Source organism: Salvia splendens, chromosome 1 (assembly GCF_004379255.2).
Source record: "Salvia splendens isolate huo1 chromosome 1, SspV2, whole genome shotgun sequence".
In the NCBI taxonomy this organism is placed as follows: domain Eukaryota; kingdom Viridiplantae; phylum Streptophyta; class Magnoliopsida; order Lamiales; family Lamiaceae; genus Salvia; species Salvia splendens.
The window spans coordinates 20,210,680-20,282,768 of record NC_056032.1 but is presented as its reverse complement, the minus strand read 5'-3'; the positions used below and the strand labels follow the sequence as shown (position 1 = coordinate 20,282,768).

The 72,089-nt window shown below is 38.3% G+C and overlaps 4 protein-coding genes, 2 long non-coding RNA genes and 1 pseudogene across 6 annotated transcripts in view; 4 read left to right on the top strand and 3 right to left on the bottom strand.

Annotated features, from left to right (window-relative positions):
• The window catches only part of LOC121804378, a 1,360-nt gene extending 453 nt beyond the window's left edge, over positions 1–907 (top strand). Inside the window, exons 1-2 of the long non-coding RNA XR_006051133.1 lie at positions 1–769; positions 864–907. The exon at positions 1–769 is cut by the window's left edge and continues 453 nt beyond it. This is a non-coding gene — a long non-coding RNA (uncharacterized LOC121804378). The remainder of the gene's footprint in view (positions 770–863) is intronic.
• An 818-nt stretch (positions 908–1,725) lies between these two features.
• Positions 1,726–2,414, bottom strand: LOC121804264. The gene is made up of 2 exons (XR_006051120.1): positions 2,231–2,414; positions 1,726–2,124 (listed from the first exon to the last, which is right to left on the bottom strand). It is a non-coding gene; the product is annotated as an uncharacterized LOC121804264 (long non-coding RNA).
• A 32,703-nt stretch (positions 2,415–35,117) lies between these two features.
• Positions 35,118–37,098, bottom strand: LOC121745894. The gene is made up of 4 exons (XM_042139841.1): positions 36,640–37,098; positions 36,425–36,546; positions 35,760–36,158; positions 35,118–35,664 (listed from the first exon to the last, which is right to left on the bottom strand). Exons 1-4 carry the CDS (start codon positions 37,096–37,098, stop codon positions 35,118–35,120), a joined length of 1,527 nt encoding a protein of 508 aa, XP_041995775.1.
• A 5,017-nt stretch (positions 37,099–42,115) lies between these two features.
• On the top strand, positions 42,116–43,056 carry LOC121804690 (putative lipid-transfer protein DIR1). Its single transcript, XM_042204324.1, has one exon. The coding sequence runs from the start codon at positions 42,123–42,125 to the stop codon at positions 42,426–42,428; it is 306 nt and encodes a 101-aa protein (XP_042060258.1). The 5' UTR covers positions 42,116–42,122; the 3' UTR covers positions 42,429–43,056.
• A 1,538-nt stretch (positions 43,057–44,594) lies between these two features.
• LOC121745837 lies at positions 44,595–48,537 on the top strand (annotated as a pseudogene).
• A 7,989-nt stretch (positions 48,538–56,526) lies between these two features.
• Positions 56,527–62,749, top strand: LOC121745047 (fimbrin-2-like). The gene is made up of 14 exons (XM_042138809.1): positions 56,527–56,746; positions 56,817–56,990; positions 57,793–58,034; positions 58,125–58,296; positions 58,418–58,456; positions 58,632–58,700; positions 58,777–58,893; positions 59,591–59,802; positions 60,469–60,624; positions 60,857–61,056; positions 61,161–61,318; positions 61,763–61,859; positions 62,133–62,224; positions 62,313–62,749. Exons 1-14 carry the CDS (start codon positions 56,660–56,662, stop codon positions 62,499–62,501), a joined length of 2,004 nt encoding a protein of 667 aa, XP_041994743.1. The 5' UTR covers positions 56,527–56,659; the 3' UTR covers positions 62,502–62,749.
• Positions 62,750–69,042: 6,293 nt separating this feature from the next.
• Positions 69,043–69,597, bottom strand: LOC121745757. The gene has a single exon (XM_042139739.1). The coding sequence runs from the start codon at positions 69,595–69,597 to the stop codon at positions 69,043–69,045; it is 555 nt and encodes a 184-aa protein (XP_041995673.1).
• Between the last annotated feature and the right edge of the window lie 2,492 nt (positions 69,598–72,089).

Here is a 72,089-nt window from a genome sequence, read left to right as displayed (position 1 = left end):
AGAGAGATTGGATGGAGGGAGAAGAGATGACGACGGAGTGGTCCACGGGCTCGGCGACGGCGGATAACAGCCGGTGAATACGGAGCCGAAGGCTGTCCGGTTCGGCAACAGCTGCCGCGACTCACGGCGGCGCTGCGATGCGAGAGAACAGAGAGGGAGCGCGGTTTCAACACAAGCTACACACTCATTTCATTGAATTCCAAATTTGAGAGAGAGAGATCCGAGAAGTTTTCAAGTATCAATTGAGAAGGCAAACGACGACGAGTCGGCTGGGAGAGCAGCGACAACAGCGGCTGCTCGGCAGCGACGACGCTGACGGGCAGAAGCAACAACGTAACTGGATGACTCCGGACTGGTGCCGACGGTGGAGTTGTGACAGAAGCGACGACTGCGTGGTCAAAAGCCGAGAATTAGAATCGAGTTGGCGGCGGTGGTGCTGGGTTTTGCCGGCGACAACCAGCGAAGGAGAAGTGAGATTGGAGTCAGCAGTGGCTGATAGTGACAGATTGTGCTGCCGCAGCAAGCAACGGAGACAGAGGAGAGACCGAGAGGGGAAAACGGAGAGATATAGAAGAGTGAGCAGAGAGAGAGAGAAAGAAGATAGGCGAAGGTAGAGCTGAGCATGTCGAGCTCATCGCCGATGAATTTGACGGAGGCAGACCGTGGACGAAGATGAGTCGGTGAGAGTAGGAGGCGGCGCTGCAGCTGGAAAGGAGAAAAAGAAGAAGAAATTTGGGGACTTCAGATCCTATTTGGGATTTCACGTAAGGTGAGAAAGAGAGAAAGCTTGGGCTTTTGTTTTATTTAATGTTTGGGCCAAAGGTTTTATTTTAATGTTTTGGGCCACTTTTTTTATAATTAAGGAGATGGCTGGAGTACATTAAATCAATGGACATTTTTTTACGCACGCTTTTCGAGGACGGAATGAAACACAAGTTAAAACCTTAAGCAAACGAGGTGGGCTTTCTTTTTAAATAAGGGCAATGCCCAAAGTATATTTTTATGTGAAAATGATATGAATATTTATCATGCCGTGTTTTGTTTTATTCTATGGAACCTATCTGATGTGGCTTTTTGCCATCAATGGATAATCGAATTCGGGTCTGTCTAGGGAGTGAGTCCCTATTCAGGCTAGTGTACACCTATGGAGATCGTGAGCCGTCTTTCGGGTCGGCCGGTCTAGTGACTTGGGATGTGGCCACATTCCTTGTCATCAATGGATCAGATATGGGAGATAGCTATGGGAAAATAACCGATCAACCGAATTTTACAATGGAAATGTTTTTAGTGTCTTGGGCGATTTCTAAAGTTAAAACCCCAAGGTCACTCAATGGTGGCATGATAAATACTTTTATAAAATATTTTCGGCATGAGTCCACTGAGTGCATCAAGTACTCAGCCATGCATTTTCTTTTTAAAATGTGCAGGTCGAGCTGTGACGAGCGCGGTGGGTGTTGAGCAGAGCTGGTGAAGATTTGTGTTTGCTTTTAAATGTTCCGAATATATTGTGTCTTCATACATAATATTATTCTTCTCTCGAAATGCTTCCGCTAAATATTGTTTCTTTTGAGTTGTTGATTGTTGAGATACTCTGATTTTATTCGAGCTATTCCCATTTGTTTCGGGCTATGGTTGAGTTGTGTTGTTTTCCCCTTTCTTCCCCGCTTCTTCAATCCTCCCCTAGTCGCGATCAACCGTGTTTCCTATCCTTAGAAAATGCGGGCGTGACAATACAATACCACAATCCCCACTTTGATTATTACACAACATCTACAAACTCTAACATCATAAACAAAAAAGACAACACAAGACGTAATAAGTAAACACAGGTGAATTTTTTTTAAAAGAATGTATCAAGACTACCTTTAGTACCACATTGCAATATCCTGCTTTGCCAGGCTATCCCTTGGCCCGAAATTATGTAAAATCGACAGCTGGTATGTTGAACGGAGAACTGAACATTAGCTGGAAACTCTCACTAGGGTTGTGGTTGCACTGATCGAACCCATCCCCTGCTCGGACCATTGTGGAGTTGTGATGAATGTTGTTGTTGTCGTCGAATAGGCCCCGCCTCCCAGCACCATTCCTTGAGACTGTTGCTGAATCGGAAGCCGGTCTTGAAACCTACCCATCCCAATGTAAACAAAATCACTAGAATATAACAAAATTATTTGGTAAACACACAAAGAGAAACCGAAGATATTGTTTTTTCCAAAAATTGGGGGTTTACCTGAACTGGTTTCTTCGAGTATCGCAGCTGAGATATCTCTTGGCGAATTAGTAACGTAGGCTACAAAGAAATGGGAAAACAGAGGCCAAGAATAAGAAGGGGGAGACCTTCTGTATGTGTATGTGTGTTTGTGCGTTTATATAAATGTGTGTGGATGTGTGTGGATGTGTGTGTATTTTAAATGTTAGTGTGTGTATTGATTTTGTAAACTGGTGTATTTATGAACACCATGGATGTGGGTAGGGAGTATTTCTTTTTTATAAAAAAAGTTCTCTCTTGCTATTTATATAAATATACTATTTTTTTCAGCATTTTTTAAAATTTCGTATCATTATATTACATCTATTATGGGATGGAAGGAGTACGATTATTACCGGATCTTATTAAAATTAGTATTAATTGGAATATACTATTCCCTCCGTCTCGGCTAAGTTGACATATTTCTTGATCAACACGAGATTTTAGGAGTTATTGGTTAAATTGTTTAATTGGAGAGAAAAAAAGTGAGTGTAAATATTAAAATAAAGAGAGAAATAAAGATGAATATTTAATAGAAGTGAGAAAGAGTGATTGAGTGTATTAATGGAAGAGAGAAATTTTCCAAAAAAAAATGTATCATCTAAGTTGTATCTAAGTTGTGATAAACTAAAAAAAAACATGTCAAGTGGAACGAAGGGAGTACAACAAAAAGTGCAGATGCATTTAAGAAGACGAGGGTCTGTTAAATTCTGTGTCTAAACAGTGCATGAACAGTAATTAAAATTTAGGTTGTTGATCAAACTGGCCTTACTACTGTGGATTGCCTACAGTGTAACAATAACAAGTATATTAACGATTACTTTATTATATTTCATAATGTAATGACAATTAAATGCCTCGTTTATTGAGATACCTTCAATGAAACAGTATCTAGAATCATTTATTAAAGTTTATGATTTCAGAAAATTAATGTGTCCTAGTAAAAGTGCTTCTAGTACACTTCTAGCGAAAATAACTGGAAAGAAAAGAAAAGAAAAGTTTGACGCATAATTAGTCGAACCATAGTACTATGGCGTAGGATTAAAACGAATCCTAATTTTATACTCCGTGTGTCTCTTGCTAATTTATTCATATTCCTTTTTTGAATGTCCCAAGCTAAATGAGTATTTTACCTTTTCCTCTCTACTGTATTTCCTCTCTTTCTTTATTCATCTCCACTTAGATATGTCCACGGTTGCGGAACCGGCGGTTATAGTTTTGGAAATTATTGAATTGGAACCGAACCGCGAGGGTGTTTCGCGGTTACGGTTTCGATTCCAAAACCGGCGGTTACGATTACGGTTACGGTTCAGAACCGCCGGTTTTCCAGCCTTTACAGTTACGGTTCAGAACCGCCAGTTTTCCAACGGTTTTTTTACGGTTTTTCACGGTTCCGAACCGCCGGTTTTCGGTGATTTTTGGAGGTTTCAGCTAGGTTTCACGGTTTTTCGCAGTTCCGACACGGTTTCAGTTCTGAAATTTTAGAACCTGAACCGAACCTCGATTCCAAAAGTGACGGTTTCGGTTCGATTTAAATCTCACGGTTCCGGTTCGGAATCGGAACCGCCGGTTACGGTTCCGCGGTTAACCGCCTGAACCGAAAACCTAGGGCGTCTCTATCTCCACTCAACTAACAAAACCTCATTTTCTTAAATTTCGTACCGAAAAAAATGTTTCACTTAATATGGGACGGAAGAAGTATCAAAGATAAGGTTAAATATTAACCCTTAGCTCAATAAATGGATATTGGAGATCGAGGATTTTTTGGTTTGTGAATAAAGCACTAAAGGGTGAAATGGTCTTATTGATAGTTGAATTACACATACAAAATATAAAAAATATTTACATTTTATTAACATTACATACACTGCATTTATGCTATGTTTGATTGAAGGAAAAGTTGATAAAAAATATGATTCATAAGATAATGAATCCTAAGAATAGATTCTATACGACTTTACTTTTATGTGCTTAGAAATATATCATGATTTTAAATTATTCTTTGATTTAAACACCAAACTAAAAACATAATAATCAATTTTTATTAATAAAGTAATACTAATAATAATATTAATTTTAATATTATAATAAGATTTTTTTAAAAATAATTATTACAAACATAATTATAATTATTATATTTATTATGATGATGATAATTTAATAATTAGATTAAGATTTTCATAATTTATTAGTAGTTAATTGAAGTCGGGCCCATATAAAGTAGTATCCCCTCCGTCCCATTTAAGATTTATTCATTAAGGTTCCCATCCCTAATCGCGTTTCACACTTTTATTTCATCTTCTTCCTTCCTCTCATCTTTCAGTGGGTCAAAAACGAAGAACACTAGTTATGGAGCGTTAGACTTTCAGCAGAGGGTCCGGGACCAGGTCCGGTGATATGCTCAGATTTTGCACTGTTTTAAGACCTTTATTTGGTCTGTATTTAATGTCAAAACCACAATTCATGTCCATATTTTGCATATTTTATCTATTTTGGTATTTTGACGTATTTTGTCAGAAATGTGCATATTTGAGCCTAAAAAGACAGCAAAAAGTCGAAGTTGGAAATCTGGAGCATTCGAGACCCCAGTGGTCCACTGCAACCCATACAGCGGCCGCTGGGGCCCAACGACCGCTGATCCAGTAGCGGTCCGCTCCGGAGAAAGATGTGCTAATTCGAAGAATACGCCCAATGATCGCTGGGGAGTGCGCAGCGACAGCTCCAAGAGTTTCCGAAGCTACGAGATTATTCACAGCGACCGCTGCAACACAGTGTAACGACCGCTATCCAAGAGGTAGAGGCTACGGATCAACCTGCGGCTATTGCTGGCCAAGGTGCAGCGGATCGATGCGAAAACGCGGCGCACATAATTGACCTACTTTCTCCTACACATTTACCAAACTTAGCCACTTTTTACCTTATTTGTTGCTGCTCAAATTTTTCCCTATAAATACCCCCTCAAACATCTTCATTAAGGATCCTCTTTTTGCTATTTAATTCTAGAGCATAAATTTGAGAGTTCTTCATTGTGCAAGAGGTTGAAGAAGGAAACAAGAGAAGATCAAGGCTACAAGGATTCAACCTTTGGGTTTTATTTGCTTTATTTCTTATGTTCTCATTGTTTTCCCTACAATCTATGTTTTTAGATTATTCTATCATGTGTAACTAAATTCATAGGATTCTAAGGATGTGTTAGTAATTACTTTGGTTATACAATTTCGTTTTCTATTTAATATCCGTTTTGTTTTAACTTCGTTTCTTCCCTAAGTTGTTGGATAATACTTCACGTTTGAGTGACACATTCGGTGATGAATTAATATAACTTGCTACATAATCGTGAGAGGAGGTTGGCGAGTTAAGTCTACTTAGTAGACACTACAATTAGCTTCCCTTAAAAAGGCATTGTTAATTGAGAGTGAGGACTTTATAAGGGTCTTAGGAGCTTTTGGGAGTTACTGATCTAGGATTGACAATCCTAGTGTTAGTAATTTACGCTTGTGCCGCATGGGCAAAACTTATGTGACTCGTTCTATCGAAGTATAAATTGTGCTAGGGTATTGTAGTTGGAATTTGTATAACCATAACTGTGAGCGCTCATCCCTGGAATTCTCTTATCTCTCATATTTTACCTCTTTAATTACTTGCAATTAGTTGTTTAATTTGCTTTCAAACTGTTTTTAGTTTTCAAAATTCCAAAATTTTCGATTTTCCAAATAGTGAAAGAATCTTAGTAGAAGGTAGCTAATTTGTGACTGTTTTCCTTGTGTTCGATATCTGGTACTAACCTTTAGCTATACTATATATACTCTGTATACTTGCAGGTGTATTTATTGCTAATAAAAAGTGCATCAAGTTTTTGGCATTGTTGCCGGGGAACACATTCAATATGTGATTGATATCTTCAAACGAACGAATTTGCTACTTTGGATTTTACTGCTTTTATTTTTATTTTTATTTTTATTTTCTTTTCATTCTAATGGATCTCTTCACAGGGATGGAGAGTCCATACAGTTACAGTGATGAGCAGCAGGGAGAGTATTACGAAGAGTGCTATAGCCCTGACCAAGGGGGATCGTACTATGACCCAGACTGCTTTGATTATTCATACGTCGCACAAGACTATGATGCTAATGAAAATTCTGAAACATGTGCAGGTATGGAGGAGCAACCCCGCTCCAAATAGGAGTAACTGTTAGAAATCTGCATCATCGAGGTTCAGGAAAATATGAAGGTGACTAATCAGAGGTTGATCAATTTGGAAAGAAACACCGGCCTTTTAGAACAAGGATTGGCGAGTCTAACCGCACAAGTGGGGGAGTTAGAATTTCACATGGGGATTTTGGCCATTGCAATAGGGAGCAAGCATACTCCAGGGACGCTTCCTAGCTTACCAGAAATCAATCAAAAAGGGAATTGTCATGCCGTGCAGCTACGTAGTGGGACCACATACCAGCCTCCACAAGAATCGGATTTAGGCAGGGGAAGAAAAGAAAGAGAAAAGGAACCAACTGACCCCACGCCAGGCACTGATCAAACCCAGTTGCCTGCTGCAGATGTCCACAACGGTCCGCCAGGGGCTCCACAACCAGCCGAGCCAGATTCAGATACAGATGTAGAGCCGTCGCCAGCGGCCGCTGCACCACTTCGCAGCGGTCCGCTACCCGAGAGTCAGTCTCCAGATCCATAGTTTCCAAGCACTGCCACCATCCCGTATCCCCAGCAATTGAAGAGCAAAAAACTAGACGCCCAGTTTGCCAAGTTCTTGGAAGTCTTGAGCAAGGTCCACATTAACATACCACTAGTGGAGGCATTGCAACAAATGCCCAACTATGCCAAGTTCTTGAAGGATGTGGTCGCTAAAAAGAGAAAGTGGGGGAAATACGAGACAATGGGCTTAACAGAGAATTGCGGTGCCATAAGTCAGAAGGGATTGCCTACCAAACACAAAGATCCAGGGAGTTTTACTTTATCATGTGTTTTGGGAAATAATGTAGAAGGTAAAGCATTGTACGATCTTGGAGTAAGTATTAATTTAATGCCTCTATCTTTTTACAGGAAGCTCAATATTGACAACATCCGCCCCACTTCGATCACCTTGCAAATGGCAGACAGAAGCACAACAACACCAAGGGGGATTGTAGAAGATGTTTTGGTAAGAGTAGGAGAATTCATTTTTCCCGCTGACTTTGTTGTTTTGGACATGCGGGAGGACAAGAAGGTACCTTTGATACTTGGGAGACCATTTTTAGCCACCGGGGTAGTCATGATAGATGTATAGAAGGTGGAGCTAACGTTTTGGATGCATAATGAAAGTATCACCTTCAATATCTATGATGCTTTGAAATTCCATGGGAAAGAAGGATCAGGAGGCTATCAAGAGTGTAGCGTCACCCAAGTAGTCACAGATTGTGTGGGGGAAGTGGAAGTCACATACCACCAAACTCAGGACCCTTTAGAATCTTGTCTCATAAATTATTTCACTCCTACTACTGATTCCTCTACTTGCGATGCTAATGTGTGTGCTATGATTGTTGAACTCGAGGTCCTTCCCGAAAGAATCCCTCAAAAGGGGAACGCATTCTTGCCATTGCGCACCCCTGAAGAAGAGGAAGAGAGGAAGAAAGCATTGGAAAAACCATGAGGACCGCCTAAGGTGGAATTGAAGCCATTCCCAGAACACCTCAGGTACGCATTTCTAGGACAAGAAAACACTTACCCCGTTGTCGTATCCGCTGCCTTGAGTGAAAAAGAATGTGAAAAGTTGTTGTGTGTGCTAAATAAGTATAGGTCTATTACGGGATGGTCTATTGGTGATTTGAAAGGGATTAGCCCAACCACATGCATGCATAGGATCTTACTTGAAAAAGGGCATAAGCCTCATGTGCAAAACCAACGTAGACTTAACCCTATCATGCAAGATGTAGTGAGAAAAGAAGTAATCAAGTTGCTAGATGCAGGGATCATTTATGCCATATCAGATAGTGAATGAGTGAGTCATACACAAGTGGTAGCTAAGAAAGAGGGGATGATCGTATTGCCCGGAAAGGATGGTGAGATGATTGCCACGAGAGTAGCCACAGGTTGGAGAGTTTGCATTGATTATAGAATGTTAAATGCAACCACTAGGAAAGATCACTTCCCTTTGCCTTTTATTGATCAAATGATGGATAGACTAAGGGGATATGATTACTACTGTTTTTTAGATGGTTATTCTCGTTATAATTAAATTGCAATGGCTCCTGAGGATCAACACAAGTCTGCTTTTACTTGCCCCTATGTGATATATGCTTATAGGAAGATGTCTTTTGGCTTATGTAATGCTCTTGCTACTTTCCAAAGATGCATGATGACCATTTATCATGATTTGATTGAAAATGTAATGGAAGTCTTCATGGATGATTTTTCTATTTTTGGAAAATCTTATGATCATTGTCTTGACAATTTGGCTAAGGGTTTGCAGAGATGTGTAGAAACTAACCTTGTTCTTAATTGGGAGAAATGCCACTTCATGGTGAAAGAAGGTACAACTCTAGGTCAGTAAGTGTCTTCTGCAGGGATAGAAGTTGATAGAGCCAAGATTGCAGCCATTGAGAGACTACCGCCCCTATTTAACGAGAAGGCCGTGAGAAGCTTTTTGGGGGCACGCGGGGGGTTCTATAGAAGATTCATCAAAGATTTCTCAAAAATCTCTAAGCCTCTCTGTAAATTGCTTGAAAAAGATGTGAAATTAAATTTTACTTCTGATTGTTTGCAGGCTTTTGAGAACTTGAAGAAGGCTTTAGTGAGTGCTCCCATTCTCATCACCCCCAATTGGAGCCAACCATTTGAAATCATGTGTGATGCAAGCGACATTGCCGTTGGTTCCGCCATGGGGCAAAAGAGAGATAAAATTTTTAGAGTCATTTATTATGCTTGTAAAACTTTAGATTCTGCACAAGCTAATTACACGATCACAGAAAGGGAGATGCTTGCTATAGTTTATTCTTTTGATAAATTTAGAGCTTATCTTGTTGGGACTAAGACCATTGTTTACACTGACCATGCTGCTATTAGGCACTTGTTTGCGAAGAATTCGATGTGGAGATAAGAGATAGAAAGGGATGTGAGAATGTAGTAGCGGATCACTTGTTTAGGTTGGAGCACCCGGTGGAGGGAGAAGATCTATCACGAGAAATCAACGAGGACTTCCCCGACGAGCATCTATTCATCACTCAGGCCACTTTTCCATGGTATGCCGACATTGTCTATTATTTAGCAGCCAAGGTACACCCTCCCGATCTTATTCCATATCAAAGGAAGAAATTCTATAGAGATGTGAGATCTTATTTGGACAACCATAGTTGAAAGATGCATTCGTTGCCAACCGGAGGACCCTTTGGTGTGCAAATAACCGCCATCAAAATCCTACAAAGTGGTTTTTATGGGCCAACCATTTATCGTGACTCCGCAAGTTTTGTGCTCCAATGCAATGAATGCCAACGCACGGGGAAATATCCAAGAAGAAGGAGATGCCTATGAACACCATCATTCAGGTAGAATTATTTGATGTATGGGGGATAAATTTTATGGGACCATTCCCAAAATCAGGGGAGTACCAATACATTTTACCTGCAGTTGAATATGTGTCTAGATGAGTGGAAGAAATTCCTACCAAAACTAATGATTCTAAAGTTGTACTGCCTTTGTGAGCAAAAATATTTTTAGGACGTTTGGTACACCCCGCGCTCTCATAAGCGATGGAGGATCTCAATTCAACAATAGGTGGCTAGACAACGTATTGGACAAGTATGGAGTCAAGCATAGAGTCACCTCGCCTTACCATCCCCAAGCCAATGGGCAAACCGAGCTTGCAAATACGAAGATCAAGTCCGTTCTTCAGAAAACAATGAGCAACCAATAGAAAGGATTGGGCACTCCGTTTGGATGATGCGTTGTGGGCATATCGTACTGCATACAAATCTCCTATAGGTATGTCTCCTTATCAATTAGTTTTTGGGAAGTCATGCCATTTGCCTTTTGAGTTGGATTATAGGTCCTTTTGGGTGGTGAAGAAATTAAATTAAGATTTCCAAAAGGCCAGCGAAGAGAAGCGCCTCTTTCTCAACGAGATGGACGAGTTTCGAATGGAAGCCCATGATAGCTCGTCTAATTATAAAGAAAGGATGAAGGCCTACCATGATAGGATGATTAGTCCGTGAGAGCTCACCTTGGGGGATGTAGTTTTGTTGCACAATTCGAGACTCTCTCTTTTCCCCAGAAAGTTGAAGTCCAAATAGACCGGTCCTTACATGATCAAGAAAATCTATGATAGTGGGATAGTTGAATTGCTAGCCACGGACGGGATGTTGTTTCAAGCCAATATCCACTGTGTGAAGAAATACTATAGCTCGGATAAGGTGATGGAGGAGGAAGTGGCACTAGAAGAACCGCCCAAGGAGTAAAAAGGGGTAAAGTCAAGCTAATGACTTTAAAAGAGCGCTTGTTGGGAGGCAACCCAGCCATTTGTTTTGACAATTTTTGCTTATGTTTTGAGTAGCTTTTTGAGTTTAGTTTTCATTTTGTGTTGATTGAAAACTTTCGCAGGTTCTGAACTCTCCCCGTCGACCGCTGCAGCGCGTGCAGCGGCCCGCTGGGTACGCACTGGAAACGTTCTGACTCCTTTGTAGCGACCGCTGGATGGCCACCAGGGACCACTGCCCAAATACAGTTTTCCAGCCGCGATTTTTTGAATTTTTGCCCCATCCAGCCACTACGCGAAAAATTTCAAGGTATGTTTTCTTTTTAGTAGTTTACTCACGTCCCTACCGACTCTACAAACTTATTTTACATTTTGTTGTAAATAAGTTTGGGGGGATGAAGTGGTGGACCGTGAGTTTAGTTTTTTTGCTTTAGTTTTTAGATTTTTAGTTTAAGTTTTTGTTTTAAAAACCCGAAGGTGAATCCATGTCATGAACATAGTATGAAGAACTTAGAAACACACATATTTAGGGACACATTAGACTGAGTTGCCAATGATATTAAGTTCCTTTCATCTTTGATTAAGTATGACTTGACGTTTTGATATGATTGTTTGGTGAAAAGGTGCATAATTAGTGAATTGCTTGTTCGCCTTGAATATGTTTCTAGAACGTGCTCCTAGTCTGCCTAAGTCTACATAGTGTTTAAGTTGATGAAGGAGGATGTTAGGTCATCTTTTCTTAGCTACTTTTATTCCCAAATTTTCGACCCTCTCAAATGTTCAAATTTTCCATTTGGAGCCAATTTTGAGCCTTTAATCCTATTCTTTGGAAGACACATAAATGGGGAAAATTCCTTGGGTTAGTATAGTTTTTATTATCTTTTGTAAAGGAATTGGAGAGATAAGGAGGAAAGTTGTAAAAAAGTAGTGTGCCTAAACATAGAAAAGTGCATGTTGTGAAATAGAAAAATTCAAAGTGTGTGTTTGATCTAGAAAGGATGCTTATGAGAAAGAAAAGAAACGAAAGAAAGGTTGTGAAAAGAAAAGAAAAGAGAAAAAAATCAAAGGATTGGGAAAGTGAGATGAAGGAGAAAAATAAGTGTAAAAGTGTCTTGGAATTTTTGAAAAGTGGAGTTATTTTCACTCTACTTCGGATATTTTTATGTTTAAGTCACTTTTTAGCCAAATATTCCTCACCTACCAAAGAACCTACATTAAAACAAAAAATGAAGATCTTTCGGCCTTTTGATACTTAATCACATCTAGTAGAGCAGGGATTAGACTTTGAGCAAGCCTATGGTAAACATTGCATGATGCATGATTTGAGTGCTTATACACATGAAAGCACATGATTTCAAGGTGTTCTACGTGTTAGTAATGAAAGCGCACTAATAAACCTTTCTTGATTTGATTGCGTTAATTTATGCTTAATCTATCTTTTAGGATACTTTGAGGCAATTATGACGTCTAGTCCTTATGCATTCCGTGTGTCTATTTTGTGTCTTTATTGTTTTGTTTGAGGACAAACTAAAATGTAAGTTTGGGGGAGTTGATACGCTCGGAATTTACACTGTTTTAAGGACTTTATTTGGTCCGTTTTTAATGTCAAAACCACAATTCATGTCCATATTTTGAATATTTTATCTATTTTGGTATTTTGACGTGTTTTGTGAGAAATGTGCATATTTGAGCCTAAAAAGACAGCAAAATGTCGAAATTGGAAATTTGGGGCATTTGAGACGCCCAATGGTCCGCTGCAACCCATACAGCGGCCGCTGGGGTCCAACAACCGCTGAGCCAGTAGCGGTCCGCTCTGGAGAAAGATGTGCTAAAACGAAGAAAATGCCCAGCGACCGCTCCAAGAGCTTCCAAAGCTACTGGATTATTCACAGCGTCTGCTACAACACAGTGTAGCGACTGCAATCCAAGAGGCAGAGGCTACGGATCAACTTGCAGCGACCGCTAGCCAAGGTGCAGCGACCCGCTGCGAAAACGCAGCGCACAGAATTGACCTACTTTCTCCCCAAGATTTACCAAACTTAGCCACTTTTTACCTTATTTGCTGCTGTTAAAATTTTTCCCTATAAATACCCCCTCAAACGTCTTCATTAAGGCCACCCTCTTTTTGCTATTTAATTCTAGAGCATAAATTTGAGAGTTTTTCATTGTGCAAGAGGTTGAAGAAGGAATCAAGAGAAGATCAAGGCTACAAGGATTTAACCTTTGGGTTTTATTTGTTTTAGTTTTTATGTTCTCATTGTTTTCCTTACAATCTATGTTTTTAGATTATTCTATCATGTGTAACTAAATTCATAGGATTCTAGGGATGTGCTAGTAACGACTTTGGTTATACAATTTCGTTTGCTATTTAATATCCGTTTTATTTTTACTTCGTTTCTTCCCTAAGTTGTTGGATAATACTTCACGTTTGAGTGACACATTCGGTGATGAATTAATATAACTTGCTACATAATCGTGAGATGAGGTTGGTGAGTTAGGTCCACTTAGTAGACACTACAATTAGTTTCCCTTAAAACGGCACTGTTAATTGAGAGTGAGGACTTTCCAAGGGATCTAGGATTGACAACCCTAGTGTTAGTAATCTACGCTTGCGCCGCATGGGCAAAACTTATGTGACTCGTTCTATCGAAGTATAAACTGTGCTAGGGTATTGTAGTTGGAATTTGTATAATCATGCGCATCCCTGGAATTCTCTTATCTCTCATATTTTACCTCTTTAATTACTTGCAATTAGTTGTTTAATTTGCTTTCAAAACTGTTTTTAATTTTCAAAATTCCAAAACTTTCGGTTTTCTAAATAGTGAAAGAAGCTTAGTAGAAGGTAGCCAATTTGTGATTGTTTTCCCTGTGTTCGATATCTGGTACTGACCTTTAGCTATACTATATATACTCTGTATACTTGCAGGTGTATTTAGTGCTAATAAAAGTGCATCAAGTTTTTGGCATTGTTGTCGGGGTGATTCACTATGTGATTGATATCTTTAAACGGAAGAATTTGCTACTTTGGATTTTACTGCTTTCATTTTTATTTTTATTTTCTTTTGATTCTAATGGATCTCTTCTTAGGGGGAAGCTCTACATTGTTTGTGAGAAAAAAGAATGCACTTTTTTCAAGTGGTGCTCACCAATCGAGCTAGTTGAAGAAGACTACGGCGTGGAATCATTGCCGACGCTGGCCAGGACGGATGGGGGCAGTTTAGGCTTGATTTTGGCATTGAGCGATGACAATAATCGGGCCATACAGAAATTAGCTAGTGTTGTGAAGTATGGATTTAGTTTCTTTATTATTGTGATGTTGATTTGTATTTTGATGTTGAAGTAACGTATGGATTTTGGCATGAATGTGGAGTGGAATTGTGTTGTGAAGGCTTTCTTTGGCATCAATGGATTTAGTTATGTATGGATTTTTGGCATAAATGTGGAGTGGAATCGTGTTGTATTTTGGCAGTAATGTATATATTTTGATGTTGAAGTAATCGCTGCTGGGAGAGCTAGGGTTCCGTCGAAGTGAGAAGTGTTGAACTCACTCAACTCGATTTTAATTTTTTTCAATATATTTATTTTGTGTTTTTAAATGATAACTTATAAATATAATTAAGGAGTTAGTAATCACACTTAACAACTTAATTTGGTCAAAATCGCGTTTACCGACGTTGACTGTTACAATTTGATGGAACTGTCAGCTTTGAACCGATTGTGATCCGAGTTGAAATATTAGGAATGTAAAAATTGCAAAACATAATGTCTAGGACCAAAATTTGGCCTTTGTTCTTAAAAATATACTCATAAATTTTTGGATTTCGCCTAAATCATGCTGATAGTTCTTTTATACTGTTCATCGCGATTTTCAAGCGAAAATAACCCCAAAGCAATTTTGCTGCAGGAGGGCAATTTTTTCCATTCATAATAATGAAATATCTCGGTATTGGGTATGATAATTTCTCTATATCTCTGTAATATTGGGTTTGATATTTTGTTATAATTTGAGTACGTGAAATGATATTTTTCACTTCACTTTCTCAATCAATTTATGTCAAATCCTCTTTTGCTCTCTTTCTCTTAAATTTTTAGAAAGCATAAAATTAAAATTATAAATTTAATTATCAAAATGAATTTTTTAATCTATTTGTACTTTTTTGATGAATTAATTATCCATCGAACATTGCACGACTTTCAGTTTTTGAATACGTCAGTGTTTAAACTAATTCATATTTGTATACGTCAGTTTTTTAATCATTTTGTTCTTTATTGAAATTTATTTTACATTCTTTATTATTTTTTTATAATTTTATATAATTAAGGTCCATGTCTTGGGTAGTTAAATGTTATTTAAATAATTAAACTTTTAATATAAAAATTGAATCATAATAAAAATTAAATTATCTACAAAGCATTTTGATAGTTAAATCTATAATTAATATATTTAATAATGTCATATTATTATTTTTTATTTTAATTTGTATTTTCTAAAATTTTAAGAGAAAGAGAGCAAAAAAGATTTGATATAAAGTGGAGTGAAAAATATTATTTCAGACACTCAAATTATAATAAAATATTAAATCCAGTACTAAAGAAATAGAGAAAATATCATACTCAATACCCAAATATCTCATTTTTATGAATGAAAAAATTGTCCTCCAGCTACAAAATTGCTTTGGGGTATTTTTGTACGAAAATTGCAATGAACAGTGGAAAAGAACCACCAGCATGATTAAGGCGAAATCCAAGGATATGTGAGTATATTTTTAAAATCCAAAAATTATTTGCATGCGAAAACGCATAATTTAGGGGCTAAATTTACTTGAAATTACTAGTAATGTTATATAGCTTCTGGAATTTGAAATTTAAGTGAGAGAAAGGGAGGGTGCCAATACTGTGATTCGCCCACACTTGATCATTCGGCTGATGTCGTTCTCTATGGGCTTCTTGGTCAGGATTTAGGTTTGTAGCATATTGATTTCTCTGACTTGTCTTTGTCAGTTGTCAGTCACTCAAGACAGCTTTTTTTTTCTCAAGCTTTTATGTTTTCACTTGTCATTAGGAATTTAGGGAGAAGAGTTGGAATTTGCTTATGATAGCATTTTCAGCCAGGAGAAGGATTGGAATATATTCGGTACATACTAATTTTTGCACTTGTGTTGATATCCTTATGAAAATAGAATGAAAAATGACTAAGAAGATATAAAAGTTATCTACTATGCATGTGGTATATGTATTTGGAAGCACACTCTTAATTCTTAAACATGTCGTTGGTCTATAGCTAGGAGCCGAGGATCTCGATGGCATTAATTAATTAGCATGTCTGTATCTACGCTCTTTGATACTCTACTATATTGCTCCACATAGTGAGGATATTTACTATCAAGTTTGGAAGTTGATCTAAATTATCATCCTCTGGCTTGATGGGACAAATTTATGCATGTGGGGCTTAGCAAAAGAAATTTTTTGGACTCCGCTGCCTCCCTCACCGTCGCCGTTCCCGTTGACACTGCCGCCGGTAATCCAAGTATTCTCTCTTGTTGTTTCAGGTTATTGGTGGTGTATTATATAACTCCCAAAATTCCTCTACTTTATTTTCATCTGCAGAATTCAAGGTGAGTGGTGACTAAAGTGTTTTAATTTCTTCACATACACACATATAGCATTTGTGGCATTTGTGTGTATTTGGTTGGCATAAGATTGATGTTAAAACTCTTAAATCTTGTTCCATATCAACTTGATGATGATCATATCTCATCTATATAAGGACGGATAACTCTCCATGAAAACTCGCTCGCTCGCGTGTGTGCACTGATCTTCTCATTCTTTTTATCGTTGAGAATTGCTCAAGTTAAATCGTCAAACTGATCCAGCTGGCCAGGTGCATGTCTTCTACCTGCAAAATGTCGGTGAGTTGATCCAGTGGAAGCTTAGGCTGATCAAGTTGACATAATTCTACTTCAGTGAGAGGAACAGAGAAACTGAGAGTGTTTTCAAAACCTTAACCCACAATACTATTAACTAGTATAGGAAAGTAAGGATCGATCCCACAGAGATTATGTGTTTTACATTTGTTGAGGACACAGATGGAAATGGCTGCGGCCACGCTTTCCAGGGGTGGGTTAAGTTAAACTACTTGACTTGAGAGACTAAACTAACTAAACTGATCAACTTGCTAGAGCTTAACTAAAATCTACTTGATCAACTCATACTAAAGCTTTCATGAAATGGGCAAACAAAATAAAGTGGACGACTGTCAGTCTCCTGCAAAACGTACGATAAAGTAAAACTTTTCTAACAACTTCATCTTTTTCACGGAATCAACATGAAAAACAGAGCATAATCAGATCTGAACATTTACGAACAACGAGACATCATAACAACTTGTAAACTTAGATCTACCCCTAGGAACTAAACTACACCTACGTAAATCAAAAACTAACCCATAGTCATGCAGAAACAACAACTCATCTATCAGATCTTGACATCCTAAAACACTTCATCCATAATTTTCTTCATAACTAGACAAAATATAAGTTTAAAACTCAGATCTGACCAAATCAAAATGTAACAGAACACTTGAGATAAGATATGCATACTAAAACTGGAATCAAAGGAAGATCAGAGTACTCATGCATGGTAACAGAACACTTAAACGGGAACCAGAATCGTAACATCAAATCTACTAAATTAAGAACTTCGAAAGTCTGCTAAAAAAGCATAAACTGAAAGTAGACAAATGAAAATAGAAATTGTTTCATCGCTCTGTCTAGAAGCGGAATTACTGAACCAAATGCTTGTCACGAATAAAACCAACACCAATACACCACTAACTAGACTAGAATGAGAACCAAGTGTGTGTGTGCAACGGAAATCATGAAAATGAAGTGAAAAGAGTTTCCATTCCAGCCCTTGAAGAGAGCTGAATTCCTAAAGATGTTTCTAAATGCGCCTGTGAGACCCCCCCCCTTCTTTTTCTCGCATTGGGCTTTCTATATATAGAGAGGCGTAGGGCTCTGATCCCTAGGGTACCATTCTCTAAAAAATGTCATTCCTGCCCTTCACTTTTGTGGTGGGGTCTTTAACTCTATCTTCTATTCGGAAAACTCCTGCTGGATCCATCTAATTCTGACTTGATCAACTCAACAATGTAGTTTTTTACTTCATTTCTTGATCCGTCCGCCCAACTGGTTTGTTCATCCTCTGAATATGGCGGAATTTACACACACCTGGCTCATATTTGTATGTTAGATTTACAGATTTAGATGCAGTTTTATCACAGAACACATGCATGAAACGAGCCTCATCAAACTGCTAACACTTAACCCATACTTGTCCTCAAGTATGAAAGAAAGAAAAAGAAAAGAGGCACGTTTCAAGCATGGTTCTTATTTAAAAGCATTAAAAGCATAAACGTAAAAGACCTAGAAAGGAAAACACATAAGTAAACTAAAAACGCTGTCATGTAGAAAGAAAAGACATAACTGGTTTATATTGTTTGGCAGTCGTCCCCACAAGCTTAAGGTCAATCCAATCGTCTACAGTCTCAGATTCCTTTCCCTCCCCTCTTCTACCTAATCATGCTTGTCCGTTGGTCAAGATAGCTCCTATCCTTCCGACTGCTGGATTCACTTAGTCACTCAATCCTCACCAGAATTATTAGGACCTTTCATTCATTCAATTTGCCATACCACTGATGCTCGAGTTCTGTTGACAGAAGCTAACTCCTTAAGGTCTTTATTTAGGTTGTAATGGGCCAAGGGTTGTAATGTATAACGGTGAGGGTCCTATGGGTTCTAAGTTCATAGTGTATATAGAAGTATGAAGGACATGTGAACTTAGGGACAAAACTAGAACAACCTCCCTTTATAAAATCTGAAAGTTTCCCAACCTTAGAGATACCTTTAGCCATTTTGGCCTTATTTACCTAACTTTTTCTTAGGGCCAGGTTACATCTTCCTGCCCTCCTATTTTCTATTTTCTTCTCTTTTTGCAGGTCAGGGTATACATTTTTCTTTTCCTGGGTCAGGTTACAATATTTTCTGCCCGTTTTCTTTCTAACTTTCTGTTTCATCTTCCCCTGTTTCACAACCTATCTCCTTTCCCGAATGGTGAGTTACCCCAGCCTATCCCCTTGTTCACATGACATGAAGTCCTAGGGTTTCCAAAAGAAGGGATAATGACAGTTCATGCTTAAAAGGTGTTACTTGAGGATGCCCTTACAATGAGGCAGGTTCACATGATTCGAAAGAATTAAGCTCAACTAGTTATTCCTATTGCCTTTAGTCCTCACTAGCTTATGTCATTTCCCCCTAATCATCAATGGAAGCTTCTCTATTTTTTTTTATTTTAGTAGAAACTGTTCTACTTTGGCTTCTAACTCACATTTGGAGGGCTTCACAGAGGGATTAGATTAAAGCTACTTCTATCTTTCTTACATCATCCAAACAGATTTCGGTTTATTAAAGAAGGGAATCTTACAAATCAACATGTATCATCTCTTCAATCACTCTTACTAAGGGAATCTTGCCTTTATTTTCTTAATCCATTCCATATCTAAAAACACATAAGTTCAAAACAACTAACAACTGACTCCTAACTAACTCAACTTATACATGTTGGCACTACCTACACCAAATGTTCCCCCCTCCCACTTCATTACAGCTTGTCCTCAAGTGCATTTGATGAAGTGGAAAACATGGTGGTTAGTGTCAAAACAGAGAACAACCTTCTCACACTTAGACCAAGCAGTGGGCTAAGTGGGAGAAGTTAAAACACATCAAACGGAAAACAAGCATATTAAAAAGGAAAACAGAGAAACTTCTCACACTTAGTCCAGGTACTGGGCTAAGTGGGAGAAGAACACACATAAACTAACAGAAAGCAAGTAAACATAAGAAACAAACCCACATGCTTACACATAAACTTCTCACACTTAGACCATGCAGTGGGCTAAGTGGGAGAAGAACAAATAGACATAAACACAGTATATATACAAGGAAAAAGAGCATGCTCAAGCTGAAAAGTAGAAAAGTGAACCAGAAATTAAAATTTACTTGGTTCTGCTAGTTCAGTTTTTCTTCTGGCTCCCTTGGAAGCCAGAGTGCTTCTTCAGCTTGATCCTCTTGGCCGTGGATGAGGTAGGTAGGTCGGAGGGTGGTTGGCTGGTGGTGGTGGTGGATGTCTTTCTTTTCCTTAATGTTCTGGTAGAGGTCGTATCAGGAGTGGCTTCATTGGGTTGGCTTCCTTTTGAGGTTGTAGCACCCCGAAAAATTTGCGACTTTTGTTTTTATTAATGTGGATGTTGAATGGGAATTTCTTTTATGGAAATTGATTTTCTATGTGATTGAGTTAATTATGTGGAATTAGTTGTTGTGAGTTATGTGGAATAATACGAATTATGTTCCAATGTGTGAATTAAATTAAATGGGATCATGCATATTTTTCTAGCCATTTTATTTGATATTTTTCGGCCCTCCTAATTATTTGAAATAGTGTTTTATTTCTTGGATTTAATTAATTATTTTGGGATAATTATCCAAATTAAATCCAAACCAAATTATCTCTATGTTATTCTACATAATTTCCAACCTCTTGCCCATTTCTTGGTTTTTTTCGAAATCTCCTATTAATTAGGAGGATAAATTATTTTGTACATTTAAATGGTACATTACTTATTTCCTTCCTTGAATTAAAAATCCAATTAAATCTCTCCATATCCTATTTTAATTAGGATTTGACTCTTTCCTTCTTTAAGACCTCATAAATTTCCGCCCCTTATGTCTTTCAATTACCTTGTGGGATTAATTTAATTGTTACTTATTTTATGGGAGCCTTTTCCACAAGAAATTACCAAATTTAAATCCTATTCCTATTTAATTTGGGGATTTAAATATTTCCTTTGACTACTCCCTATTTTACACCCCCCCTCCTACTTGGAGAATTCTTGAATTATTTTGTTACCTTATTTATGGGATGCTCAATATCTTTTTACCCATTTTTGTAAGTATATTTCTCTCCAAGTAATACCATAATTTTCAAAAAATTCCCTCCACACTAGACGCCTATTTCTTTTAATTGTGGAGCTTATTCATTGACCTCTATTTTATTTTTCCACAATTTTAATTTTTTAATTAAGTGTGAGAATAATTATTGAATATAAATTAAGAAAACTCTAACCCTAATCTTCACTCCACACGCCTCCCTCTCTTCCTCTCCTCTCCCACACGTTTTTCTCCTCCCCTCCCCCCTCTCTCAAGTGCTCCAAATCAATCCTTGATTGTTGCTTCGATTTGGAGTTGGAAACTCAAGATCCGTTGAGGAATCGCTCCAATTGTCTTTTCTACCGATTGTTTTCAAGAGAAAGGTATAATTTTTTATCCACCTTTCCCCTTCTTATCATTGAATCCATGATTCTTGAACCCCTCATGCATATAGTGAGTGAAGAATCGTAAATCTAAGAATTTATTGGTTGGGAAGGATGGTTGCACATGAATCATTGTGAATGTTATGTGCGAATAGGAAAGCATGGTTGTAATCTTGTTTTTGAAGCATGACTATGTGTTGGAAGCATGAATATGTATGTGTGAATATATGATAGACAAACTAGGGTTTGTGAATGTTGAGCATGAAAATTGTTGTGTTCGGACAGTAGGTTCCAACGAGTTTTGACCAATCAAACAATCTTATTTCGACATGAATTTTTAACTGGATGAAGTTTCAGATGTCTTCTGTGTTGTATCAAAATTTCAGCTTCAATTTATGACGGGCAAATTTATAACGAATTTTTCAATTTAACTGTGCAGTCCTGCCAGAAATTGTGTTTCGTCCAGTGAGTTTCATTTTTGTTTTGACCGAAACCCCTCATGCATATAGTGAGTGAAGAATCGTAAATCTAAGAATTTATTGGTTGGGAAGGATGGTTGCACATGAATCATTGTGAATGTTATGTGCGAATAGGAAAGCATGGTTGTAATCTTGTTTTTGAAGCATGACTATGTGTTGGAAGCATGAATATGTATGTGTGAATATATGATAGACAAACTAGGGTTTGTGAATGTTGAGTATGAAAATTGTTGTGTTCGGACAGTAGGTTCCAACGAGTTTTGACCAATCAAACAATCTTATTTCGACATGAATTTTTAACTGGATGAAGTTTCAGATGTCTTCTGTGTTGTGTCAAAATTTCAGCTTCAATTTATGACGGGCAAATTTATAACGAATTTTTCAATTTAACTGTGCAGTCCTGCCAGAAATTGTGTTTCGTCCAGTGAGTTTCATTTTTGTTTTGACCGATCAAAACATATGATTTTGGTAAGGAATTTTAACTGGACAAACCTTTATGTGTCTACTGTGTGGTGACCAAATTTAGATTCATATGAGATCGGATGAAATTTTAATGATTTTTATAAATAAGCTTTGTTGACAAGCTTTGAATGCATTACATGATGCATGTGTGAATAAGGAACGTATCCTATGATGTGGTTATGTGTTGCACGTTGATGTATGCTAGAGTGTTCGTTTCGTTTATGTTGGTGAACGTTTGGGATGGGCAATACAAGAAAACGATGAAAGGAACGATAGGGCATGCATGATAAATGTGTTGATAGAAAAACTGATTGTGTTATGGTGTTGATAAGGGTTGTTGTGCGTACGTGGGTACAAAGAGCAAGGGTTGCATTATAGTTGTGAATTGTGTTGTATAAGCAAGCGAGGTGGGCTTTCTTTTACTAAACTCTTTTACGCTTTCAAAAGTATGATACGGTGTTATAAGGGTGGTTTAAAGTGTTATGTCATGCTATGATTGTTTTCATGTTGAGATTGTTGCCTGATGCCTAGTTTGTTTGAGCTTGCTCCGTTAGGCTATAGGGTTGTGTTAAACGAATTCGGGTCTGAGTAGGGCCACAAATCCTATTAGGCTGTGTACACTGGTGGGATCGTGAGCCGTCCTTGCTAGTCGACCGGTCTCGTGGGCGAATAGTGTGGCCACACTTTCGTCGCACTATGGTATGAGGATGTGAATGATTGATTGTTGAGAAAGTGGGAGATTGTTTTGTCTGGCCAGACTATGAAATTGTTTTTGTGATACTCGATGATATTTCTCTTCTAAATGTAAAACTCGAGTTCACTATGGTATGGATGACATAACTTTTATCAAATGTTTTCGGCATGAGCCCATTGAGTATATTAAGTACTCAGCCCTGCATATGTTTTCCCTATGTGCAGGTTGAGCGATGATGTTGCGGCGGATGTTGAGTCGAGCCTTAAGATTTCCCGGATGCGTCGTGTCTTCATACATGGGCGTCATCCTATGACTCTCTCTAGATACTTGATTTCCGCTGCCTTGTTTGAAATTGCTTTCTTACTAAAAGTCTTCCGTTTTTTTTCTATACTATGTTATGACATTAATTACCTTGAAACATTAATCCGCTGCTTAACCATGCAATACATTAAAATATTTTCTCTTGAAGTTTAGTCGAGCTTTGTGTTAAATGTCGTCTTTTATTGTTCCCCCTTTTCTTCCCCGCTTCTTAGTCCCTCCCCTAGTCGCGATTTCCCCGTCTTTACTACCCTTAGTAACGGCGGCCGTGACAGAGTGGTATCAGAGCTTCGTTCTTTTGCTCTGGTCCGAGAGGAAACATTGCTAGTCTTCATTGATGATGTGTTGGTGTATTCGAAGAACGAGGAGGAGCATGGATGACACCTGCGAACCGTGTTGGAAACATTGCGGAAGGAACAACTTTACGCCAAGTTTAGTAAGTGTGAGTTTTGGTTGAATAAGGTGAACATTCTTGGTCATATAGTGACGACTGATGGAATTCAAGTGGACACAGCGAAGGTCGAGGCCGTGCAAAATTGGAAATCGCCAAAAACGCCGAGTAAAATTCACAGTTTCTTGGGATTGGCAGGATACTACCGATGCTTCATCGAGGGTTTCTCTAAAATTGCAAGATTGATGACGCAACTGTTGAAGAAGGGAGTCAAAGTGGATTGGATCCCTGAATGCGAGGCGAGTTTCCAACTGTTGAAAGAGAAATTGACTACAACACCTGTTCTAGAGGTGCCGGAACCCGACAAGGACTTCGCCGTCTATACTGACGCGTCGAAAGTAGGACTTGGATGCATGTTGATGCAAGATGGGAAGGTGATAGCATATGCTTCCCGGCAATTGAGGCCGAACGAGCTGAACTTCCCGAATCATGACTTGGAGCTAGCAGCAGTAGTGCACACACTAAAGATTTGGAGACATCATCTCTATGGAGTGAGATGTGAGATTTATACGGATCACAGGAGTCTCAAGTACTTCTTCGAACAGAAGGAGCTGAACATGCGACAACGACGTTGGCTGGAGATCATGAAGGATTATGACTGCGGTATTCACCATCACTCGGGCAAGGCGAATGTAGTGGCTGATGCTTTGAGTAGAAAGAACCAACCCCAACTGGCATCTTTTCTAACTCAAGAGGAGGCGTTGATTTCGCTAGGATGCAATTGGAGATAGTGAAAGCACCCGAGACAGTAGGAGGAAAGAATAGTGACGCTAGTAATTGAGCCAGACTTAAGGACTAAGATCACAGAAGCTCAGCGACGTGATGAGAATCTAGAAGAGACACGTGCGAAGGTGAGGATCGAGAAACGTGACCACTTTCGTGAGGAGGCGGACAATGCTTTGACTTTCGTTGGATGATTGTGTGTGCCGAACGATGAGGCGCTGAAAGGTGAGATTTTGAGTGAAGCACACGACACGCCTTACACTACTCACCCTGGAAGCACGAAGATGTATCGAGACTTGAAGCAACATTTTTTGGTGGTATGGAATGAAAGGGGATGTAGCATCGTTTGTGGAACGATGTCTAGCGTGTCAACAAGTGAAGGCCTTATACCAACGACCGTATGGGAAATTACCACAGCTCGAAATTCCTGAATGGAAGTGGGATAACTTGGCCATGGACTTCATGACGGGTTAACCGAAGTCACAAAAGGGGAATACTGCAATTTGGGTGATCATCGATCGACTCACTAAAAGCGCGCACCTCTTACCGATTAGAATTACCTATGGATCGGACAAGTTAGCTAAGCTCTACGTGAGTGAGATTGTACGTTTGCAGGGAATACCAAAGACCATTGTGTCCGATCGTGATACGAAGTTCACGTCAAAATTTTGGATGAGTTTGCAACGGGAGCTAGGCACGAAGTTGCACCTTAGCACTGCTTATCACCTGCAATCTGATTGTCACGGCCGCACTTTGCCAAGGATAGCAAAAGCGGATAAATCGCGACTAATAAAAGGATTTAAAGAAATAGGGAAGGAATGAGGATAGAAATTGCACATTGAAAAGTCAAACAATATGATAAGATAAGATCCAAGTATTTGATAACAATAGCATTTCGTCAAAAAGAATCAAAGTTTCGATGATGAGAGTTCACTATACTCTCATAACAAACTGCAGCGGAAAGAGTCCAAAGAATAACCTCGCGTATGAAGACACGAAGCGTCGAGAGATCCACACTTATTTACTTAAGTAGCATCGACTCTGATCAACACGCCTCCACCCTATTGCTTAATCTGCACATTTATAAATATATGCAGGGCTGAGTACAGGAGTACTCAGTGGGCACTTGCCGAAAATCAACATACATTATATATAGTTGTCAAGCCATCAACAGTAACACACGGGGGTTTTGTGAGCTAAAAGTTCATCTGCACATACTAAGTTCTTTCATCATTCATCATTCCATCGTTCATCTTTCATCATTCATCATTCATCATTCCACCGTTCATCATTCTATCGTTCATCATTCATCATTCATCATTCATCATTCCATCGTTCATCATTCATCATTCATCATCCATCGTTCATCATTCATCATTCATCATTCCATCGTTCATCATTCATCATTCATCATCCATCGTTCATCATTCATCATTCATCATTCCATCGTTCATCATTCATCATTCATCATCCATCATTCATCATGTCGGGAAGGTGGCCACCTTCCGCAGACACCATAGCGGGCCAACCCTCTTGGATGGCTCACAGCCCTCGCGCGCTCGATTACAAATCATAACGTTTTGGCGTAGCCAAAACCAACAAACATACAGTCCAGCAGATAGTCCTCGAAAACAAACACTTTATGGCATGACAACAATTTGAAAAAATATCATAGCACCATTTGAGAAAAATGTGACATTTCATGATTTCACAAGTATTTGATTTATATCCACACTAATGTGCTGGATATTAAAAGAAAGCCCATCTGATACGTTTACTCATCAATTAAAATTCTTCCGTCGGCCTCCCAGCCAAAAATAGCCTTTTAACAAAAACAGCGTAACACGCTAATTAGTACTTGAACTATTTCTCTTGAGAAAAGAATGCATGCATCCTATTGGGTAGCACCTATATCTTAGTCTCGGCTTATAGGATTTTCTTAATCCTACCTCGGCTTCACTACTTTGCAGAATTTAATTATTTATATTAATTAAATCCGGAGAAATTCTATTTCCTTAAAAATAATTACTTGGGCACTTAATAAAAAAAATAGGGATTCTTGGAAAATCCCTTCCAATTCTTTTCCTTGAATTTTCTTAAGGCCGCCCATGATTCTCAAAATTTCCCGCCTTCAAAAACTTTACCCATTTATTTGCGACTTTATTTAGTTAAGCTCCCAACGCTCAACTTTTAATATTTTCCATTCAAAACCCATTTTCTCTTAATTTAATTAGGAAGTCCAAGTCCTAATTAATGGACTCAACCAACTCAATAGCTAAATAGGGCAAGCCCATTTTATTGAATAAACTTTCTCAACTATTTTCTGGCAGACCATTCCTTAATCATTTCTCAAGGCCCGTTCCATTCAACAATACTCCGCAATCCAACTAAATTAGTTAAGTCCACTTCAATTAACCATCAAGGCAACCCAATTTAATAGTAAGAATCCTCTTGGCCCAATCCCATAAACGAAACAACCACTACTCCAATCAATATTCCAGTCCAAGCTCCATAATTAAACTTCCAAGCTCAGTAGTTAAATTCTTCGGTCTAATTCATAAATGAAACAGCACACCACTTCAATTAATAAATCCGACTCCGACGGATCCCAGTCACCGCCGATGGTTTCTCTTTGAAGCTAAGTCCTTTATTCGTTCCTTAGTGCAGTTATTCGATTTGGGCAGTAGCTATGTGACATTGGGATTTTTGGTGTTTGAATTCTAAATGTGAGACCTACTGTAGTGACCTGCACCTCTTGTTAAAAGCTTAAGTTCTTAGTGTTTTTGGTTTAAGCAGCTCTTATTGCTATGTGGCATACTTGATTGTTGAGCATTGTGTTGTTCCTATCGTTTGCTATGATGTTGGATCTAGGACATGTTCCTATTGATGTAAAGGTGGTGTTGTGGGGATTACCTTGCTCGGTGATTCCTTTCGGTTGCGGAGCTGCTTCTATCTCGCTGCCTCTCCTTCCTCCCTAGCTGCTCCTTTGTTCCTTGAACCTCTGGGAGTCGAAAAGTGGGAGGAAGAGGGTGGTGATGGGTGGTATTTAGAGCATGCACAACGGTGGACGGATGGCGTCCGTCCGTCTGTGCCGCTGGCAAGAACGAGGTCCTCTGCTGGCTCACGTTTTTTACCATTTTTTTCCACTTTTTAATTTTTTTTTAATTTTTTTTCCCCAAAAATACACATTTTCATCTATAAATACCTCACTTTCACACCCAAAAATTCACACCAAACTATACAAATCTCATCTTCATTCTCCCATATTCATTCTCATCTCCATTCTCTCATATCCATTCTCATTTTCATTCTCTCATATCCATTCTCAATCTTTCTTCCACTCCTACGTCATAACAATGCCCGGCCAAGGCGATGACCCCCCGCCCTCCCACGGTTGGAACCCCGAATGGTTCGGTTCACAACCGTTTCCTAGTCCGAAAACGGAATATTCAGCCCCTCCTCAAACCCAAAGTTTGGGCGTTCCGGGAAGCTACCGGCCATACCCAATCGACGACCAAGGTGCCCCCGAAGGGCGATACGAGTGGACACCGGAGCCTAGGCCGACCGCCCCCTCCCAAACTCCGACTCCTCCTACTCGCGGGGTCCGCACACCGTACACTCTGGCGGAGATGGATAAATTGTTCACGGCATACTTGGAAATCTCTGAAGATCAGGTGGTTGGCACGAACCAATCCGGCGATCACTTTTGGTGGCGCATCGCTCGCCGGTACAATGAAAATTGGCCGCCGGGAACGGTCGAGCGCAACGAGAGTATGGTGCGCAACGCCATCTTCCGAGCCAACGATGGCTATTTCCTCCAGGAAGAGCGGAATGCTGGGAGCGGCCGGAGCGAGGTCGACATATATTAATTATGTCTTTTTAGGATTTTAATTATGTCTTTTTTATTTTATTTGTAATTTGTAATATTTATTGTGGTTTTTTAATGAATTTTAATATTATGGAAATGTTTTTATTTAATTAAATTTTAAATTGAATTGTGCTTGTCCTTGCGGAAGAGCACAGCTGTGGGTGTTGTGCTCTTGCCAGAGAGCAGGTAGAAAAAGTGAGGTCGGGCCCACAACCGTGCTCGCTGGCAAGAGCACGGTTGTGGATGCTATTATAGCCGAGTCCTTGGCTAGTGAGGGTTGATCCTTGGGAGCTGGATTTTCCAAATCCAATTAGGGGTTGCCTCCCCTTTCATATTTTCTTAATAGGCTTCCATACCTATATTGGTGAAATTTTTGGGAGAGTGGCCCATGGCTGATCTCACTCTCTATTTTGTCACTAATGGAGGGATTTGTTTTCCCCTTTTTGATCTCTTGATGAGCTCATTTCTCTTATGCCACTTTGTTTCTTCCTAAGCTTGAAGGAGATACTTTCTTCAAGATTTATTTCATGCTTTTCCATTTTCATGAATAAACTTTTTCCTTGGTTTTTGTTGATGGAGGAATCTAACCATATTTGAAATTTCCTTAGGACAACTCATGCTATCTCTACGAGACTACAAATTGACATCTTGGCATAGAGTGGTGTATGGAATCGAGATGGGTGTGGTGGAAATCCTCAAGGATTTTTGTAGTTCATAGCAATTGTTTTCTTGCTCCTTTATAGAGATAGCTTTTGTAAAGTAGATGTGTCTTCTTCCCCAAAATTCTTATGTAACATTTTTCCATGAAAGATGGACTTCTTCCTTGTAAAGTGTGCCTCTTTAATTTCTTGTTTGGGAAAGAGTTAAAATATGACTTGCAAATTCCCATGCATACATAAACATTATACATGTCCATACATTCCCTTATGTATATGTGTAGTATATCATTTGATAACTCTTAGCATCTTCTCTTATTTCTATTTCCAATTGGAGATCCTTTTGACTTTCTTTCAATTGTAATTTATTGGGAATTTCCTCTCCCAACGTTTGTATTTTCCAAGGTGATATCTTGATTCACAAATTCCTAGTACTTTGTCCAACGTGATAAAATGAGATGCCACTTAAGTCATCCTTTGAAATTGAATTCAACTAGTTGCTTGCTAAAAAAATCCATTGAGCTCCGTGTCGAAAATTATTATCTCCAACTCAAAAAATTTTCCTTCATTTCCAAAGAAAAAGAAATTATGCTTCAAATCCTGGTGCGAAATTTCTAGGGCGTCACATTCTACCCTCCTTAAAAAAAATTCGTCCCGAATTTTGCACAGCTCTACTTGTATGATTCGAGATATTCCTCCTCCACATTGCCCCTTATTTCCTCTATGGTGTTTCCCTAACACCTTCATCAAAATAATACTTACTTCTCCATTATTGTATTCTTTGAAATTGTTTTTGACTCATCCTTGCAATTCCTAGTCCATATTTATGACTATCTCTTCTCGATGGAATACACGTATTAAATTAAACTCGTACTTTCTAGACAAGGGCATGTCGCAAAAAATTTCAAGTTTAGTGGTGGTGCCATTTGATAATTACTGCATCTACTTTCTCGAGCATTTCACTAGACCCTATATATTGCGGTCGAAGTTTCCCTTGGCTTTGAATCCAATTATCTCTTTGAGGGAGATACTCTTCAATTAACCTTGTTTTTTCCTTGTTAAACTATGAGTCTGAGATCCCTGCGGGACTTCCATCCGTCCTGGCCTTTTTCTTCCCTCTAGAATTCTTGAGAAATTTCTATCACCTTCGTAATAGAAATCCGGGTCCAATACTTTTCTCTCACTGACCTCGTTCCATAGAGGGTGGTCTAAGCCCCTCTCCGTGTGAAACTTCATACGATAGATACCATTTCACTATTTGCTTAATAGGTGCTATTATGAACAGACTCTATCTCTGGTAAACCTGTTCCCAATTGTCCTTCTATACCGAGCACCTTGGCTCTCGATCGTGTCTTCGGGCATTTCCTGCGCCCGCTTTGACACTTCATCACCTTATCGGTGGTAATAAATTTGAGAAAAAAAGAAAAAGAAAAAGAAAGAAAGGTTGTGAAAAGAAAATAGAGAAAAAAATCAAAGGTTTGGAAAGTGAGTTGAAGGAGAAAAATAATTGTTAAAAATGTCTTGGGTTATTAGACAAGTGGAGTCATTTTAACTCTGCTTGGGATATTTTTATTTTTGAGTCACTTTTTAGCAAAATATTCTTCACCTACCAAAAAGCCTACATTACAACCAAAATAAAGACCTTTCGGACTTTTGATGCTTGATCACATCTAGTAAAGGAGGTATTAGACTTTGAGCAAGCTTATGGTAAACTTTGCATGATGCATGATTTGAGTGCTTATACACATTGTCGTATACACTTTGAGAGTGAGAGATAAATACACTTCCCATCTTTGGAAGTTTGCCACATGTGAGTGCATGAATTCACGGCGTTCCACAAGTTAGTAATGAAAGTGCACTAATAAGCCTTGCTTGATTTGATTGCGTTAATTCATGCTTAATTTATCTTTTTCATAATTTGAGGCAATTATGACGTCTAGTTTTTATGCAATCCGTGCATCTATTTATGTTTTTTTCTTATTTTGTTTGAGGACAAACAAATATTCAAGTTTGGGGTTATGATACGCTCGGATTTTGCACTATTTTAAGGCCATTTGTCATCCGTTTTGAGTGTCAAAGTTGTATTACATGTCCATTATTTGAATATTTTATCTATTTATGTATTTTGACGTGTTTTGTGAGAAATGCGCAAAATAGAGCTAAAAAAGGGTATAAAAACGTCAAAGCTCGGAAGCTGGAGCAGAAGGCAACCCAGCGGACAGCTGGCGCACGCTAGCAGTCGCTTAAAATCACTTGAAAATCACTCCAGAACATTCTGACTCTCTCCAGCGCGTGCTAGGCATGTTCGCGTACGACAGCCTCTGTTCAAACTCAATTTTCCAGCGATTCACAAGTCCTATCATGGTGTTCTATATACTATTCTCTTCGTCTATGAAAGAGCTTCACGTTGGTACCTTGATTGTCTCAATCAGAGTTCTATAGAGAAAGTTATGGCCTTTCTACCAAAGTCGTGCAAAGCTGTCAAGTGCAGAATTTTAGGCGGAAATTAAAGGAAGGAAAGAAGACATTACCTTGTGAAGCCAAATCTTTCCATAACCTATGGGGCACGAAAATTCCTCAATTACTATTACTTGGAGGAAACTTTTTACCAAGTTTAAATCCTTTTCAAGCCTATAAATACCCCATAACCCAATTCATAATATTCACCCATCCATTACCCCAAAAGGGGAGCCTCCAAGGCTCCTCCCTCATTACTCCATAACCTAATTCTTCCATTATTCTTGGAGATTGAAGCAAGGCAAGAGGAGCATGGAGACTTCAAGATTCATCCTTCGGTTTTGTTTGTTTATTTCATGTCACGTACTTTAAATATTGTTTTAGTTCATCTGTCTATGGATTGCTAAACAATAGAATTTGCGGTTTGATAGTATTTGACATTTATGTAGTTCTTTTTATGTTTAATGTTCAGAACTCATTTTCACTTGATTTTTCTTGAGCTTTTGTTCGACTAATTGGTCGTTACCTTGATTATTGTCAATCTTTGATCGGTGATAGCTTTGATTTAGAGGTGAGCAAAAAAACTGGAAACCGAATATCCGAACCGAACCAAACCGAAATTTTGAAATTCGGTTCGGTTATTTCGGTTTTTCGGTTCGATTCGGTTTTGAAAATACAAAAATTTCGGTTTTTCGGTTCGGTTCGGGCGAAGAAAAAAACCGAAAAACCAAATAACCGAATTATATATATATTCTATTAATTTAATATATTATATTATATATAATATATAGTATATTCTTTTAATAAATTCTACTATATTATATATATTATATGTATTATTAATTTTATATTATATATAAATATTCTATTAGTATATATAAAATAAAATAAATTACACACACATATATATATTAATATTATATTTATTTTTTCGGGTTTTTCGGTTTTTCCGTTTTGTTCGGGTTTTTCGGTTTTTTAAGTTCGGTTTCGGTTTTTCGGTTTCGGTTTTTCAGTTTTTCGGGTTCGGTTCGGTTTGGATTTTGAACTAAATTCGGTTTTTCGGTTTTGGTTCAGTTTTGACAAAAAACCGAACCGAAACCTGAATGCACACCCCTACTTTGATTGGTTTATCTTATATGTTTATACAATAATTGTGACATGAGTATCGATATCTCAATACTGACTTTTAGCTATACTATTTATGCCTTGTATACTTGCAAGTACTTGTAGTGCTAAAAAATAGTGCATCAATCGTCCAACCTTTTGCTCTAGTGCTTTCTCGAAGGGCTCACTGTTTTCTTTAGGATACTCTTGATCTCCCTATTTGAAATTTCTGCTTGGCCATTACTTTGCAGATGATACGGGGTGGACAGACGGTGGTTAACCCCATACTTCTTCATGAAAGCTTCAATTGTGCGATTGCAAAAGGGAGTACCTTGGTCCGAGATTATGGCTCTGGGAATCTCATACCTGCTGAAAATGTTTGATTTCAAAAACTTTGAGACCTCTTTAACCTCACAAGTTACAGTTGCCTTAGCCTCCACCCACTTGGATACATAGTCCACTGCGACTAGAATGTAAAAATTCCCATAGGATGAAGAAAAATTGCCCATAAAATTCATCCCCCATACATCAAATATCTCACAAACCACGATGGGTACCTGCGGCATCTCATCCTTAGAGAAATTTGCCCTGTCAACTGACATCGACTACACCTCCTGCAGAATTCATACGCGTCCTTATGCAGATCCGGCCAATAGAGGCCACTGTCCAGGACTTTCCTGACTGTATTTTTCGCACCGAAATTACCGCCGCAAACAAGAGAGTGACAATGAACCAATATATCTTCCTGGTCCCACTCAGGGATGCACCTCCTAATGGCTTTACCAACTCCCATCTTCCACAAATAAGGGTCATCCCAAAAGTAGTACTTGGCTTCACTCTTGATCTTCAACCCCTGAGTCCTAGTCACCTCTGGTGTAGAAGACAGTTCTCCAGTTACAAAATAATTTGCTAGATCAGCGAACCACGGCTCAACTTGCCTCTTGCTTACTTAGTTCAAGAATGCCTCTGGATCAGTTAAGTCGAGCACATCCTTCCACTTGATTTATTCTGCTTAGATGGCCAGCCGCTCTATTCTCCGTCCCTGATCTATCCTTTGCCTCCCAATGGAATTCTTGCAGCAGTAACACCCAACGGATCAGTATGGGTTTGGACTCCTTTTTCACCAAAAGGTACTTGATTGCTGCATGATCAGTATACACAATAACCTTGGACCCAAGTAAATAAGGACGAAATTTTTCAAAGAAGTACACAATGGCCAGCATCTCCTTCTCGGTTGTGTCATAGTTCTTTTGGCCCTGATTCAATGTTTTAGAGGCATAAAATATGACATAACTTTTTCCATCAATTTTCTGACCAAGAACTGCTCCTACCGCGAAGTCACTGGCGTCGCACATCACCTGAAAGGGGTGATTCCGGTTAGGAGCTCTGATAATTGGGGCTGAGACAAGTTGATCCTTCAAAAGCTGGAAAGCTCTATGACATGCTTCATCAAAAACGAACTCCACATCATTTTTGAGGAGACGGGTTAACGGATGAGCAATTTTTGCAAAGTCTCTAATAAACCTCCTATAAAACCCAGCGTGCCCCAGAAATGCCTGTATCTCTTTCTGATTATTGGGAAAAGGCAGTTTGTTAATCACCTCCACCTTAGCCTTGTCAACTTGTATACCCTTCTCTGAGACAATATGGCCCAAGACAATCCCTTCGGGAACCATAAAGTGGCATTTCTCAAAATTTAATACCAAATTCTTCTCCTGACATCTTCTTAATACCCGATCCAGATTACCAAGGCACGACACAAAAGAATTCTCATAGACTGTGAAATCATTCATGAAAATCTCAATGCAGTCTTCGAGCAGGTCGGAGAAGATATTCATCATGCACCTTTGAAACGTCCCTGGTGCATTACAGAGGCCAAAGGGCATCCTCCTATACGCATATGTCCCAAAAGGGCATGTGAAAGTTGTTTTTTCCTAATCTTCTTGGTCCACATAAATCTGAATATACCCGTTGTAGCCATCTAAAAAGCAAAAATACTGCTTACCGGCTAATCTCTCGAGCATCTAGTCAATGAAAGGCAGTGGAAAATGATCTTTCCTCGTAGCCTCATTCAATTTTTGATAATCAATACACATCCTCCACCCTGTAACCAACCTTGTGGGCTCCAGCTCATTCTTGTCATTTTTAACCACCTGAATTCCAGACTTCTTTGGTACCATATGTACTGGACTGACCCATTTGCTGTCAGGAATGGAGCAAATAATCCCCAAGGCTAGTAGCTTCAGCATTTCTTTCAGAACCTCTTCTCTCATATTGGGATTCAGCTTTCTTTGTTCCTCTCGGTGGGTCTTCACACCGTCTTCAAGGTGGATGTAATGCATGCAAAGGTCAGGACTGATGCCAACCAAGTCCAACAAGGTCCATCCTCTGGCCTTTTGGTTTCTCCTCAATACTTCCTACAACTCTTCTTCTTGCTTCTCAGTCAACTGGCTGTTGATGATTACTGGAAAGGTTTCTGCATCTCCCAGATAGGCGTACTTTAATCCTGAGGTAATGTTTTCAACTCTTTCTTAGGTGAGATCGTCTCCTGGGGTAATGGGTTTTTCTCCATGTTCTTTGCTCAAACTCCCCAAAATCAAGCACCTTTTCCATACTGCTTAGTTGAGCAAAATCAGTTAATCCAGTGGAAGTCGGCTTCTGACAGAAGCCCATGTTTGCATAATTAATTTCTTCGTCGGTCTTGTTCTGTGTTAAAAGCATTTCACACCATCTGGAAACCTCTTCTTCAATCGAGTCGTTCAGTTCAACAGCTGCTAGTTGCTGCTACAAAAGTTCAGTGTCAAGAAATTCTTGGACTAATGGTAAATCACATCTAAGGAATGTTATTTTCAGTGTCTAGAGGTTTCCCCATTGCTTCATCAATATTAAATGTAAATTTCTCCCCATGGTAATCTAAGCAGATTGTGCCATCGCTCACATCGATTATAGTTTTGGTCGTTCGTACAAATGGCCTCCCCAACAATACTCCACTAGACTCACCAGCTTCAAACTCATTCATACGGATCACATGAAAATCTGCAGGGTAAAGGAAATCATGGACCCTTACTATTACATTCTCCAGTACTCCTTCAGGACTAATGCATGATCTGTCCGCCAGTTGAATGAAAACCTTTGTATCTACCAGGCTGACTCCAGTTAACCTCTTGTAAACTGAGAAGGGTAGCACATTAATAGAAGCCCCCATATCACACATAGCATGCTCAATTTTAACATCTCCAATAATGATGGGTAGGGTAAACATCCCGGGATCAGTCCTCTTGGAATGAAGTCTCCTCTTCTGGATTACAACAGACACACTTTCTCCAATCACAATCTTCCCATCGGCCTTAGCTTTTCCAGCTATGAAGTCCTTGATAAACCTACTGAACGGAGGTAGTTTCAGTGTTTGTAGAAAAGGCAGTTGATCTCAAGCTTGCCAAAAATATCCATGAAATCGGTAGGGTCCTCCTTCTGCCTTTTGGGCTCTCCCCTGTATGGGTAAGGTTTCAGGCGCTTGACTGCATTGCTTGTTCCTCTTGCCTCCTTTAAAAGAGTTCCCTCACTGTTCTCTCTACTATCCCCCTCATCTGTTCTTCCCAAGGGTTCAGCATAATCTTTACCTGAGCTCAGAGTGATTTTGCTAATGTTGGCTCGGTCAGGCATTTTGACAGTAGCAGGGATCCGACCATCATGTCCACGTATCTTATTCAAAGTTGTGTCCATCTGGGAGAGCTTCTTAGTTAGCATATCCATAGCCGCTTTCTGCTCTTGCTGGGCATCATGTATCTTATGCACTAGATCATTATTGTCTTGCATATTTCCCTGAATGTGTTGCTGAGAATTCATCAAATCCCCTACTACATCATCAATGTGCCTAGGCAATTTGGAATTTGGTTAGCTCGGATTTACTCCCAATGGGTGACTTGACGTGGACCCCTGTCCTTGGTGGAAGTTCTCATGTGACCCTTGATTGCCATGCTGTAGTACTGAGTGTTCTGGTTATTGTTTTCGTATCCTCTCTGATGCGGTGGAATATAGGAAACCATTTGATTGTTTTGATTCCGGTTCGGCTAATTAGGTTGGTTCTCGTGTCCCCTGTTATTGTTCCAGTTGTTCTGCCCATCGTGGTTGCGGTTTTACCACTGGGGTTGCCCTTCTGACTGTGGTGGATAACTAATGGCTGGTGGCTGCTGATAACTCACTGCTGGAGGTTGTTGGTAGGTAATCGACAGTGGTGGTTGTTGGGCTGTGTTCGGATCTACCTGAAATTGGGGTGATCCCTCCATTGAGCATCCTTAATTTTCCAAGGATTCCAGTTACTATTCTGATTCCAACACCATCTTTGCTTCACTCACCTTTAACTTTGAGAAATCACCGCCACTTGAGGAATTCATCAGATCCTTGCTCACGGGTGTCATGCCTTTATCAAAATTGTTGAAAATTTCTGCCTCCACCATGTGGTTGTTTGGGCAGGCATCCAACATCCCCTTAAACCCACTCCAATACTGACTCGGAGTCTCATCGCAATCCTGATGGGCTCCTTGAATTTCCTTTTTCAGAGCATTGGTCCTTGTGGAAGGGAAAAAGTAATCCAAAAACTGGGATCTGAAATCTGCCCAAGTTCTGATGGAGTTGGGAGGTAGCCTCATGAACCAAGTATCGGCTTCTCCTTTTAAAGCAAAAGGGATCACCCTAAGTCTGTAGTCATCCTCAGTGTATCCAGTCCTCAGTTTATCCAGCTGGACGTTTCTAAATTCCACATATTTTGCAGAAATCGTGTAGGAACTCATATGGGCTCTCGATTTTTCTTCCATAGCAGTGGGGCATGACGGCCAGTATGTTGTTCTTCACTTCTATATTCGCTTTCCCTTGAGTCACCATTATTGCCTAAGCTGGCTCACCAGGCAAGTGAGCGTTGAGAGAACCGATCTCAAGGTCGTTATCTACTAGTGCGGCCATTCTGGCTGGTCTTTCCTCTATAACAGTCTCCTCCTTTGGCTCAGCAAACAGGTTCTGATCTTCCTCTCCTTCTGAGCTTGTATTTGATTGCCCCCCCCCCCCCCGTGTTCAATCCAGATCTAGTGATGATCGGGTTGGCTACTTCTCTGATCCTCCAATTTGATTCTATATCTCTCCAATTAGTTGCTTTATTTCAGCGCACAAAGTTCAGGCCTCGGTTCATAAACTGAAAAAGAAAATAAAAGAATTAAAAATATGTACACCAAGTATATCAAACACATGCACATATAACGCCATTCATCCCCGGCAACGGCAACATTTGAAAGTCGCTAAATTGAACTTAGAGTTCACAATGCAAATCAAATAAAGCACATAGAGTTCACACACTTGATCAGGCTAGACAGACAATGGATCAAGCTGGCTACTATCTGGTCGTTGGTATGCAAACGTAGAGACTTAGGACCTTCAAGACCTTAACCCACAATACTATAGACTAATAAAGGGAAGTAAGGGTCGAATCCTTCAGGGACAGAGGCGAGTTGAGTTGTGTTTGGGACATTGGGAGGTTGGCTGCAGCCACGCTTTCTAGTGGGTTAAGAACTGGACTAAATACTAAACTGATCAACTCACTAACTAAGTGGTTCAACTAAACTAGGCTAACTCAAAACTAAGAAACATGCTGAATCGATCAACTAAACTAAAGATGGAAAAGTAAAAGTAACTCGGGACCACTGACACAAATATGTGCACTACTAAAAAGCTGTAAACAATGAAAAGGTGACAGGAACTGCTATTTTGACAAACTACGACCTTCTTCTTCGCTAAGCAACAAAATGAAAAACACCTACGACAGATCTAAACACAGCGACAAAGATGAAAATGCAAATCAGACAAATCAAGCATAGATCTATGTAAATTGGACGTAAAGAAAACAGATCTATAGTATCTACCCTATTCTCATGCAAGTTGACGAACTAAAAACTCAGATCTAACTACAACTAAACGAAAGCAATTAAATCAGAGAACATCAGATCTAAAACAACTTGCATTAAAAACCTCCATTTCATAAACGATCTTCGATAAACACAACTAAAACAAAATCCAAAAACAAAGATTTAAAGATTGATCAACAAAAAGGAAATAACTAGAGTAGCAACTAAGAGAAAAAACATAAAAAAACAACTAAGCGTAGGGAAAAACAAACTAAAAACAGAGTAGCAATTGTTTTGACCCATCGGGGCGTAAGGAAAACACAAACGATGAGAAACTTCTTGCAGATCCAGGTCCCTCCTTCCTTGATGAGGAAGAAGAGATGAAAGTAGAGGTAGAACGACAACTTCGGCAGCTGCTAACTTCCTTGCTCCATGCTACGAATGTAAAGTGTGAAAATGAGGTGACTAAAACTGATGATGGTGAACTCCCTTTTGTGTGCACTCTCTCCACTATTTATAGGATGGCATTGGGCCCAAATCCCTAGGGTAAGCTCATCCTGTCTTGACATTAATGGCCTTGAGATAGAATTTTCTTTTCTCTCTCCTCTGACTCATCATTTTCTGTGGTGAACTGCACTTGATCAACTTGCTGGCTAGGCAGGCTCCATTGCTTGTCCGCAACTGATCAACTTGCCTTCGGTTCTGTCCATTTTTCGCTTCTTTTCCGAGTTGATCAAGTTATTTCTGCACTCTGCCGCCTCAACGCTTTTTAGCCCCTGCATACTTAAATTCACTACTTTTTCGCACATTATCAACCATGTTAGTGTAATAAACCCCTATAAAACCGTGCTTGTAACGAGCCCTATCAAGTCACATCAAATGTCTCACCATCAGATGCATCTTGGGTTGCTTCTGATTCTTCACTCAATTCAGGTGGGGTTGTTGATTTTTCTGGCATAAAGTCATCAAATTCAGAATCGTCACTAACATCATTCTGTGGAGATAGTCCACCATGCTCAATCATAGGCCCACCATCTCCAAAATCAGGCCCAACATCTCCAAAATTAGTCGGCTATTGACTAACTTCACTATGTCCAGATGGCCCATCATCATATGGTACAGTATCTTGATCTTGCCGTTGTGGCTTTCTTGATTGATAGACAATAACAGTCTGTGGAGTGCGTTATTGTGCTAACTTAGCTTGATAGTCAACAAATAACTCAATTTGACCCGATTGAATAGTTGCTGCAAACATATCCCTCGTATATGCATCGCAAAGTCGAATGCCCACAAAGTTATATCCATTAGCCACTTGAATTGCACGCTTCCTGTAAAAGTAATCATATACTCATTAACATAATCATATGCTCAATAACATTGATTCCAATAGAATCACATATTCTGTTAACCAACTCATTGTATGGAACAAACTTATCCAACACAAGGTATGCATTTGCCACAGGTGGCTTATAAGACAAACCAATTCCACCAATTTGTACTATTCTTCCATCCCAATATAACAGGACAGAAACATATTCTATCTCCATAATCTTGTAATACATACACAACTTTATCTCAATATTTGAATAATTAAAAATAAACTATATACCAAACCTTAGAAATTTATAATTCAAAAGCACTACATGCTAAATCCTAGTATATGATTATTGTGCGTGTGTGCGTACACTATGTGTGTGTGCATGTATTCAATGAGTGTGTGTATTGTGTTTGTGTGTGTGTGATGCATTGTGTAGTACGTTGTTTCTGTGCAATGTGTATTGTGTGCTTGGAGTAAATGTTTTATGTGCGAGCAGTGTGTGTATTGTGTGTATGCTCAGTGTATATTGTGTGCAATATGTGTATTGTGTACGAGTTGTATGTGTATGTTGTATACTGTGTGTGCACAATTTGTTTAAATTCAGTTTTATGTCAATTACTTTATTTTACCAAATATAGAATTTAGAATTGAATTAGAATTCAACAACTAAGTCGCTTATTTGACCGGTTCCGGTTCTAATCGGACCGGTTGATCGATTATCCAATTTTAAATTTTCATACATCCTAGAACCGGAATCATTTTGTAATTTTAATCAGAATTTATTTGTAATTTTAAATAATTCAATATCAAAAAAATAAAAATCCATCATCTAGAAATATATTAACAAATAATCCCTCCGTCATAAAAAAAATAGACTAGTTTACCATTTTGTGTCGTTCCCAAAATTAGACCAAGTCTAAATATATAAAGTTTTCAACAAATAATAATCATACACATCATTTATAATGTGGGCTTGACAATCCACTAACACTCTTTCCACTATTTTTTCTCATCTTTCTCTTACTTTACCAATTGCACATTAAAACTCGTGTCATTACAAGTTTGTCTATATTTTAAGGATGGAGGAGTAATACCTAAAAATTCAAATGACAACCAATAGTACAACAATATTCATGTCGTTAATTGATGGGTAAGAGTGATGTCAAGTGTAGTTCTATTTCGTAATATATCATCAAACGAATTAACAAATAGTAGGTAGGGCTAGTTTATGTTGACAATTATTTTTTTAAAAAAATATTCTAAAATTTAGCAATATTTTTTTTACAAAAAGGAGTTCCACAATGAATTTCATTTTACCCTTTTTTTTGGCTAAACAAATATTCAATGAGATTTTCAATACTAATTGATCTTCTTGTGATGTTTTTCCTAAGACAGAACAATGAATAAATTATTCACAAACAAGTTAATATCGTATGTTAAATGAATTATTACATCAAATTTGTTGTAAAGTCATATTTCTCTTAAATGATCTTGAACATGTATAAGCTCTTTGGATATGAAAAACGAACTCATGAAGTCATACTCATAGTAGTTAGTTTATCAAAATTGGATTGAGGAAATAATTGTAGACTCAAAGCATCACGGTATAAATAATTTAAATACTTCAGAGAACATAGATCCCAAATTGAACACGGTTTAAATCTAAGTCACTAAGTGTTTGAAATTATTATGTTTCAATTCAATATTAATTCAACTAAGTTGGGTTTATTAGTATATTAATTTATAAAAAATTTAAAATTGAATTGTAATCTGGTTCCGGTTTGAAGCCCTTTTTTTTAAATGGAACCGGTACCGGTAGCGAAACCGATTCTCCGGTTCCCTATTCCTCAGTTAACCGGTCGGTTCCGGTTCCGATTAATCGAGTACCGGAGAACCGTTTAAGCACCCCTATCAACAACATATAATTCTAATTTCAATTCAATTCCAATTTCGTGTACTAAATGAACCCTTTGCAAAATTCATGGGTTGATAAAACGGACTCTTGTAAAATTCAACATCTATTATGGAACGGATGTAGTAAGATTTATCCGTTGTATTCTTCGCATGATCACTGGAGATAAAACGAGCATTATTTTTTTTATAAACGCACGCCGGCTCGTCGCTTCAACTAAATAAAGCTCTTAAAATGTTCCTATTAAATCTAAACTTGTCATTATGCAACAAAATATATCTCCATAGAATGAAATTAATCTTTTCTGGAAACATGACGCAACTCTTTTCAAATAAAAGGGAAAAGGATAACGAAGACACTAACAATTTCATTAGAATGAAAGTTGCAATGGAAAAATCACCTCGACAATATGTGGGATAATAACAAGGTAATTTTAAGAGTTCAATATGGTAATGCTAATTTGGCCCCTCCCTTCAAAATTCGTACTCAGAAAAATAAAAGAACGTTATCTTATACTATCTCGTCCCTTAAAAACAAAAACTTTTGAATTTTTATGTTTTAGGATGTAAACAAAAATAATTAGGGGCCCAACTAAATATCACCTCGTGACCCAAATAGTGCCAATCACATTCACGGACTCACAAATTTATCACTCTATATAATCCCAAATCCTTACTCAAAAACCATAAACAAAATTCATCAACCTTAGTTTTTACCATGGATGTTGGTGGGATAGCAAAAGTGGTGGCATTGGTAGCGGCTATTGTCGTGATTCTCGACGGAGCAATGGCAATGACCTTGTGCAATGTGACGGACGATGGCTTCACTGCATGCAAGCCGTCTGTCACGCCGCCTAACCCAGTGATGCCCTCGCCTGAGTGCTGTGAGGCCGTCACCGTGGCTGACTTGCAATGCCTCTGTTCCTACAAGCACTCATTCTTACTGCCCTCACTTGGGATTGATCCCGATCTCGCCCTAGCTCTTCCCGCCAAATGCAATGTCCCCTCCTCGGCCAACTGCTAATATTAACTCGTACTTACAAACGAGTTAATATTAACACATGTTGGCACACTGAATTTTCTTATTAGACATCAATATGTGTTTGCGTTATTTTATGTACGTGGGGAGTGTTTTATGCAAGAATCAAATAGAAATGTTGAGACCGTTGTTCTTATCCCACATCGACTTCGTAAGTTTTGACAACCCTCCTCTTTTTTAAGGCTGAGTGGCCCATTTCTACGCTTTGGTATCCTATTTAAAGGGGTGAGTGACCCATTGGCCATTTCTACAAGAATAGTACTCCCTCTATCGGATTATAATATGTTTCATATTTAATGGGACTGGGGGAGTATGTAATATTTTAATAAAGCAGCCAAGATGAGTTTTTTGTGTGAAAAGACCACAACACTATACACACACGTTATATGTAAATTTAAGAATACTCCATAAATAAATGTGAGATATGTAGCCCTACTACCAGTTCAATCATATCAGGTTCCAATAAGTGAAAAACCTCAAAATTGTTGTTGCTAGACAACAAGATAGGAAAAGTAATGTAATCCTTGATGATTTGCCGCAAATGTGAAGAAATATAATCCGGGCATACTGATGGGCACAGTTGCAAGGCAACAACTTGAATTGGGGGCGGTCGCGCCGTGGCTTGAACCGGCTTCATTATCGTCGTTGGCCCAACTAGTCAGTTGTACACCTTCATCTTCGACAATCATGTTGTGCATGATAATACAGGCGTACATTATATCAGCAATGCAGTCGACATGTCACAAACGCGTTGGACCCCTAATTGCCGCCCATCGAGACTGGAGCACACCAAATGCGCTCCACGTCCTTGCGCGCCGACTCCTGTCGTTCCGCAAAGTAGGCCTTCCTCTCATCTGATGCGCATCGGATCGTCTTCACAAAGACGGGCCACCTAGGGTATATCCCATCCGCCAAGTAGTAGCCCATATCATGTTGGTTGCCGTTGGCAACAAAATTGATGGCCGGACCGACGCCCTGGCACTGCTCGTTGAAAAGGGGCGACGAGTTGAGGACGTTGAGGTCGTTGTTCGAACCGGCTACCCAAAATACGCATGTCAAATCCACAGCCGGTAATCAGCTACGGCCTCGAGGATCATCGTGGGATTCTTTCCCTTGTAGCCGGTCGTGTAGAACCCTTTCCAGGCAGCAGGGCAGTTCTTCCACTCCCAATGCATACAATCTATGCTGCCTAACATACCCGGAAACCCATGCTTCTCCCCGTGCATCTGCATCAGCTCCTGGCAGTCTTCGGGGGTTGGGCTTCGAAGGTACTTCTCACCGAATATTTCAACCACGCCCTGACAAAAATACTTCCTACATTCTCGTCTCGCCGATGTGGAGGTACTCGTCCCACATGTCTGCCGCGCCTCCGTAGGCCAGCTGCCTGATTGCCGCAGTGCACTTTTGAATAGGTGTGTGGCCGGGTCTGCCAACCGTGTCGTGCCTGAAGCGGAAACACAGATATCGACGCTCCAAAGCGTTGACAATACGCATAAACAGGCCCATGCTCATCCTAAAACGCCGCCTGAAAAGGTTGGCGTTAAATCGCGGCTCCGGTGCGAAGTAGTCTTCGTATAGCCGCTGATGTGCAGCTACGTGAACCCGGTCAATCACTGCTCGGCGGTGGACAACGGGTCGAGGTTGAGGTACCGCCGGCTGCGAGGCCCGTTGTAGCAGCCAGTCTATCTCTCGGGACGTATAGGCATCCAAATGTTCGTTCAAACGCCGTTCGTACTCCTCAGCATCCCCACCACTACCACTACTACTACCACTCACGTTACTCATTTCGTGTTGTTGTTGATCTTGTACAGAAATTAAGATAGAGAATTAAGATAGAGAGAATACTCGTTAAAAAAAGTGGTGCGAATGAAAATGTCGTGCAAATCATATATATAGTGTTTCGAAAATTTTAAAAAAAAATATTCGCTCGCCGGTTCCTCGCCGATCGGGAGGCTGCAATAGCGGCGAGCCGATCGGTGAGAGAACCAGCGAGCGCCAGGGAATCGGCGTAGCCTCGCCGAAATTCTCGCCGATTTGGCGCTCGCCGGCTGCAATAGTTCGGCGAGCGCCAAAAATCGGCGAGTCGCCCGCTCGCCGACCACTGGAGATGTTCTTATCGGTTGAATTGAGACAGAGAGAGAAGCTTGAAGCATGGCTTATGCCGGAGTTCCCTCCACCTCCTTTTCCTCCGTTTGTGTCACAAATTCACACCAATCTATTTTCCGGAGAAGCTATTACCTCAAACACACCTCTTCACGCTCTAATTTCCCATCTCTCTCCGCTACTCATGCAGGCGCCACCATCAACGGCGATGATACTTCTAAGGGAGAGGAAAAATGGGATGCTTCTCAGTACCAAGCCTTGCTCAAAGGCGGAGAGCAGGTCACCTCTGTTCTTGAAGAGATGATTAAGCTCGTAAGTCTTCAATTGTTTTCTTCTTTCTCAAATTTACTCTTTAATTTCAGGGGTATTGGTGCCTAATATCACGAAATTTCCTGAAAGATTGTTTTTCCACACGAACTTAAACTTGGCATATAATATCGCGAATTGAACTTATATAGTTAGTTGCATTTTTATCACCGGCGGCAGAATCCGACTACTGGGATAGATAATCATATTTGCATTCTAGGGACTTTGTAATCACATAACTATCATTTTTTAGTGATACCCATATCCGACGTGTTGTGATGGTAAGTGAAATGTAGTCGGATTTTGTTGCTGGTGATACAAATGCAACACGTGTATAAGTTCGTGATATTATATGTCAAGTTTAAAGTTCGTGTGAAAAAACAAACTTTTGGAAAGTTTTGGGATATTAAGCGCCAATACCGAACTTCGTCGATATCTACAGTGGTACCTAATTTTGCATCTTGAATATACTTGTGCTGAAACTAATTTGACATAGATAACTAATTGTGCGGAATATGTGTTAATATTCTTCAGAAATGCTCTATATAGTGTGAGCAGAAATTACCAAAGTACATGATGGAAGTATTGATTGGCATGTGTTAATCATTCCCAAGAAAATCATGAACTCTTGTTAGTTTTCTAGGTGGTGTTATGTTCGTACTCAAACTTTTCATTTTCAAGCATTAAGAAATGTTTTGTAACCTAGGGCATGGACATTCAGAACTACAGCCTTCTGGTTATTATTAACTTATGGTCAAATGAATATTAAGAACAAGTTCTACGGAACGAATGCTGCTTTTTAAGTTTTCTAGAATTTCCAGATCATACAGATTTGTTCATGTTTTGATGTATAAGCAAGTTGTATTGTAGACATTACTAATACCTCTTTAATGTGTATGAGCAGTTGGAGGATATGAACATGGATGAAGCATCTGAGGAGGTAGCAGTCCAATTGGCTGCACAGGGAGTCATTGGCAAGAGAGTTGATCAGATGGAGTCGGGGTTTATGATGGCTCTTGATTACATGATACAGCTTGCTGCGCGCGATGAAGATGATAAGGTAATGATTGAAATTTCCTATCAGCAAGTCATCATAGAAAAAATAAACTTGTTTTGGCTTGGTATAGGTGACTGAAATCTTATATTTTTGAATTTGTTTGAAATGATTGTGCACTTGATACCGTCAATGATCTATGTTGAAGATGTTGCTACATCGGGATCACATCATTGTTAAACAATGGAATCGGTACCAAGTCCAAAGGAATCCATCCATTGAAATTCTCTCTCGTTAAAAAACATCATGCCTAGTGTTTTTTGCGGCCTTAATAGTGGGCATTATTTAATCTAGCTTTCAGGAATAGGTTTTGTAGTCATGACTCTTGTTCATTATGCTTGTGCAGACAATGGAATCCCGTCCTGTCATTCCCGAAAGAAAACTACTTGCAAGGCTTGTTTTGATCAGAGAAGAAGCCAGGAGCATGATGTGTGGTGGAATACTAGATGAAAGAAATGATCGCGGTCTCAATACGCTACCTGAACCAGAGGTCCTTATATTTCTGTCAATCACTACCTAATAGTATGAAATTGTTCTTACTAACTGATGTGTGTCAATTATAACAGGTCAATTTTTTGGCTAAACTTGTTGCTCTAAGACCAGGAAAAACTGTACGCGACATGATAAAAAGTGTAATGCAAGGAAGGGAATTCTGAGAACCAAGATGGTTTCGGAAATGAAAGGCCTTCTGGAATAGCAGGAAGGGTCAGTTAATCTGTTCTATAGACCGAGTCTTCTTATAGGAGCCTTGTGAACTAGGCGATGCATCAGTTTAACTCCAACTCTTGATCTCCAGGCTAGCATTACTGGTCGTAAACCTTTATCTGTACGACCCGGCATGTTCCTTGAAACTGTTTCCAAGGTAACCGTTGATTCAGGAATCATTTATTAGTTCATATTCTTATCTTAAAATTTTTGAAAAAATGATGCTTGGTGAAATTTGTAAAAATGAGACTCTTTGGATTAATTGAATTGAGATTAGAGATTGCCACTACACAAACTTCGGATTTGTTTTAGCATCAAAATATCGTGTTTAATTCTAATATAAAACAGATGAGTTTTTTATTTACCTAATCTCTAATTTCCTGCAAAATCAGGTATTGGGTGGTATATATGCAGGAAATACTTCTGGAATCACAGCACAACATCTAGAATGGGTATCTCTCTCTCTCTCTCTCTCGCGCGCGCGCACGCACACACACACACAATCGAGAAAAGAATCAACGCATTAGTTACAATATTCTTACGTTTAATTAACTTAAAGTCAACTTGCATGGTATTTCTATTACTAATAATTAATTAACTAGTAATATTTCTCTAGTTATTTGTATGATTGGGATATAAATTGTAGAATTTGTAAAATAAGAAATGATTTATCTGAGAGAGAATTCACAAAGTTCGGGACAACGGATAAAAAGTCTCGAGATCCTTACTTCTACATGCTACAAAAGGGTTCAAATGGTATCACATAATAACTCATGATATTCGACATCCTCTTGAAGTTCTGCAGTATGTATTTATATCATTAGTGGTGAAATCGAGCAAGTAAATATCTGATCTGCATGGTGTTTGGACTAATGAAACGTTAATTGGTGAATGTCATCATGTATCACTTTGATCTTAAACCCACATGGCAGTGGTATTGGTCTTGATATACTTAAAGTTGTTTCTTCACCAAGTCCAGTTTTTTAGCTTAGGAAAATCAATTATGTGCATCTTCATTGTGCAGATATTGAGCTATTCAGTTTTTAATGTCATCACAGGTTCATCAGAATACACTGCAAATTCTTCAAGAAATCGCATTCTAGTTCCCTCCACGGTAGTCGCATCAGGTCAGTTCTGCAAGCTTAGTGTTCAGTTTCTCCTCATCACAAGGTTTCTAAATAAAATATTAGGGAAAATCAATACCTTATCTGTATCCTCTTATTCTAAAAAGCTTAGATGTTCTTGGCAAGTTTACTAGTCAACCCTTAATAGTCATCATAACACTGTGAATTGTTGTTGAGAGTAATTACTAAGGTAATTGAATATGATCACATTGAGAATTGAGAGAGAGCACTGGTATCATTTTTTTCTATAGCCACCATTGAAAGTGACCAAGGAAGAGTGACATCCACTCTTGAAACATATGGAAAGTTGGAAACTTTGGGCAATAATGGCGAACACTCTGCTCACTTTCTTATCTGTCTCTTTTTACAGATGTATACATATGTCTCTAACGTTAAATTTCCTGCAGGTACAGAACTACGTTAAAACAGGTTGAAAGCCAGTAGTATCGCTGATGAAGCCGTGACGTGATCTATATATCTCTCTCTGGTTTTAAAATATTTTAGCATGGGAAAAAGGAGTTAAAGGGTGGTCATGAAGTGCTGGAATATTTTGTGTGTGATGCATAATCTTGCAATGATAAAGAGGCGAAATGCTTGTTGAGTTGTATTGAATCAGTAGCAATGATGACTGAAATTCGAAATCGTGGCAAGAACCATGTGTGCCATTGGGCCTACATCTGTTGGGGTAGTGAAGAATCACGGTAACCATGGACCACCTGAAACATGGTTTATGGGAACAATTTGTAGGAAGAGCTCGTCCATTTACACGGGGCCGTACTGTATTTTTGCAATGTTTACATGTTTTGTGTTGTGTGTCGTATATTCGTTATTGTATGTTGTGGGTGGGGAGGGATATTGTGCTGCATCTGTTGGGAGTCACCTTCTTCTGCTCTTGGTCTTGGAGCAAAAGGTGAAGCACATGATGTTGCAGAGAAAGAATAAGAGAGAGAAAGCAAAGCACGTGCATGTTAGTGATTAAATATGCTTAGGAGTGTGTATCATTGAGCTTTTAAATAAATAGTGAAAATCTTGTTTCATAAGATTTCTCAATCTCATAGTATGCGTTATTTTAAGTTTGTCATTAGATAAACTATTTAAAATAATACTCCTACTAGGTAGTATGGTATATATGTGTGCCATATGCTATTTGTGATGTTCCATAGTACTTGCACTCTATCTTGCATTAGGTTTATACCAAATTTAGGCTACCCTACCTTGTCCAATTTCTTTTGTAATTTTACCAGCAACACTTCTGTTGCTTACATATACCATTAACTTTTGTTGGGAATAGTTAATAATTAAATTTATAACATAATAATAAAGATATAGCGCATGACTTTATTTTATTTGGGAGAGTCCCTCAAGATCACATCATTGGAATTCTCTAGGTCGGTAGCAAATTGAGACTTGATACTCCTCTATTCCCTCTTTCTTAGGTAACACAAGATTTAATATAATTTTAATTTTGTGTATTAAATGGAGATGGAGAGAGTCAAGTAAGAGGGAATAAAGTAGAAAAAAAGTGTTTTTATTTTTAATAATTAGTCATTTTAGTTGAGACAAACCATAAATGAAAGTAGGTTATTTTTATTGGGATGCGGTAATACAATCAAATATATTGTCAACTATTTTAACATGGACTACATATTACTATTTGAGACAAAAAGTAGATGAAAATATATATACTCCCTCTCTTATGTCCGCCATTATGTATTCAAATTTCCATTTGTGACTATCTTAGTAATTGTTTATTTCACATTTATTTTGAGTTATAGATCATATAATCCACTAACTTACTTCACTCACATTTTATACACTTTTCATTTCTTAAATTTCATGCCGGATCAAAGTGACACACATACAGAGATATGGAGGAAGCAAGCGCTGCACATTGACACTGCTGACTTATGAATGTTCATTTCTCTGATTTTGTAAATCAGTTGAAGGTAAAGATCAGATCTCTTATAAGATTTAGGATTTATTACACTACTAGATTGAGATATAACTGGTGCATGAATTAAATTTGGAAGGAAGATCATAAATAAAAGGAATCATTGTGAATAAGTGTACATCAAATTAATCATCTCCTAAATTATATCGTCCAACACATGATATCCATTAAAACTGGAATTAATGTGGATTTGGGTAGGTCGGTGATCAATTCAAACTTTATAGAAAAGGAAGCCAGAGTGTGGGGCATGAAATTTTGAAAATGACAATTAAATCCTTGTGACAAAATTGGTCATCTCAAATGGATGGATGCATTATGCATACGCTCCCATCCAACAAATCATTCTCAATCAACTTTTCTCTTTTCATTTTTCCAATTTTGGGAGCAACCTTTAGTTTGATTTGTTACTCTTATTTTTTTTAGTATTGGCACCTAATATTATAAAAAAAATTAAAAAAATTCTACGAGCTTTAAACTTGACTTATAATATCATAAATTTAAATATTTATTGATTTTTGTCCACTAAAGACAAAATCCAGCTACATTTCATTTGTTATTGCATCACATAAGGTATGGTTGCCATTGAAAAATGATAGTAATGTTGCAAAGTCCATAAAAGCCATATATGGTTATCCATCTCATTTTAATGTAGTTGGATTTTGTCGCTGGTGGGAAAAGTTCAACAACTATTTAAGTTTGTGATATTAAAATTCAAATTAAATTTATGGTATAAAACAATTTTTTGAAAATTTTCTTGATATTAAACACTAATATCACTTTCTTTTTATTGATATATGAACAGAAATTTAAAGGTAACCTTGTGCGCTGGCATAAAATTTGATATCTTATCCATCTGCTGTACCAATTTCTATATCTGCTTAATTAAATTTGATATCTAAATTTTTTGTATAAACACTTTTTGTATCAAAAGTCTGCAATACCCTTAAACAGGAGAAAAATAACAATACTTGATATTTGAATTGTTTTTAGGAGACAATACTCAATGAAACTTTATAGTATAAACTTTCTTTTAATGCACATTATAAAAATCTGTTCATGCCTAATAAAATACCACGGATGCTGATTGTAATTTGATATTGAAAGAAAGATCGCCAACTATTAAAAATATTAATTGCGTTGAAAGAGATTTCCTTGCTTAATTGGTGAGAGCATACATAATACTACATGTTTAAGTTATAGCCAATTATACTGAATTAAATTTAATCAAGACTTCAAATATAGAGCTGCATTCTCAGAGTTTTACTACCATATTATAAAGAGATGAAGGCATATAAATATAAGGTGGGTGATGTTGTTGGGACCAGCAACTTGGAATTAAATTGGTAGTATGAATTATGTTGATGCTACTGACTTACTTAATTGTCAGATAAAGTTGGGCAAATTAAGTGGCCACAAGGTTGTGTTGATTATGTTGGTTGTGCCTCAACCCTAATTATTTACAGCAGTAAACAAGATTAAGTACATGCTTTGATCATCATTTGGATATTAAATTAGGGAATTAAGGCCCCTTAGTAAGATATAAAACTATTTATATCATTTGAAAGTGCCACAAATAATGATTTCTCCTTTTCTTTTTCTAGAAACAACTTATTCCGTTAAGACCATCAATCAGTAAGTAAAACTCTTTATTGATTGGATGCAATCAACTAATTTTAAACAATTCATGGCTTTTTACCAAGTAAAGATAAATCTTGATTTCACACGTATTAGGAATCAATCTTGAAGAATAATACTTTGACATTCAAAGTATTACACGCACATAAAAAATTTATTCAGTACGCTCCAACGAAAGCTGATGCAAATTCTCGTGAATATAGTAAAATAATCGAATAGGAGTAATATATATAGATATCATGTAAGATTAATTGCTAAATCACTCACTAATTGTTAACTATAATTAATTTAAGACTATAAAAATTTAGAGATTTAATAATCTATACATTGTCATGTATAATTTTGTTTTATATTTTCTAATATTAAAAAGATAAGAATAACTATCAAATTTAGAGTTTTGGATCACGCTAACAATATAGTATATTAAACATATTAACATGATGCCTTGAATATGTCAACACAATTTAATATTGGTAATTTACATGTATTATGTTGACATGTTATAATAGCTATGTTGATTTTAAACTGTTTGTCGTTTTTTCAATTTTTGACATTGGAACATATACAATTTGGATCTCGTTAGAATCCTTATAATATTATCTTTGATTTACTATGTTGTGTGAAAATATAATTTAAATTGAGATGGTTATATGAATTTAAAATTTTGAGATCTTTTTTAAAAGTTAGCTATATTGGTACTCGGCGATGAATGATATTATGCCTTAATTTAAAGATCTAATGCTTATCATTTTATTGTAGTTACTAATTTAAGAGTAAATTAATATTATAACACACCTATCAAGTGTTGTGTTTCTAATTGACTTGTAGCAAAAACAAAATAAATAAAATTGATTAAGGATGAATTGCATCAAAAAGGATAAAAATAGAAGTGACGATAAATTTTTGACAACATGAGCTATGGATTTAAAAATTTAGACTACAACCTATAAAACCAATGATCACTTGTATTGGCTAGTTGATACCAGCATAAATCTACAAGTATATTTCTCATATCTTATTATTTAGTCTATTATTAATTCATCATATCTTCACATGTAGTATTATTTTCTTGTTCAGTAAGTTATGATACTTCTATTATACTCCACATGTAGTATTATTTTCTTGTTCAGTAAGTTATGATACTTCTATTATACTCCCTTCACCTAATATTGTCCCACTTTGACCCGGCTCGGGTTTTTAAAAAATTTAATAAAAAGTGAGTTGAAAAAGTTAGTGGAATATGAGTCCTACTTTTATGTATTAGTTTTATAATAAAATGTGAGTATAAATGAGTTAGTGGAATATGAGGTCCATTAAAATGGTAAAAAGTGAAATGGAACAAATTTTATGAGACAGATGGAAATAGAAAAATGGGATAAACTTTCAGGGACGGAGGGTGTAAATAGGAGACATCGTTATCATTCTAATTAATCAATAAGAAGGCACCTTTATTATTTTGCACGCTACTTTCATTCCTTTTATCGCTTTCCCAAATCGTTTGGTTGACCGATGAGCATTAGGCTCCTGCGACTTCCTTCGTATCTCAACGCCTTATCCTCTTGATAAGGGTTCTTCCCTTTTCAATTTGCCTCGCGATGGGTGGTATTCCGTTGGGCGGTCTTGATAACCATCGATCGAGTAACATGGGGGTGCAACAGATAGCACCCGGCGCTGAGCCGGTGGATCCCAACAAGTCGGCTTGCGGAGTTGGTTGTGATGTTGTCGCGACAACTCCCAATAGGTACGCGAGGGATCTCGATGATCGGCGCTCGGGTATGGTTGCTGGTATGCTGGCTGCGTGTGCTGCACCTCCGTTTGGTCCTACAGGAAGGTGGGTACCAACAATAACTTGGGTTTTCCTGCGGCCAAGGGTAGGGCGGCAGTGAAGGCTGGTAGGGATGGAACGGTGGCTGTACGACGGCATACAACGAGAGCCCATCGATTGGGTAAGGTTCGGGGCGCGGATAGGGTACTTATGTTGCGAATCCTCGCCGGTCAGTAGCGTCAAGGCGGGCTTCCAATTTGCTTATGGCAACCGCTATAGCTGAAGCTCTAAAGTCGTGGATTGCACATCTTCGAGCGCTGGCATACATGGTTGCGCTCTGTGGACCAGCGAGAGGCCATCAAAACTGATAGAGTGTCCGAATGATAAAGGGTGGGGGATGAGACCACAATGAAAACACCAATTGTTAAGGGATAATTTTCCTTAACAAGATTCCGGCATCGCAATTGCGATCGACGAAGGGATAAAAGGTAGTCGTGAGAGCTTTTCCCGTTGATCAAACCAAAAACAGTACATAATGAAATAAGAGCGTGAAATTATAATAATAACAATGTCTCCTCTTTATAGGATTACCCTGACCTAAGGAACAAGAAAATGAAATATGGGAAACACATGATAAATCAATAATATACTAAATAATAGAGATATGGGAGCTAGTGAATAAGAAAACAATATATCAGAAATATATGATATATCAATAATAAACTCTATAATAGAAGTATGGGATGGAACTATGGAAGATGTGAGCTACTTGTATCATAAGAGTATGCTCTCCGTGGAGTGGAGAGCAGTAGAGCACGATTATACATGCTCTAATAGTCCTAAAAGGAGTACTATTTGGCAAACATGCAAAAGACATTTGTCATGATAGAGAATCCCAAGATATAGTATGTGGATGCATGTGGGTTTAATATGGCTTCGATATATTGCCCATATTTTGTACTCCCTCCGTCCCAAGGAAGATGACCCCTTCCTTGGACGGTACGAGAATTTATGCAAATTTATTTTGTGTGTTGGGTGGAGAGAGTAAAGTAAGAGAGGGGGAATAGAGTATAGATAAAGGTGTTTCCATTTTTAGTAATAGGTCATCTTGGTTGGGACGAACCAAAAAGGAAAGCGAGTCTGGGACGGAGGGAGAACTCAATTAATTATTAAACACCGATAGTAATTACTTTCCTCAACAATAACTAAGCATTAAACTAAACATCAATATAAGTAAATTAGTGACCGTTATTATTTGAAAAGCGGGGCGTGGCATCGCTTTTCTCGTATCTTGGCAGCGTTTAAATTCCAATACATATTTTTTTTGTTATACTACTATTAGAGTGTCCACTATAGGGGCAGCGAGTCGGCCGCCCCTTCCCGCCGCCTCGCGCCTTGCTATAGTGTGGAGGACATTCGTCCCGAGGCAGACGAAATTTCCGGGGCGGAAGGTCCTCCGGCGCACCGGCCTATAGTGCACAGGCGATCGGCGCCCCGGCCGCCCCCTTCCAAATTATAATTTTGTTTCCCGAAAATTATACCTATAAATACCACTCATTCACCCCCCATTTTACACCCTTTTCACACACTCTCCATTCATTCACTATCTACACTTTCACTCTCTAAAAATGCACGGTGGACACGACGACTCACCCAGCTCGGACGAATCGAGATATGACGGCAATCCTTCCCAGCCGTCGGGATATGACGGCTTTCCTTCTCAGCCGTCGGAATATGGCAGCAATCCTTCTCAGCCGTCGGGATATGGCGGCTCTCCGTCCCAGCCGTGGAGTTGGAGTCAATCTCCCCCTCCGTGGGGATCGAGTCCAACTCCTCCTCCATCTCAGCCGTGGAGGTCTTCTCCCACGCCCCAACCTTTTCAGCGGAATCTGAGTCGCTCGGCGTTTGGAGATTACAGACCCAACCTCGATGCGTTTAACCATCCCTGTCCGGAGACCCCTTTCCAATCCAGTCAATCTCCTTTCACCGATGCAGATCAAGACGCCCTGGATACGATGATGGGTCTGCTCAGTTCCGGCGTACCGGATACGCCCGTTCCGACGAGACTCGGTGGGACCGAAGTGGCGGGTGGAAGCAGTGGTGGTGGCGGCGGCGGAAGACGCGGCGGCCGCAGTGGCGGCTCGGGCAGCGGCTTCGGCAGCGGCGGTGGCAGCGATGTAGCAACGCCGGAAGCCGGACACAAACGGGGCACGCACTACACCAAAGCGGAGTCTATTGCTGTGGCTAGGACGTGGGATGCCGTTACATCGGACCCCATAGTGGGCACCGATCAGGCCGAGGTGAGCTTTTGGAAGCGCGTCCTGTTGGCATACAACGAGTTCAAACCTCAAGACGCCAGACCGCGTGACGGAAAACAGCTCCACAAAAAGTGGTCTAGGATTCTGCCGGCCACCAAGCGGTTCGCGGGCATATACCAGAACAACCTGCTCAATGCTGAGAGTGGCCGGAGCGAAGCCGACGTGAATGCACTGTCTATGGGCCAATACAACACGGAGGGCTGGCCGAAGTTCACAATGTGGGAGGAGTATCAAGTTCTCGAGCACTGTCCGAAATTCAAGGCCATCTGTGCGCAAGAGCAGGCTGGAGCTCCTGGGCCGAAGCGTACTAGACACAACATAGCCAGGGACTACAGCAGCGGCAACGGCTCACAATCATTCGACCTGAACGACGAGCAAGCGGAAGAGCCCTCCGTTACACACTCTAGGATCGCACGCCCTCCGGGACAACATACCTCTATCCGACGCGCTAGAGAGGCTGGAATTTCCTCCCTCCGATCGTCGGCCGCGTCTGGATCGCGCACCCTGCAGCCCGCCCCAGCATAGCCGCACAGGGTCCCTGGTTCCCGCGAGGTCTTGAGGGAAAACCTAGATGTACAGTTGATGCAACAACTGCAGGACGTCTGCAGCAAATACGAGGCCGCAACCGACCCGTTCATCAATGATATATACTTGAAACTCATAAGTCGGATCCAGCGTCGTCTAGGCTTGGCTGATGGGGCTCCTGGGGCAGGGGCGGCCGGTGGCAGCGAGGGAGACGGAGAAGAAGATGAGGATTCCGACTCCGCCACCGATTTGGCGATGGCAGCGTTTTTATTTGTATTTTTTTTAAATGTTCGTTGTATAATTTACCGTTTCCAATACAATGGATATTTGGTCCCAATTAACTCGTTTTCTAATTATTTAAATTCCGATGATTTTAACTATAATTGATTGAAACTAAAGGAAAAAATTAAAATGAAAATTGGTTAAAAAATTTCGAAGCTATTGGAAGTGTCCACCTATATTGGCGGAAACATTTCTTTGGACGCGGACCAAAAAACTAGGGCTGTGGACAAAAAATGGGCGGGTCTATTGGGGACGTCCGCTTTATAATTGAGAGGGTAATTCCGTCAAAATTTGAATTCCCAATATTTTTGAAAAACTGAGCTAACTGACAGCTCTATCCCCGTCCCTAGTGTCTTTTCCTGCTCTCACTCCCTCAAACTACCTTTATTCTTCTTCCTCAATTTCTCCATTTATTTTTCAATTTCCCTCACATTTCATCCCACAATTCATGGCTGCTTATGCAGGAGTGCTGGTTTCGGATCCATGGCTCCAGAACCAGTTCACTCAGGTGGAGCTCCGCACCTTGAAATCATCGGTCAGTGTTGCTTCAATTCTTCTCCTATCCTATTCTCGTTTTCGCTTCTCATCACTGCGTTTTCTCGCAGTTCATAGCCATGAGGAGGGAGAGCGACGGAGGTTTGAAGCTGGCGGACCTTCCGGGGAAGATGTCCAGGCTGAAGCACGTTGGCGAGACTCTCACGGAGCACGAGAGAGCTGCGTTTCTTCACGATTCGTATCACAATCTCGACGTTGATGTCGATTTTGAGCTCTTTTTGAGGGTAATGATGTTTCTCATTTCTGTGTTTTCTGCATTCATTGCAGAAACATTGATGGAATAGAACAGTGTTTCGGAATGTTTGCTGTAGATTTTTTTCAAACTTAATTAACAGGTTATCAGAATCGTATCCCTTCTCCTTTCTGTTTTAGAGCGATGTGTAAAAACATAGAGATCGAAATATGTGATTCCGTGTTTTTGTTAGTCAAGGAGTTTCAAGGCAATGTTTATCTTCAAATGAGTGTTTGTTTGAATTATTGACTCTCTTAAAGGTTTTCTTCATTGGTGATTTTGCATTCGATCAGACTTACTTGTTTCTCAGAGGCTTATGAACCGAGATCTTTGAACAGTTATGGATTACCACATCTATTTTTTTTTCTTCATATTTTGCCTTTCTTCTCAGCAAAAATTAGTGCTATCTACCTTGGGGTCATGCTTGCCTTCAGATTTCATCTCCATCAAAGGGCTAACTCATTCTTTAACCTTGACTTCGTAATTGGGATTGGGATTGTATTTTTGCAGTATGCCGGAGGAATCCATTTTCCGGGATACTTTTGGGGTTTTCGAATACAACAAAGTTTCATATCTTAGTACTAACAAGGATGGTTCTCATCTTCGTCTTATTCAGTAAAAAAAAGTCTTTCTTGCAATGAGCAGTTATCGTGGAATTTTTCCTCTCATTTTTCCCTTTTTCTCCTTACTCAAGCAGTTGTTCCCACCCTGTTTTGTTGTTATTTCCCGTTATAGCTGTTGAAAATTGCTTCTTATTTGTGTGGAATTGGTGCATTTGATTTATGCCGCTACAGGTTTATCTTAAACTTCAAGCGCTTGCCACTGAAAAGAGGGGAATTGGTGCAAAAAACGCATCTGCATTTTTGAAGTCTCCTACCTCAACATTGCTCCATACCATAAGCGAGTCTGAGAAGGCTTCATATGTTGCTCACATCAATAACTATCTAGCAGAAGACGAATTCTTGAAAAAGTACCTTCCTTTAGATACAGCAACAAACGATCTCTTTGAGATCGCCAAGGATGGAGTTCTTATATGGTGATGATAATATATTTTGTCTTCAACATCTTTCATATGTTGAGTGTTGCTCTGAATACTTCATAACAGAAAAGTGCCTCTTGAATGCAGCAAGCTTATAAATGTTGCTGTGCCTGGAACAATTGATGAGCGGGCTATCAATACAAAGAGGGTGCTCAACCCATGGGAGAGGAATGAGAATCATACCTTATGCCTTAACTCTGCCAAGGCAATTGGGTGTACTGTTGTCAATATAGGGACTCAAGACTTTATTGAAGGAAGGGTATGTTCACTTTATAGGACAGTATATCATTTAAATATTTCAGTTGTGGTTTACAATAATGAATTTCTCCATGGCAAGAATCACAGGCTTATATTTACCTTGCTTTGTGTCTGATTTGCAGAGGCACCTTGTTCTTGGGGTCATATCTCAGATTATTAAGGTGTGGAAATTTTCATGTTTAACAATAATAGAGTGTAAGATATGGTATTCTTATCTAGGAACTGAATTTCTTGGAGTTAGATCTTTCAAATGTTAGACCAAAAGAAAGTTTGTAAAATTCTTCTACTATTTGTCGCATGCTGGAACTTGACATCCAAGTTCGTGTGTTGTTCTAGATACAACTGCTGGCAGACCTCAACTTAAAGAATACACCACAGTTAGTGGAGCTTGTTGGTGACAGCAAGGTACTCACTTGCGCTTTCAACTAAAATATGGCTTTTGCCATATGTGCACTTTTATGATATTACTTTACAAATGTAGGATGTTGAGGAGCTGATGAGCTTACCACCAGAGAAGATCCTGCTCAGGTGGATGAATTTTCAGTTAAAAAAGGGAGGATACTCAAAAACAGTTACAAATTTCTCATCTGATGTGAAGGTAAATGGAAATGTGTAAAAAAACTTCAATTTCCAGCTTTTATTTTTCTTTCATATTTCAGTAATTTCCTTCTTGTCAACCTTCCCATAGTTGCTTAGGGTATTTTAGTTTATATACTCCCTCCGTCCCATAGAAATAGGCCGAATTTTCTTTTTCGTTTGTTCCATTTATGGAAATCTTTTCTCCTTCTCTTTTACTTTATCATTTATTTATGGGCTCCACCATCCACTACATTATTTGAACTACTTTTTCTCTTTCTCTCTTACTTTACCAATTATGCATTAAAATTCGTGGCATCCCCAATTATCCTATTTCTTTTGGACAGAGGGAGTGGTTCTTTTACTGCTAATATCATAATCTCTTTCCAGATATAAAATAAATTTATTCATTTTCTTAGTTATCTTTTTTTTAAACCTAATTTGGAACACGTAATGGCGTTTTCAATAGCTGCCATAACTCAATGCATTTTGTTTTAAATTGAAGCTTTAATGATAGTGAAACTATTTACGAATTATTTTGATATTGTGGAGGGGCCCGTGAAGCCCATGACTACTTAGAATTATCTTACCGATGTTTATAAACTTTCTATCTTGAAAGAAAGTCCATTATGTGTACAGCTGGGGTTTTATCCTGTTCTATCTCAAGTATAATTTTTAATGGTTTGTTTAAGGCATGAATTCTGTCATGAATCATGTAGGATGCAGAGGCTTATGCTCATCTGTTGAATGTTCTGGCTCTAGAGCACAGTAATCCTTCCACACTGAAAGTTAAAGATCCCCTGGAAAGAGCAAAGTTGGTTCTCGAGCATGCTGATAAGATGGGTTGCAAGAGATACTTAACAGCTAAAGATATTGTGGATGGTTCTCCGAATCTTAATCTTGCATTTGTAGCACACATCTTCCAGCATAGGTGAGGGAAACTGGAAAATTTAACTTTGGCTTATACTTTTTCCCCCTAACCATTAACAAGTAAATGTTACTATGAATTATATATGTACCAAAATATGCTGGATGAAAAAAATAGTTTGCAGCCATGAGTTAGATATACCTTCTTTTATTTCTACTAATATCATTTAGGCTCTGTTATCTATCAAATCACTTCACACATAGGCAAATAAATTTTGCATGAGGCCTGAAATCAGTTGAGTAACGGGTAATTGCAAATACTAATAAAACGATAACGCATATTGCATCTTTTGAATAACTTATTCCCCCTCTTTTTATGCTTTTTTCTTCACCTTGAAATCCCTACATCAGAAATATACTATAGTGTCCTCTTCTAGCATGATTACTACTTACGAGTATCAAATTTTTGTAAGTATTCTAATGAAAAATAGCTTTTGCCGATTTTGGTAATTCATATATGCCAGAGTGACACATTTAATAAAAAGTGATCCACTTCAGAGTATGTCTTTTTCATTTTTTAATAACATTTTGCTGTTTCTCAGCCAAATCTCCCATGCATAATCCTTTTCCTGATACACACACACACTCACACATATATATAGTATTTACCTTTTTGAGATAAAAATACCTGCTTTGACAATATTGCTTACAGTTATTGTTTCATATGAAGGAATGGACTCTCAACCCAAACAAAACAGATATCTTTTCTTGAAACTCTACCGGATGATGCGCAAATCTCCAGAGAAGAGAGAGTATTTCGTTTTTGGCTAAATAGTCTGGGAAATTCTTCATACATCGATAATGTCTTTGAAGATCTCAGAAATGGGTAAGTGTTGCTACTAACAAGTGACTATTTAAATCCAGCTTGCATTTCTGCTTCATGGTTTCTAACTGGGAAGTACAGACTCTAAAGTTTATTATGTTTTTATTACAATCTTGTGCCTTTTTTCACAAGATTTATGAGTGTAGGTAAATCTACAATTAGTTCCTCTAAACGGGAAGATTTTTAAATGTAAATGTATTAAAGAATAATTCTGCTATCATTCTGTTGTGTGCAGATGGATACTCTTAGAGACACTTGACAAGGTGTCTCCAGGGAATGTCAATTGGAAAATTGCCTCTAAGCCACCAATTAAAATGCCATTCAGGAAAGTAGAAAATTGCAACCAAGTTGTCAAAATTGGGAAGCAGTTGAAGTTTTCGCTTGTTAACGTTGCTGGAAATGATATTGTTCAAGGAAACAAGAAATTGATACTAGGTATATTCTTAATGAGGGCTATAGGCTATTGAGGTCATTATTACTGCTATTATTGTCACGTAAATATTTCATGTTAACTAATGTGTTTCAACTTTACTTTTCAGCCTATCTATGGCAATTGATGCGATATAACATGCTTCAACTATTGAAACATCTAAGATCCCATTCTCATGGGAAGGAAATTACTGATGTTGACATTTTGGAGTGGGCTAACAGCAAGGTCAGAAACGCAGGAAGCCAAACCTGTATGGACAGTTTCAAGGTATTAATCTTTTGTCAATTCCCATGTTCACACTAGTATTACTTAGAACCATTGCTCATGTTTCTTTAGGTGATGCTTAACGAGCATCTTTCTATTCATGTCTTGAAATAATTCTTTATCCCTCTCCCCAGGCTATGTCTGTTGGCTACCTGCATTAGAACTTGTTATTCTTAAGCTGTGCTGAAGCCTGATGCCATTGTAACATTCAAAACTTTACACAGTATAGTACTTGCTTTGATTGTAATCTAATTATTCTATTCTTCATTTAATAATAACAGTGAGTTTACAAAGATAATTCTTTTGATACCACTAAGCTAATAAAGTACTTTAGCAGCACCTGCATACCGGCTTTAGTTAGCTTAACTTATCCATGCAGGCTGATCAATTTTAGCACCTGATATCTTTTTTGTGATTCCTGAAAGTATCTGCAATATCAAACTGCAGGATAAGAGGTTGTCTGATGGAATTTTCTTCCTCGAGCTACTTAGTGCTGTGCACCCAAGATCGGTCAATTGGAGTCTTGTCACAAAAGGATCAAGTGGTAAGTTTACTTTTAACTGAACTTGTAGGTAGTTTTTCTTTCCGTCTAGTATTTCATGATTATGATGTGAAACTCAGGCAAAACATTTTGGTAAAGCATTGAATTATTGGCATCTTAGGTAACAAGGTTCTAACAAAGTACGTATACTATGCTCGTTTTAATTTCCTGGTATTGGAGAATATCACGCAACAATATCTTTTTGTCCTTTTCCTTCGTCTTCATTTTCTCTTGCATGCAACTGAATCTTAGGGGTTGTATCTTTGAATGTTACAGAGGAGGAGAAGAAAATGAATGCAACCTATGCCATTAGCATTGCAAGGAAACTTGGATGTTCCATATTTTTGCTCCCTGAAGACATAATTGAGGTAATTCTCGTTTCTCCTACACGAGCTCAATTCTCGTTCTCTACATTTTTTCCTTATTCTTACATATTAATTTATCTGAATAAATTAGGTGAATCAAAAGATGATGCTGACATTGACAGCAAGTATTATGTATTGGACCTTGAAACAACAACCAGTTGAAGACCGAGCTTGTGGAGGTTCAGACACAGAGACCGGAAGCCTTGTCGACTCGAGCTCAAACTCGACAGTCGACGACACAGCCTCTGAATCATCAACAGATGACAGCAGCAGTAACTGATGTCGCCTTGACATCGGGTAAGAAACCAAGCAAATAGTATATTGTATTGATTCTTGATTGGAAATTTTGGAAATGGATAGTGTTTTTGAAGGCTGTAGAGAATATTGAGCGATTTGAATGCAGTTTTTTTACTGAAGCAGAAAACAGCTCATGCATGTATGTGTATAGTAAAAACCAAACGTGTATTTGGATTGGTATACAAGAGTGCTCCTTGTACAACCTTTTGATGCCAGAGTTATTGCGTGGTCTTTGCTTGTTGTCATGTAGAAAAAACAATACTATTCCCTCTGTCTCACTAAAGATGACACATTTTCCTTTTTAGTTTATCCCAAATAAGATAATACATTTACTTTTTTAGAAACTTTCTCTCTCTAATTAATACACACAACTGTTTTTTCTCACTCCTATTAAAATATTCATATTTCCTTTTCTCTATTTCAATATTTACACCCCACCTTCTCTCTCCAATTAAACATATTAACCAATAGCTCCTAAAATCTCGTGTCAGCTAAGAAATGTGTCATCTTAGCCGGGACGGAGGGAGTAATATTCAATCGTGAATCATAGTACTCCCTCGGTTTCATATTAATTGAGTCATTTTTCTATTTTAGAAAGTTCCAAGATAACTTAGTCGTTTTTATTTTTGGCAAAAAGTAACTCTCTATCTTACTTTCGTATCTCTTCATGCCTCTTACTTTATTCTCTCTTGTTTTATTCACTATTCATTTAACACAATATTTTTAAGCTACGTGCTGAAAAAATGTCTCTATTAACAAGGAACGGAGGGAGTATTTAGTGGATTTTTATTCAATGTATAATGAAATAACTAGCATCTCATTTCTCAATATCCACACAACTCGGAGGCATTTAGTTCAACCTATTTCAAATCATCAATCGCGACCATATTTGTGGATACTCAATCAAGATTCGGGCCAGGATTGATTGAATTTGTAAAATTTTATAAAGGTAAATGGTGAGGCATAAATAAATAAATAAAACTTCAAGCCATAAATTGCTTTTTTATTTATCCGGACGAAATTACTAAGCATTAATTGAGTCAATTTTCTTCCTCGATTTTAATTCGGGAATTCGTCAAAAGATCATGTACTAAAATATTATCATCAAGGGACTAGATATTTTCTAGTATCAGATACCAAGCCAACGATGTGCATTTTATTTTTATATGTACAATTTTTAGAGTAAAAGTAGGATTTAAAGTTACCACTAATTATTTTGGATATCTCAATGGAGATTTTGCTGAGGGATTATCACAGTAGGCTTGGAAAAGAGGCAGTGACGGTGGTTGTCGACCGATTATCAAAATACACACATTTCATAACCCTGTCTAGCCAAACAATTAAGTCGGCCGCCGCCACCACTATGTATCTACTCAACTGAATTTTATTGCTTAACGCCAAAAAAGGATGAAGTGCAAAATGGATCATAATATACAATACAACGCAACACACATGGAGAACATATATTTATATATTCACACAACACAACTAAGGGTTAGGTTGTGGTAAAAAGTAACTTTAATATGGATCAAAAAACGGAACATTTTGTTAACATACATAATTGTTTTTCTAGATTAAAATGCATTATCATTGAATCAGAAAATATTATTGTATGCATCGACATAAAGTAATGTAAGTGATAAAAAGGGATATTGGTTGAATCAGAAAATATTATTGTATGCATCGACATAAAGTAATGTAAGTGATAAAAAGGGATATTGGTTCAATTCTAGTATTTTTCGTCAACTTTCAAAGTGATTTATCACAAAGTTCACACTTTGTGTCTTATTTTTATGGTGGGTTAGTTACTATACTCGACCAGTGTACTTGACTTTTTTTTTATCCCACTTGATACAATTACATAACTTTTTATGTATCTTTTTATCCTACTTGTCACGAACATTAAATGTGCGTTTCAAGGTTGGCAATATAGAATTAGTTTTGGTTGATAATATATTATTTAAGTAGGTTGGAAAATAACACACATAATGTAAAGTTTGTGATATTTTGGATAAGACTGAAAATTTCGACATGACACAAAAACCCGACGCGAACACACACGAAGTTAATGGGTTCAGGCTTGGTTTGGATATACCATTAAGAAATAGTTTTATTATTATTATTATTTTATAATTATTATAATTTAGTTTTACTATTTAGATTTAAATCTAAGAAAGTTTTAAGTGTGTTTTATCTTGTTTTAACTGTGGAATATCAGGTTTAGGTCGTTATCGTGTCGTGTCAACTCGAATTGTATCTAGGTCGTTAACGTGTCGTGTCAACTCGAATTGTATCGTATTATTAACAATATAGCTTAGAATTTTTGATATGATACGAAAACTCGACACGAACAGGCACACAATTAATGAGATTGGGGCATGCCTTATTGGGCTCGGTTCCTTATCGAGTCAACCCAATAAGATTTGATGATTTTGGATGGGTTTGGGTTAGAACTTCTTATTAGGTTTATTGGATATTGAGTTGACCCAATAACAACTTGTTAGGGAGATTTACTATGTGAACAATTGGATATCTGAAAGGCGTGAAACACTTTCAGATCAAATCAATTTGGTGGTTCTACCAGTATTTGATCGGATACAATTCAGGTTTGTAGAAGATTAGTATGTTAATTTTTGCGATAATCCTTTGAACCAGAAAATGATCAATAAGAAGAGGCTGAAAATGAAACGTCGCGTCTCTTCGTTTTCATAACTGTTTTTAATAGCTCGACCCCAGCCAGGGGCTCTGCCCCATGGACCCCGCTACTCGGGGGCGCTGCCCCCGAACCCCTGTCTAATCATAATGAATTAAAACAAGCGTGCACTCCGCACTTCCAAACTTATATGATGTCTCATTATGACAATATTGATCAATCAAGTTAATCCAATTACACTAAAATAACCAACATTACTCCCCTATTTTAGTGCAATCGTTGATTAACTAAAACAAGTCATCTCAAAAATCAAACTTTTGCATAAATGAAATATCGTAACGATTGAATTGCACCTTAGTACATTACACATTCCATACATTCGAATACACAGGGTGTCTCTGAGGATTAAACCCTGTGAACTCACATTGAATACACGAAGATAATGTACACAGAAGTTTACATACGAATATGTTCTATCTTGACACTATATTTACTAGCCTATGTCCTTATCCTTCATAAACATGTCGAAACCAAGTCCTAGTTTCTTGAAGCGGCTAATCTTCATGTTTACATAGGTAATTCTTTTATTCTTGCACCTACATATGCAATTTTTCAAAAGAACTATTAAGAATATATACATTCAACCTCCTTAACTTGTAGGTCTGAACACATACCTTGGGATGATTCATCAATGTGTTCCAATCTCCAAACATTAAGCCTTCCACATTGAATTCAGCATCTAGTATCATACTAAATGGGAATTGGGTATCTTAATATCAGAGATTTGTAGTGGACTTTAATCCCATCCCTATAGCCGACTTGTGCACAAGATCTCTACTTAACCCTTTGGTTAAATGATCGGCTAAATTGTTATGAGTTCTCACAAACTCCACAGATATCACACCATCTGTAATAAGTTCACGAATCATGCTATGTCTAACACCTAAGTGTCTTGACTTTCCATTATACACTTGACTATATGCCTTAGCCAAGGTAGGTGCACTATCACATCTAATAGATACAGGTGATATCGGTTTAGGCCACAATGAAATTTCATAAATTAAATTTCTTAGCCATTCAGCCTCTTTACCAGCTGCTGCTAATGCCACAAACTCTGATTCCATTGTTGAATTTGTGATACAAGTCTGTTTCTTTGATGCCCAACATATAGTACCACCTCCAAGACGGAATACCCAACCACTTGTGGAAGAATGATCTTCCATATTGGTAATCCAACTTGCATCCGAATAACCTTCAAGAACAGAAGGAAATCCAGAATAAGACAAACTATAATCCATGGTTCCTTTTAAGTATCTAAATACTCGATTCATTGCTTGCCAATGGATTAAACTTGGATTGTGAGTATATCGACTCAATTTTCCAACTGCAAAGGCTATATCGGGTCTAGTACTAATCGTAGCATACATGAGTGATCCAATAACCTTTGAATATTCAAGCTGATTCATAGCAACTCCTTTATTAGGCACTAGTTTTGCACTAGGATCAAAAGGAGTCTTAACTGGAGAACAATCTTTGAAATTAAATTTTTCCAACACCTTCTCAATGTAATGTGATTGAGAAATGGAAGTTCCTTGTTCTCCATGTGTGATCTTAATTCCAAGAATCACATCAGCCTTTCTCATGTCTTTCATCTCAAACTTAGATGACAAGAATTCCTTTGTTTTATCAACTTGATCTTAGTCAGTACCAAAAATCAGCATGTCATCTACATATAGGCAAATGATCACCCCTTTACCAGTAGTATCAAATTTGCTATATACACACTTGTCTGCTTAGTTTAATACAAAACCATTAGACAACACCACGTAATCAAACTTTTGATGCCATTTCTTGCGGGCTTGGTTTAGTCCATAAAGAGATTTAACCAATTTACATACCTTATGTTCATTACCAGGCATGACAAAACCTTCTGGTTGTTTCATGTAAATCTCTTCATCTAATTCACCATTCAAAAAGACAGCCGTAACATCCATTTGGTGATATATAAGATTATGTATAGCAGCAAGTGCTAACAATAATCTAATAGTGAAAATCCTAGCAACAGGAGCATAGGTGTCAAAGAAATTAATTCCTTCCTTTTGTCTAAAACCTTGGATAACCAATCTGGCTTTATATTTGTCTATGCTTCTATCCACCTTCAACTTCATTTTGAAGATCCATTTACTATCCAAAGATTCACACCCAGGTGGTAAATCAGTCAGTTTCCAAGTATTATTTTGGATTATAGAATCCATCTCATCTTGGATTGCCTCTTTCCAAAATGCAGCATCTCTCGATGCCATAGCTTTTTCGTAGGTCCTTGGATCATCAACAATATTAAAACAATATTGATATTGAAAGTTAATTTCATCTCTTGATCATTCTACCAAGTATAATTGGAAATCATTACCAAAAGACTTAGCCTTTCTTGCTCTACCACTCCTTCTAACCTCAGGAGGTGTATCAGTCACTTTATTAGTCATATCACTGTTACTAGAACTTGCAATCATGCCTCCAGGTTTAGGTATAGATGTGAATCTATCCTCATTGCCAAAATCAGCATCTCGTGACTCAATAATAGAGTGCACGGATACGTAGTCATTAGGTTCTATGACATAGAATCTATAGCAGACAAAATTTTCAGGATAGCCAAGAAATACACAATCTATACCGCTTTGACCTATGGTTTTAATTTTAGGGTCAGTTAGTCTTACCACAGCCCGACAACCCCAAACTCTGAGATAACTCAGTTTTGGTGGTTTCTTATGCCAAAGTTCATAAGGGGTTATCTTGTTCCTTTTATTAGGAACTCTGTTCAATAAATAACAGGCTGTTAACATAGCCTCACCCCAAAATCCTTCACTTAGGCCAGAATAGCACAACATTGAATTAACCATTTCTTTCAATGTTCTATTCTTTCTTTCCGCTACACCATTTTGTTGTGGTGTATATGGAGTAGTGGTCTGATGTACTATACCAGTAGATTCGAAATATACTGGATCATAATACTCACCTCCCCTATCAGTGCGAAGAACTTTAATCTTCACACCATGATGAAGCTCTACACTTTCTTTGAAGATTTTAAATTTATCAAGAGGTTCATCTTTTGAATGGCACAGATACACATTGCAATATCTAGTAGCATCATCAATAAAAGTAACTATATACTTTTTATTACCAAGTGATGGAGTCGAATGAAAGTCACAATTATTTAATACAATACCAGACACTAAGTTTTTACGAATACCAGGTGCATATACAACATTCTTTAAAACTAAAGAGTTTCCAGAACTAAACAGTAGGCTAACAGTTCCTATTCATTTGATTGGTTCAGTTGCAACATTGCCCATCTTCAATGAAGATCCATCTTCAATTGGTTTGAAATCTTTGAACCATTGACGATCCTTGCACACATGACAAGTTGCACCAGAATCAACCCACCACGAAAGATCATCATCCTGCACATAAAGTGCTTCAGAAATTATTGATGCATAATAATTCTCAACAGAATGATCATTAGGTACATAAAACAAACCTGATTGTTTTCCCGGATCCTTGGATCCACTTGTACCAACCTCGTTCTTTCCTTTACTTCCACCGTTTCCAGACTTGCAATCTCTCTTGAATTGCCCAGATTTACCGCACTTCCAGCACGTCAGTATAGGCTTCTTATTCCCAACCTTACTGTTGTTTCCTTGAAACTTTCGTTTCCCTTGAAATGTACGTTTCTCTTTACCAGCCTTGGAGGATTCACCCTCTTCCACCATGTTCACAGAAGAACCAACCATTGTTTTACCATTACCAACAGAGCCTTTATCCATATCACGTATGGACTGTTCGATTTGGAAGTCACTTCCATGTTTGACCAGATTCAACTCCTCCTCTTATGTTTCAGATTATTTTTAAAATCTTTCCAGGAGGGTGGCAGTTTATCGATAATGCTAGAAACAGAAATGGATTCATCCATTTTTGTATCATATTGGGAAAACTGTCCCAATATCCTCAAAAATTCATTGTATTGTTCCATGACAGGCCTCGAATCAACCATTTTATAATTAATGAAGTTCCCAACAAGAAATTTCTTGCTAGAGGCATCTTCTGCCATATATTTGGCTTCGAGGGAATCCCACAACTCTTTAGCAGACTCTACGTTTTGATACATATCAAATAAAGAATCAGACATACCGTTTAAAATGTGACCACGACATATGTAGTCGTCGTTTTCCCACTTCATCCCCCTCCTTGTTTGTTCCAGGGTTTCATTCTCAACAGCCTCGGGCATGGGAGTACTCAGAACATACACGACCTTCAGATTCGTCAACATGAAATGCATTTTCTTTTGCCAGCGTCTGAAATCCTGGCCAGCAAACTTGTCCAATTTCGCGAAACCTTTCGTTGCTTCCTTCGCCGTTTCCTTGTTCGACATTTTCAGATAAAATTGATTTGATCTTTGTTAGGGAGATTTACTAAATGTGAACAATTGGATATCCTGAAAGGCGTGAAACACTTTCAGATCAAATCAATTTGGTGGTTCTACCATTATTTGATCGGATACAATTCAGGTTTGTAGAAGATTCGTATGTTAATTTTTTCGATAATCCTTTGAACTAGAAAATGATCAATAGGAAGAGGCTGAAAATGAAACGTCACGTCTCTTTGTTTTCATAACTGTTTTTAACAATTTTTTTGGCAGGGTTTCGAAAATTTCAAATTAGTCCTTCAATTATCGGAAATTATATTTCCGGATGAATTTTCTGTACAGCAAGATCCCAGCCAGGGACTCTGCCCCTTGGACCCCGCTACTCGGGGGCGTTGCCCCCGAACCCCTGTCTAATCATAATGAATTCAAACAAGCGTGCACTCCGCACTTTCAAACTTATATGGTGTCTCATTATGATAATATTGATCAATCAAGTTAATCCAATTACACTAAAATAACCAACAAAACTCAATCCACAATTTGTCAGCCCTAATTGTAGATCATTATTAAAGTTTGTGGGATATACAAGAATTTGGTTAAAATTTATTTTTTTAAAAACCAATATCCCAAATAAAAAAGACAAGATAGTTATAGTTTGGTTTGGAAATTAATGGTGATTATTTATTAATCAAAATCTATGGATTACATTGGTTTGAAATTAAGAAGTGAAAAGGAGTTTAATTTGGTCCAGAGAATATATATATAAGAATATAGCAATAATGGAGCCAAAAGAAGATGAAAATGGCCCACCATTGAATCGGAGGTAATGGCAACATGTGCGGGCATATGGTGGTTGGCCCTTATCCTACCCCACACTACTCTTCTTTCACCTCCCTGAATTATAATACTACTTCCTCATCCGTCCATGAAATATTGTCCACATTTGATTAAGTCGGATTTTAAAAAAAGGGGAGGAAATGTCGTTGAAAAAGATAGTGGAATGCGAATTCCATATTTATATATTAATTAATTTTATAGTAGAATGTGAGTGTAATGAATTAGTGGAAAGTGGACTCTATTTATAAAAAATGAAAAAAAAGTGATCAATATTTTGTGGACGGATCAAAATGACAAAAATGGACAACAATTCACGACAGATGGAATACAAATTTAAATAAAATAAAATAAAATTGAAGATTGATTCTCACGTCTCCTACTCACCTCCCATTTTCAATCCTCTCTTTTTTAATACTCTCCTTTTCCTCATTCTCTTTTTTTTCTCTCTCTACAAGTCCAACTGCAACAAGTAGATCTTGTGTCAGAAGGCTGGGACTAAAACTCCTGTTTTGTCGTTCGAACAAGAAGGCCCCTTTTGTGTCAGAACCAAATCTTTATCCGCAAGAAATTATCAGAAAAAAACCCTAAATATTATTCTTCAATTCAATTCAATCCAATCCAATCTATCTTCTCCAATCTCCATGACCATGAATATTCAGCCCCTTAATTCCAGCGCCATCAAGACTAGGTTTGCAGCAAAGTTTCTTCAGGCCATGAAGAGACTGAGCAAGAGAAGAGGCATGAAAGATAGGTACAAAAGATACCGGGCGACGAGAGCAGCAGCGCGCGCGTCCTTGGCGGCTGCAGTGGGGCCAGAGAGGGCGTGGAGCCGGGCTGTGCTTAGGAGGATCAAGAAGAGACGTAGACTCAGCAGGAAGGGTGGATTGATTGCGAGGACGACGACAAACCCTAGACGAAACCTGCGAGGATTGGTGCCCGGTGGAAAAGGAATGGACTATTGCAGTTTGTTGAGTGAAACTGCTCATTACATAACATGCCTTCAAGCACAGGTACAGGTTATGAAAGATATACTCCACCTCTCTTCCCCTTGAACAAAACCAAATCAAACCAACCATCTCTCTCTCTCTCTCTCTCTCTCTCTCTCTCTCTCTCTCTCTCTCTCTCTCTCTCTCTTTCTTGATGAATCAAAAAGACAGAGATGGTCTACCAAATGAAGGAGTTCACCAGTCTTCTCCGATATGCACAAGGTATACAAAATATATTGGGATAGTTTACTCATGTACAGTAGAGAAATTATATCTAGTTTTAATTTCTCTAATTCTTAGTTTTTCAAATAGTCTGTAAAACCTTAATTTCCTTTATTTATGCATGTGTACTTACTGTCTACTTTTCCAGTGCCGATTGCAAAATTTTTTTGAACTCCCCAACATTTTTTTTAACATTTTGAATCAGTTTTCTAGTTTTGTGCTTAAAAGAATATTAAAGGTTTTAAGAAGATCTTAATGTTACCAGGGAAAACTTTATGTTAGTATTGTTCTTGAGAACTTTGAAGGAAGCAATGAGTTATTGAGTCCCCTATTCAGATATTTCAGGGAAAAAGTATTAATGTCAAAAATATTCTTAAGATTTTTCGATGGGATTGTTTTTATGTACGACTTAATATACTAATGCTGGTATGTGATTATTTATTTTTTTTTTGT

Bases quoted from the DNA above. Each gene is read 5' to 3' on its own strand.
- LOC121745894 (XM_042139841.1), bottom strand. From the start codon at position 37,098: ATGGAAGAAAAATCGAGAGCCCATATGAGTTCCTACACGATTTCTGCA. The intron at 36,159-36,424 runs GTAAAACCGCAA...CAAATTGCCTAG, and splicing joins TCAGAAGGGCAACCCCAGTG to GCACATTGATGATGTAGTAG. The intron at 35,665-35,759 runs GCAGAAGGAGGA...TCCGTTCAGTAG, and splicing joins TACAGGGGAGAGCCCAAAAG to GTTTATCAAGGACTTCATAG.
- LOC121804690 (XM_042204324.1), top strand. From the start codon at position 42,123: ATGGATGTTGGTGGGATAGCAAAAGTGGTGGCATTGGTAGCGGCTATT.
- LOC121745047 (XM_042138809.1), top strand. From the start codon at position 56,660: ATGGCTGCTTATGCAGGAGTGCTGGTTTCGGATCCATGGCTCCAGAAC. The intron at 58,701-58,776 runs GTACTCACTTGC...TTACAAATGTAG, and splicing joins AGCTTGTTGGTGACAGCAAG to GATGTTGAGGAGCTGATGAG. The intron at 61,860-62,132 runs GTAAGTTTACTT...TGAATGTTACAG, and splicing joins TGTCACAAAAGGATCAAGTG to AGGAGGAGAAGAAAATGAAT.
- LOC121745757 (XM_042139739.1), bottom strand. From the start codon at position 69,597: ATGTCGAACAAGGAAACGGCGAAGGAAGCAACGAAAGGTTTCGCGAAA.